Below are 71,267 nucleotides of genomic sequence, written 5' to 3'. Positions count from 1 at the left end.
GATGTGGATTGGAGCAATCTGCAGCATCTAGAGGGATATTTGATACCAACAGCCCCTTGCATCTTTGCTGCCTCCCGCTGCTCCTGACAGGCCCGCAGCTCTTAATAGTGCAAGAGATGCCCACGGGATTTGAATGGCTGCAACAGCAAGGCCAAGCACAGAGCAGCAGCAGGGGGTGGCTTTGAACCCAGAGCTCACCCCTGCCCCCACCATCACAGGCAAGTGTCCCCCACACCGGAGATGTATAAAGTTAATTGCCTTCCCCGGGGATCATTGGTGCTCATATGCCAGGGAGGGGACAAGCTAAAAGCCTAGGTCCAGATCTTGAGGTCATGGATGCACAACTAACACCAGACACCTCTGTGTTCTTGGGGAACCAGGGTGCAGTATCCAGCCTGACTCATGAAAGACACCTCTCCCCACACCCCAGCCTCTGCTTAAATCAAAACAAAACAGAGGAAAAAATTTGCAGAGGTGCCCTCCCAGTTCTAATTCCCCTACCTCCCACAACCCTGGGCAGCGCCGACTCAAGGAGACCCTTAGGAACATGATTTGGAAGGAGCTGGTGAATTTAGGGGAGTATATGGGAAAATATGATCACCAGCCCCTCAGCATCCTGATTAATGCTTTGTCTCAGGCTATGCAGAGTTAATGCAGGGAGCTCCACTAAGCAGGTTCAGCTCGATGGGTATGAGGGAGAAACTGTCTCCCATGGTTTGTCTCTTGGGAGTGGTGATTTGCCTGTTAAGAAAAGCCATCCCAATCTCCCAGTGTTTGTCTGTGAACAGCCATGTGGTCTGTGACAAGCAGGGCCGGCTTTAGGCCAGTTCCACCAATTCCCCCAAATCGGGCCCCGCGCCTAAGAGGGCCCAGTGGCAGGGCCACCCAGAGTGGGGGGCAAGTGGCCAAGAATCCCTTCCCTGGCTAGAGGTGCCTTTTTAATTTTTACTCACCCAGCGGTGCTCCGGGTCTTTGGTGGCATTTTGGCAGCGGGTCCTTCACTTACTCCGAGTCTTCGGTGGCATTTCGGCAGTGAGTCGTTCAGTGCCGCTGAAGACTCAGATCGCCGCCCGGTGAGTACAAGCTCCACGTGTTTTTTTATGTGTTTTTTTCTTTTAGTCATCCCTACCGGGGCCCCATCGAAACTGTTTGAATTGGGCCCCGCACTTCCTAAAGCCAGCCCTGGTGACAAGAGGGAGGAAAGTTCAAACTGTTTGTATAGTCAAAAAAGCAATTTCACTGCTGGGGGAGAAAATGTCTCCATGTTCTGTCTGTGGAACAGGCAGAAGGTACCTCTGAGTTTATGCTGACTGAGGATTTGTCAGTTGTGCCAGATGTTGTTCTGGACACTCAGGAAGGAAGTGTTCTTAGGATTGTGTCTGCTGGGCATAGGCGGCAGGTTCTATATGGTTGCGGTGCTCAAGCACCAGGAATATTCAGGGCTGGGGGCCCTGCTCCAGCAATATTTGGAGCTGGGTCTCTCTCCCGGCCCTGCCTGGATCGGGCCCCGGCCCCTGCAGGTCTCCCCCTCCGCCCCGCTGCATCCCTGCCTGGAGCGGGTCCTGGCCTCCGCCTGCCAACCTCCGCCCCCCCGTGTGTCCCCCACCGGTGGGTCTCCCCGCCCCGCCGCGTCCCTGCCTGCTTCTGCTGCCGGAGCAGAACTGCTGTCTGGTGCCCCAGGGTCCTAGTGCCTGCCATCCCCTACTGGCAAGGCAGGCTGCCCTTACCCTGCCCTTCGGCCCTAGCCCTGAACCTCTCCATCACCCCAAACCCCTCAGCCCCCCACACCCTAATCCTCTGCCTCAGCCCTGAGCCCCCCCACATCATGAATCCCTCATCCACAGCCCTCAGCCCACACCTCAACCCTCTGCCCCAGCCCTGAGCCCCCCCGCAGCATGAACCCCTCATCCTCAGACCCAACCCTCATCTCCCTGCACCCTAATCCTCTTCCCCAGACCTGAGCCTCCCTCGCATCATGAACCCCTCATCCTCAGCCCCACAGCCCTCACCCCACACCCCAACACTCTGCCCTAGCCCTGAGCCCCATCTTGCGTCATGAATCCCTCATCCTCAGCCCCACAGCCCTCACCCCTGCACTCCCTAACCCCAAACTCCCTCCCAGAGCATGCACCCTCTCCCAGATTGTGTACCACCTCCCCTTTCCCACACACCCCTTCCCACCCCCAAACTCCCTCCCAGAGCCTGCACCCCTCCTCCCTTCCTCCACCCCTGCCCCCAGTCCAGAGCCTGCACCCAAACTCCATCCCAAAGCCTGCACCCCTCACCCCCTCCTGCCTCGGAAGTTATAACCCCTGCCGACCAGTTGCGCTTCGCATTCCTTTTTGCTGGGCCTCCTTCCGAAGAGGGGCGAAGGGGCAGGTTTTGGAATGGATCTGCGAGACAATTCTCAGAACACAGTTTACAAAGTGGTAACCGTCTTTTTCTTCGTTCGATGGCTTGCTATCATTCCAGTTATGTGTTCCCAGCTTATTTGTAGGCGGTTGTGGGGTCGGCTGACATATGAGCGACGTATAAACTGCTGAGCCAAAGGCTGCGTATCTTTGACTGTTGACCAGGCATAATGCGAGCACGGGTATGGACCGGGCTGGAGACTGCGCATAGATTTCATTGGTAGGTACGGTTCGCAAGGCGGGCAGATGAGGCTGAATGTGAGCTGCATGTGTTGTGGCTTGGGGAATGTGAGCAATCATAACAGTGCGGGTGAGTCATCACCCAGATGGATATTTCTTGGAGGAAACGGTAGCTCTCTCTCTCGGTCTGCTTACTGCGACCGCGAGTTGGAGGCGATTACAATGTTTTGTCTGCTCAACTAATGCAAGCGTCTACGAGTCCAGGGAGTGCAATTGTTGACCCATCGCGTTGTGTGTTACATGCACACCGAACACTTAGGGTATGGAAGTCAGGTTGTGGTCCTAATACCTTGTCTTTCGGACTACTCGGTATGTCGGAACTCACATTAAGAGCCTGAGCTCGAGGATCATCGGGTCTATGTATGGTTCGAGGACGCTGTCTTCAAGACAGGTTATAGCGCGAGCAGGTCGCTAGACGTGTCGAATGGGAAGGAGATAAGTGGTTTCTAGCCCCGCGTTGAACGGTCCCGGTTTGGGGCTGGGCCGGTCGTACCATTAGGGTGTTTTGGCTTGCAACTTGAGGACCTCGAAACCATGCGGTGTGACCACCGAACGACCCTTAGCTGGATTGGAAGGTAGGATGGCTGCCCAAGTGTACCATACGGCGATGACACGCTAGGCCCGCTGTGGCAGTCAGAGGGTCGTCAATAGGGGATCGAGACCTGCAGGAGTAAGATTTAGGCGTGTCGCACTGTAGGAGAAACGCTTCCACCTGGCCAGGTAGGTTGAAGGTGAAGGCTTCTGCTATCCTTAGATAGTCCGTGCCGAACTGCTGCCAGAACCACACCATAGAGAGTTGAAGGTGAGAGATGAGGATTTTCAGGCTGTGTTGTTTGTGGTATTGTTGGTGGTCAAAGTCTGCCGCAGTCCTGAGTTGTTCTGGTGGTTGTGGCTAGGGCTGAATTTGGGGTAGAGCTATCTGACGGGGCTACGAGGCATTCGTTGTGGTGATCGTGAGCTTGCCTTGGACCACGCTGGCGTCTGTGGATCATGATACGCGCGCCCTGACCCTGTAGAGTGTGAGCAGGACCCAGATAGCCAGTCCCCGGGACGGTAAGGTGGAAGGAATAAGGTTGTTGGCCTTCCCCGGCTTGAGGGACAGCATCGAGATCGGTCCTGGGGCGGACTTGGAGGGGGGAAGCTCGGACATTTCGTGTTTCGTGTAAGCGTAACAGGTCTATATGGGGAGAGAATACCCCACTTCTGGCACGTGCTCACTCAGGCAGGGCAATCTTCATCGCGACAGTGAAGTACCTGTTGTGAGCTCGTTCAGAAGCGCCAGGGCCTGCTACAAAGGATGGCCCTACCGATTTATTGAGTGGCTCTTCTCGTCATCAGAGTGGTGGCTTTGGGACAAGAGAAGTGTGGATACTGTCCTGTCTCCCGGTTGTTGTGGTTTGTGACACTCTCGAATCCGTTGATTGAGACTCGTATTTAAACTACCTGAGGCCGGGGGGTGCTAGTGCTGCCTGTGATACCCCTAGCCCCACCAGGCACGATGGCCTTTGCTCTCATTTCTTGGCCTTAGATTGTGGAGTCCATCTCTGATGTCAAGATATTCCAGGGCATGAAATGAAGATTTGGGAGGAAATTTCTGACCCACATAAGGGCTTATTTTCACAACCTGTTTATAAGAGTTTGGTTGGGTGTGTGGGGTGCAGGCTTCAGATCCTTCGGTAGCTTGATTGGTGTAATCAGCATAACTTCGTTTCCAGTAGTGCAGGTCAATAGAGGATATTACCCAGTTATTGACACCACGCTTTGAGGATTTTTATTCCTTGTGTGTTTCTCGTTCATTTCTATGTTCCAGGACGGCTCCAGTATACCCATCAATGGGCTCGCCTTCATATAGAGTGTATTGGTATTGGAGTCTATTCATGTTCAGCAGGGGGTGACACATGCTTATTACTGCCACATTTATGTCCCGCCCAGTGGCAATGGATCACCCACAGGAACTTGCACCAGCATCCAGGCTTAAGACTCCGTTGTTCCGGCCTGTATTTCGGAGCCTTGGTATGAAGTGGGCTTGGCGTGTTTTTAGCAATGTGCAGTGGGGTCCTGATTATGGCCCGGGGAAATCCCATCAGATCACCCATTAATTGCGGCCCTTCCTATCCGTCTTTTGCTTCAGGCGTTTGATTAGTGGACGATTAGCCACATCTGGGAGACGTGGGGAGCAAGATTTTAAGTCGATTTGGCGCTGCTTGGCCCCCTAAGAAGAGGGAAAAAAAGTGGGTACTTTGTGTATCTTTTCCGCTCAGTGATTCCGTTTGGGCCCCTGTATACTCGGGGTTTACGCTGCCAGAGTTTTTTGAGCCATAGTTGTAGGCGTGGATGACGGGGCAGAGCTTAAGCATGGTTTGGTTACACAGGCAGGCAGCCATGGGACCAGCGGGGAAGAACTGTAGCAGGTGGGACCCGAGGTCCAGTTGGGGAGATTTGCATGGAGACATCGAGATGCTCAAAATTCACGCGTAGGGCTCGTGTATGCTCTGTCCCCGCGTGACAAGATGGTGGCGAGTGTTGTTCGCGTACAGGAGACCAGGACTCGCCTCCTGGAGCAGGTTCCAGAGTGGCCCGCTCGGACAGATGTTAACTGAGGCTCTGCGTGAATGGGGCAGAATAAGTGTGGGGTTTCCATAGTGTGCTATGGGACATGCAGCTAGCAGGGTCCTTATGACGTGTGATGCCCCAGACTGGAAGAGTGATCTTGCTCTCGCTATATGGTAGGCTCTCTTTCGAGTCAGCTTTTGTGTCAGCTACCAGCGAAACCGAGGCTCCCATACTCTCAGACGGACCACCCCCGCGGCCGGGGAGGAAATCGCAGGGGAGGGAGGGTGCGATGCATTATGAAGAGGCGCCCACCTAGGTGGAGATCCGGCAACCTATGAGGGTTCATGCTGTGGTTGTTTTGGTGCGAGTGATGTGATGAAATGAGGGAGGACTCGCGCTCAGTGAACCCCGGAGGTGAATAGGAAGCCAGACCTGTTACTGAACTCTGGTTGTGTTGGGCATATGGAGTAGCGGTGAAGAGTTTTGTGAAAGTTCCTTTTTGCTTGGGGTGGCAGGGGAGGCTAAGTGACTTCTATTAAGTGCGTATACACGGGGCATGAGGGGCGCAGTAAGTGGGGGTGTTTGCAGAAGGAGGAGGGTTGGTGTCGGATCCCGGACCTGAGTGTATGAACGTTCGGTGGTACTTTTATGCACACTCGTTAATTTGGATCGGCACCGCTACATTTACCTCTGGGGTCTGTTCTCGAGGTTCAGGATTACAGAAGGTCTCTTAAATGAGTTATCGTTCGAAATAGGAAGCACTGGTTCATTGATTCGAAGCATCAGATGATTATTCCGTTTCGACGAGCAATCAGCAAAGTAGAATCTCCATTTCTTAAAGGCTATTACGGTGAGGGGAGAGAACAAACTTAAAAAGAGACTCTCCCTTGAGGCGTGTGGATTGAATCGAAGAAGGGAGACGCTAATCAACGAGGCAATTTAGAACTCCGTGCTGCTACCCAATCACCATGTGTTTCGGCAGTGACAACTTTCTCTTTTTGACCATCATAGTGTAGAGACAGAAATCTCTGTGCCTATGCATGTGTCTGTCCACTAGTCTCTAGCGAATTGATTTTAGTATTTTTTTTTTTAAAAACCTGTTCCTGATAAATAGTGTTTTCTCTGGTCTATGCATAGAAGGTGTAATATCGCGGCATGGGATGGTACAGTCTCTTAGGAGTAAAGATACAATGTATTGCGAATAATATTTGTTTCTTAGTATATGTTTTATCATTTTTATGTATCACGTGCAAAATATCTTTCACAATACAAAGATACTGATACAAAATTGCTGTGTCCTTTCTTCAAGATCATTGGAAATCAGGCTATCATAGTCTATAGGTATTTTGGTATAAAATAAGATACTATGCCTGGTCCTTCATAGATGTGGTGCTGAACCCAAAAACATATGTGTAGGCCAATTATAACGGCCTCAATCGACATATCTTGTGATGAGTCCTATACAAAAAGAGCTACTATGTTGTGCAGTTTTACGCGCGTTGACTCCATAAAACCGAGGAATTTTTTAGGCGGATACGAGTAACGGATAGTTCTCGCTTTCTGATCCTCTACTCTGTTTAAAGGTGCTTAAAACTAGTAGTATTAGTGGGTAGAAATATGGTGCCCTACTTGCTTGTTTCTCTCATGTGTTTTACATCTCTCTTCCTGATCCTCGGCGGTCTTTAAGTGCTTCTCTTCCCATGTGGTTAGACAGCACACCTCAAGTTCCGTGTGAGACTCTTGGCCCACCGCGAGCCTCGCGCAGGCTACGCCTCTCTCTTTCTGGGAGGGGTCAAGCCTTGATATAGATCGGAGACAAGAGGTGACCAGAGAGTTGGCAGCGCACAACGCGTGACTAGAGATACTTAGCCAAAACTCTAGGTGTGTCTCCCCTTGCTCTGGATGTAGCGTATTGTCTGATACCCCTGGGAGTTCGTTCCTGCAGTGTTCACTCGGGTTCCCGTTCGTTTTTCGACATACCTGCCACAGTGTGCACCCATCTCGCCAATGCTTACTTGTTTTCGGCTTTCTTCCCAGGTAAAGTGGTCTCCCGGGAAGAATTTGGGACCTATGCTGCCATCTGCAAGATATTTCACGGGCAGCGCGAATGGCCATAGCGCCGTTTAATTGGGTGGGCTGATCTCCGCTCTTGTAACGGGTACGCCGGCATATGCGCGCTCGCTGTAAGTCATCCTGTGGTTCTGGCTTATGCCGTGTCTTGTCTTGTGTCGCAGTGCGTATACTAGCGCGCACTATATGTGCGGACTCAGCATGTCTCGTGGCCAGCTCTGGCAGATGTTGTCGGTGTCTCCGAGTCTTAGCCGATTTGGCGCTCGGGTGCAGGAGGGGTTCGTGGGGTCCTGATGACTGCCTCCCATCGGCAGGCGCCCGCTGTTGGATGTCGTGGTGGCGGCGGCGATGCGAAGGTGGGGATGGCGTTGCCCAGGATGCCGATGGGAACTATGACGTGTTGTGTTGGCCTAGTGCCGCGCTGCGCTGAATGCATCGTGTTGGGAGGGTGGCTGTGCGCCGACGATAGGCGCAGCGTATTCAAGTACCCTCAAAAGGCATCACACTTCTAACGTGGCTGGACAAACCCAGCCACGGTGTTTCCTTTATCTTTTACGCCTACTCACCCTCGGCATCGCTGAGTGACGGTTGTAGGATCATCCAAAACCGTTCAGAAATGATTCTTCAGAATGCACAGACTTCTCGTAGTGTTTCTCTGTATGTGAGACTCGCACATTGATGTTACGTGCCCACGAGAGAGCTATGATGCCTCTCGTGCCTCTTCGCGATGTTTACGATAATTTGTTCTACCTAAAGCGCGAGACCTGAGAATTGAAGTAGGCTGCATGTGCCTATATTGCTGAGGTACTTCGCATGAGGTACGAGCCACTTAGAGACCGGTAAGACCCTCGTGGCTCGGGTCATGAAGGGATCATGACTATGATATAGCGATAGTTATTTAGTTGTGTGATTGTTTTGGCTTTTTTCGCAGCCATATAGGTTTGTGCTTGAACCGTGTGTGCGCTGGATCGTTGGAGTTGGTATGCTTTATTGTGCAATGAGACTCTTCTGTGATATGTCTTCAGGAACCTATGTGTCTCGTCGGGGAACGCGCCTTTGCTGATTGCATGATCGGGAGGATATGTGTGTGCCCTCTCACTGCATCGCTCTCTTATATGAGCAGATCGGGATAGGAAATCCTCTGGCGGCAGCTGGTCATTTGGTAAGCTGCACTCTGGAGTATTTTTTCGTCTCCCTGGCAAAGCAGTTGTGGGCACCAGTGATCACTTGCTGGTGTGTATCTCTCTGTTAGGGGATTTTTTATAAGGGCTGCGAGGTGCTTAGGTCGTGTCTCGCTGTGGCATGGGTGGCCGCCGCCCAGCGTGCACATCACAACCGCGCCCTAGAGCATATAAGATATCTATAAACCATCTGTGATATAGATCTCTTCGCTCTTTGATGAGTCTATTTATAGTTAACTCTCGTAGTCGTTAATGCCATCACCAGCTCCATACAGAAGGGTGCTACTTTATCCTGCCACCGCTACGCGGCCGGCTCAGACGCAGCACAGATTAAATGTTTCGCAACCTTTGCCTAGTCTCTCTCGACACGGAGAAATGGTGCTTGGGCCTTTTCTTTAAATAGCTTTTGTTATTTTCTCACCTAATTGGTAAGCGTACAGGCAGGCGTAGTTTGGTGCGTGACAAGAACCTCTGTGTTGGCAGTGGCCTATGTCTGGAGCAAAGCTCCAAATTTTAAAATTGTCCACCGTGTTCATCGCGCGCTGCGGGCCGGTAGTGTTAATCTGTTTTGAGGACAAAGACTAGCTGTGGCGCCGATCGCATTGACTCTTTGTCGCGGCTGGTGGTTCTATTTGACCTCCTTCATTACTGCCCACTGGCTTTTCCGCGGCTCTTGAAGGCATTGTCAGCTATCTTGCGTCGCCCGCGCTGCCATTCTTACTGGAAGTCGGAAGGAGAGTCTGGCAGCATTTGCTGGTCTTGTACTTGTCCCAGCGTGCTGTCGATTTTCTCGCGGCTCGATGGGGACTCAGCTTTGCAGGTGTGGCGCCATGCCTGTTCCCAGTTTTATCTCATATCCTCTGATTGTAAAACGTGCCAGACTGGATGTCTGGGAGGGGCGAGCACGGTTTGCCAGTTAATATGTATCCTCCACGCAGACGCTGTTCGCGGGTTTGCCATCCTCTTGATGAGTGCGGAAAGTAGCATAAGAATCGCTGCGCTCAGGTGTGCGCTTCGTTTAGTTGTTGGTGAACCGCCGTGTTTCCATGAGTAGGACTCCTTGCGAGGTCCCCAAGCTACTCTGGAGACCTCTGCCTACTGTGGACAGTTCGCATTGTGAGTGGCTCAGTGTTCCATAGGAAATGGTCTGATGGGCTCTTAGGATTTGTTGTGGTATGCGCCCACATCCAGCTTCAATACGCAGCATAGCCTCCCTTCTGTCGTCTCTCATCCTCGGGTGGGCACTGTAATTCTACTTCCCCTCGTGCATAGCATCAGGTGTTGATATGCTGCTCGCTTCTCTACCTTCTGCTTATATAATGCAAGCATGACCTCGCTCCGGCTACCCTGTCCTGGTCCTCAGCAGCATCCCTTGGTAGCTCATGTTCTCTCTGCGCTCTTCTCTCGTCGAGCAGTGCCTCTAATGCGTGTGAGACCTTTCCTGTGGCATGGTTGCGCATGCTCTCACTTTTTGCTTGGCTCAGCGGTGCTCGAGGCTCATGCCAGTTAGTCAGCGCGCGTTGTGTGTGGCTGGCAATGCGTGCCTCGTCTGGTGTTTGCCAGAGGTTGATGATGTGAGATGCAACAGCCCATATGCCTCTTGTGCTGCGTCTCGTCGGCGTCTCTCTTTGTTATAGTGGGTCTGTGCAGTCTTTTCTCATGTGGTCGTGACAAGTGCTCTGCTCGTGGTGTCTTTATCCCAGGATGGCCGTGCTCTAGGCCTCAGGTCAGAGGTCTAAGAGGAAATGCGCTGCAGTCGCTCGGTGTCTCAATCTTTAGCGTCAGTTAGGAGCAATCTACTTGTCGCTCGTGTCTCACCGCTCTATCACAGCAATGCTCTTTCACTCCAGAGCTCGCGATAAGCTTTGCTCACAGTCGCTCTTTAATATTGCTCTTTTCTCTACGGCTCATTTCGCTCTCGCTCAGGCGCGCTCCATTGGATAGCACATGGGGCGTGACAATGCTCAAGCTAGGTGGTGTTTCTGGATCTGGGTCCGATATGCCATCGCTGTGTCCTTCCTCAGACTGCTACTGTTGTATCTGTGGTGATGGTACTCTTGCTATAGTTCAGGCTGATCTGCATAGTAGAGAATCGTCTCCCCGTCCCGCTCCCGTCGTGCTGCTCCCTTCAGTCAGCAAAACGAGTCTCCAGAGGCCTCTCAGTGCACTTTCATCGGTACTGGTGACGCCATACCCCGTGTGCTAGATCCCGCTACCTCACACCCTGCCAGCGCGCTCAAGGCAGAACCTTAGGAACTGCTTTCGGCGTGGAGCTCGCTCTATTGTGTGCATGTAGTGATGGGCATAATTGGTCACCAGCCGTCTAGCAGTGCTGTTTAAATGCTTTGTCTCAAGTTTTTATGCAGAGTATCTTGGCCCTCCTCAGCAGACTAGCCACCTAAGCGTGTTGTCAGCATATAGAGATGGAGTGAGAACCTGTTCCCATAGGATTGTCATACCCTTTATGGAGGTAGGTAGTTTCTCCCTTGTTCCGAAAAGTATCCCAACTCTCCGGAGATAGTCTTGTTCTGTGATGCTCGTGTCGGTCTGTGTAACGCAGATGGGTCGGCTTTAGCCCACTCTCCACCGAATTCACCCCAAATGGCGGGCCCGCCGTTTAAAGGGCCAGTTGGCCGGAACGCACCAGTGAGGGGTGCAGTTGGCCAACGTATAGTCGTGCTCTTGGTCTCAAGTTGACTGTTTTCTCTCTCTTGTGACACCGAAGGGCGTGCTGCGTCACGGTCATTTGTGTTTGGCAGCTCGGGTGGGTGCTCTCTCTCGTGCTTGTCATCACTCTGTATTTCTCGTGCACCAGGTTGTCATGTTGACGGTCGTTCTACTGCTGAAGACGATCGATCGCTTCCGGCCAGTTGAGACTAAGCGTATGTGGTTTTTTCTCGCATACTCGTGTATTTTTTTATCCCTGGACCGGATGGCCGCATTGACGATCTGTAGTGGAATTGTGGACTCCCGCGTTTCGAGTAAGGCCAGCCCTGGTCAGACAGAGAGAGAGAGATCAACTTCTTAATAATTAGCTCAAAAAAGGCAATTTCACTAGCTGGGGGAAGACAACTAGTCATCTCATCTGTTCTGTCTGTGGACAGGTGAATGCTACTCTCGCATATTATGCTGGACTCATTGTCAGTTTGCAGTAGCTTGTCGACACTCGGTTAAGGAAGTTGTTCTTATGTTATTGTATTCTGCTCGTCATAGGCGGCCGGGTTCATAGTTTGTTGCGGATGCTTCTAAGCACACAGTAATATTCATGGGGGCCCTTGCTATCCAGGCAAATTTGGAGCTGGGTCTCTCTCCCGGCCTGCCTGGATCGGCCTCTCAGGCCCTTAGTGTTTCATACACGCCCCGCTGCAATCTGACCTTGGAGCGTGGCGTGCTCCAGTGATTCTCTAAGATAATCCCTCCCCCCTCCTGATCGCTCTGGCCAACTCTCCACCACCCCCGTGTTCTCCCACTCTGTTGGGTTTCCCGCCCCATTGACGCCGCCGTATCCGAACACAGTACACTACTCTCTGTTCTGCTTCTGCTCGTCGTGTGGTTACGTCAGAATACTGGTGTGGTGGACCCCAGGGTCTAGCTCGCTGCCATCCCTACTGGCAAGCAGGCTGCCCTTACCCCTGCCGTTCCGCTGGCCTGAATACTCCTCCATCCGTACCCAAATCCTCAGCCCCCGACACCCTACTACCTTGCTCTCACTCGAGCCCCCCCCATCTGCCATGATCACCTCATTCACAGACCTCCACACTTCACCTCTGCCCCGCCTGAGCCCCCGCAGCATTGATACCCCTCAATCCTCCGACCTCAACCCTCATCTTCCTACCCATAAATATCCTTTCCAGCCGCTGAGGCTCGCGCCCTGATCATTCGCCCTCTCATCAGTATTTCTCGTTATTTTTTACTACACAGATAAGATTCTTTTTTTACGGAAAATCGTAGACACTCGCCACAGCCCCTTCACCCCACACCCACCACTCTGCCCTGCCCTGGCCAATCTTGCGATACATTAGATCCTTATCCTCGAGCACCCTACAGCCGCTACCCTGCCTCCTTCCCCAACTCCTCAGAGTGAGCGCCCTACTCTACTCAGATTGGCTGTCCATCTCTCCCTATTCCACTACATCACCCCTTCCACCCCCCAAACTCCTCCCAGAGGCTGCACCCCTTCCTTCCTCACCTTAATCCAGTCCGCCGCCTGCCTCCTCCCGCTCTCCTGCCCTCAGCCCTTCCTGCACACACCCCCTGCCAGCCCAGAGACGCCTGACCCAGCACCCAATCCATCACTCAAAAGGCTGGTCTCTGCACCCTCCTGTACCCTAACTCCCCGCTCTTGTGACCGATGCTGGTTTATGGCGGCGACACAATCTGAGATTACAATCAGACAATTTGCTCACAGGGCAGTCACAGCCTTAGGCTGGGTTTTTACGACCTCCATGGCCACCAAACCAGCCAGACAAAAATGACTTCGGTTCACTCCCAATGTGCACGTAACTCAATAGTCCTACGAAGCAATTCCTTAGCACACTCCAGTGTGTCTCCCGCTATATTCGGCCCAGTGCTACCTGGTTCCATGGTGAGTTGCCTGTTATGTAAAACTGGCTTATGGAACTACTATAACACTCCAGTTAACAGTATAAGTTTCTCCGCTCCCACTAGCGGACCAAGCCGCAAGCCCAGGTATCATAAGCATCTTCGCCCATAATCTGGCCTTAGCGTGCCAAATCTGGGTGGCTTGTCATGAAACCTCCCCCAAGTTTATTATTACCAAGCCTTGGATCTTGATCTCGCGCACCAGCAGGATTTTCAAGGCCTGAACTCCCTGTTTGGTCTCCCCAAAACATATCTCTGGGGACACTACAGACTCTAGAAACTCACTGTGATTCTCCTACCACTCAGCTCACAATCGGAAAAAACACCTTTTCCCCTCTGTTCTCCTCTCTCCTAGTCTCATCTCAGTCCCATGCCTGGGTTATCATTGCAGAGAGATATTACATTAACTCTATATAGATGACAAAAAACAGATGGGCAATTATATCTTACCTCACGCTGCTCGGTTTCCTCTAGCTATGATTCACACCTTGTCAGAGGCGATTACACAGAGTTGTTTCCCCTCCCTTCGTTCTTAGCTCTTTAACCAGAGAACTCTTCAACGGGTCTCTTCATAGCAATTGTTCTATTATAAAAAGAAGGAAATGACATAAAAATATCTTCTGTCCCTCGAAAGCCCGCTCGACAATTACACCCAGAGTCCAATTGCTTTAAGAGAATATATGAATAAAAGCCTTATCAAAAGAGATACAATTTAAACATTCCAGCACACACACATGTAAATACAAACAAAAACATATAAAGCCTATTGTTTTGGCTACTTTTGTACTTACAACTGGGAAAATCTGAAGATGGAAGCTTACAGATAGAGAAAATGCGCTTGCTGTACATAGCTGAGAGCCAGGATAGAAGACAAGGCGAACCAAAAAAATTCCGCTCCCCTGAGCTTTTTGTAAAAATCCTCGGGTATTCTGTGATGTGGGTCCGGAACGATGTCTGGTTCTACCTGTCCTCTAGGTCAGAGTGTTATTGGTTCACTGTTACCCCTTTATCAGGTAAAGAACTTACCCGTTGTAGCTATCGAATATCTTATAGCGCACGAGCGGTCAACACCGTCTTAACACTCAGAATTCTTTACCAACACCATCCCGGCTGTTGCCCTCTTAGAATCTAAAAGTCGTAAAGATTATCATAGAAGGAAAGAGGTTAAGAGCATGAGAGCTAGACTGGGTTTAATGGAAATTCCAATTCATTAGGCGCTAAGTAACGCAACAGTTCTCTGTTCTGCTCTGTAGCGTTGATGGAATAAATACAAGGTTCAAAATCACAGTCTCTGCAGAACATCCCCCTCGCTGGGGATGGTTCATCAGCTCCCTTGTATGCGCTTCCAGCTTGTAGCAAATCCCTCACAGAGGTAGGATGCAGGATTGAAGCAAAATGGAGATGAGCATCAAGTCTTTTATCGCGCTTTTACCAGGCGTAAGATTACACGTCTTTTTCTATACTGTGAAAGTTATCAGCAAAATGAGTCTGGATCACAGGGCCCCGTCCCGTGCATACTTTGCGCTGAGTCACAAGGCGTATCTGCCTCCTCTCAATGGGTTAATTGTGTAGCTGATGGTCCTTAATGGGCCATCAAGCAGGCTAAGCAGAGCTAACACCAACTTGTCTGGGGTATTTCCCAGAACTGCAGCACCAATTTGAAATACAGACCATATACAGCCAATACTTATAACTTCAACTACAAAATGATACAGACATACAGACAGCATAATCATATCCAGTAACCCATAACCTGGTCTTAGACACCTTATATGACCCCCTTTACATAGGATTTGGTGCCACTACAGGACCTTGGTTGCAACCCATGTTCTATATGGTCCCAGTTTATATCAATAATGTCACACCAGCCCAGGACCTGCACCCCAGATCTCCACCCCCAACCCCCCCACAGAGCCTTAGGCAGGTGGGGGCAGAGTTTGGGGGGGCGGGTTCTGGGTACCACCAAAATTTCTACAAACTTGCCACCCATGCTGCTGGGGGTAATGACTTGCCCATGGGGGGAGCTACCCCAAGCTTCATAAGTTTGTCTGGGAACAAAGGGGAGGAAATTCCAAACCTTGGGAATGTTAAGAATGGCAGTTTATCTGTTGGGGGAGAGTTTGTCTCCAATCTTCTGTCTGAGGAGGAGACAGAATGTGCCTCTCAGCTTATGCTGATTGAGGATATGTCAGTTGTCTCAGAAGTCATTCTGGACTCAACTGAAACCCAGAAAGATGCTCAGAAAGATATTTCTGTAGCGCAACCCCTAGCTGAAAAGGGAAAGGACAAAATTTCTGGGGAAAGTGAATTGTTGCCTAAAAGTGCTCCTGAAGGCAGGGCCGCTGCAAGGAAGTTTCGCGCCTTAGGCGAAACTTCCACCTTGCGCTATCCCCCTCCAGCTAACCTACCACCCCTTCCACGGCAGCTAACCACATCCACCTGCCCCCGCACCAGAGGTGCCTTACTGCAGGCGGCCCTCCCTGTGCCCTCCCTCCACAGCTCACCTCCACTCCACCTCCTCGCCCTCAACCACTAGGCGAACTAGTTCGCCGAGTCGTTGCACCGGCCCTGCCCGAAGGAGTAAAACCTCACGCTAACTTTTGCAACCAGTTTGCTGCCACTGAAGGGTGTGGAAGTGCGTTGATTGAGTTAGCTCAGAATGAATCATTGCCTGTAGCAAGCAACAGTGTAGGTGCTGAGGAATTTGGTTCAGTTTCTAGCTGCCAAAGTTTCTCAACTGTGTATGAGCCAACTGACTTTGTTTTAGAAAAATCCAGGATGGAAGCCATCCCTACTAAAACCAACACTGCCTCTGTGGCTGCTAAGCAGCTCTTTACACAAACCTGGGATGGCCGCAGCTCTATTGTGAATCGGGCCAGCCCCAGTGTTTGTCAGGTAGAAATCCTAAATGGGAAAAATGGAAAACCCTGGCAGAAATGTTTTCATTCTTCACAGCTCAAAGAATGGAAGGATAAACCACCTGACCCTCAAGACTGTCTTCTTCATCCTGTCGGCCACCCTTCTTGGCCAGCAAGAAGGAATGGCTTTGAGCCATTAGAAAATACGCATCAAGTGGGCTGGTCAGTGCCTACCCTGATGTTGAGACAGGAAAAGGCCAGAAAAGTCCTTAACTTATTATGGCCACCCTCACGTAGGTCACTGCTTCATGTTCACCCTGTAATATTGGTCCCAGTCTCTCTCAGTATATACGGGGAGTGCGGGGGAAGTTTCTCTTTTCTTTGCCCCTTCACAGGTCCTGTACACGAGCCATGACATCTCACCATTGCACCAGCACTCTGCTGTTCATAAAAGCAGCAAAGAATCCTGTAGCACCTTATAGACTAACAGACGTTTTGGAGCATGAGCTTTTGTGGGTGAATACCCACTTCGTCAGATGCAGATCCAGACTAACACGGCTACCCCTCTGATGCTGTTCATAAGTGTCTGGAGTCTGATGCTGTCCAGGCTCTACGCTGTACCTGTGATCCCTCTGAATCCCTTGAGGTGCCTGCCAGCGGGAGCCCAGGAAGTAAAATTGCTGTGCCACATGGATGGATTCTATGGGAATGGGATCAACTCCCTGGCCCTGCAGCGTTGCTCCCAGTTCTACGCTGTTGGCAACTCGGGTTGCCCATGGGAAAGCATTGCCAACTGCATGCAGAGTGCCACCGGAGAGTCACTCAAGTTTTGTTATGAAACTGAGACCACATCGGACTCCGTCCCATTCTTCTGTAAGCCATTGCGGTCTCGAATGGGACGTACACCATCAAACGCAATCAGTGACAGCCTCCTGGGTGCTGGAAGGTGCAGGGTAGCCCTGGTTTCCTCCGCTGTTTGGGGAACAACCATGCCCCTGTCGGAGAAAAACTCAGTTCTCGCTTTTTGTTTGGGTGCAGCAAAATCAAATACTTTATTATTTCTCCAGCAATTGCAATAGAGGGAGGGAGTGCCCTAGGACACAGGGTTGCCCCAGTCCCGGACAGGTCTCTCAACAGGTAAACAATTACAGCAAGCATTTATACCTTTGTTACAGACAATAACAAGCAATAATACAGACAATAATGAGCAACAGCTGCATTTTGTTTATACATAGGCCATCCTGCTATCTTATTTTCCTCACTTCTGGGTGCCAGTCTACGTATTTGATTATCAGTGCAAGGTCGTGATAACTTCTTACACAGTTCTTTCCTACTCGCCTCACACTATCCTCGCTTCTACAAATCTCACGTCATTAGGGTTACAGCTGGCCTAACTCTTGCTAACAGACTGACATGCATTAAGATCCCCTACAAATCCTTGTCAATTCTTTCCCTTCTTCCACACTCCCCCCTTTTGTACTTCTAGTACAAGAGATATTTTCAAATCTTTATTTGCATTAAGCCATGGATTTCTGACTCTACATCAGATGTTTCAATCTTAGGGGTTTTTATTGGATGAAATGACAATGCTTGATTAGCATGGACATGAAAGGTATTGCCATTATTACATCTTTTACAACAACAATAACAGAATCCTAAACTAACTAAGAGCAATGCAAGCAATAATATCCCCATAGCAATAATATGATGAGGTTGTTGTACGGGTTTGGTTACAAAGCACAATACATCATACTTAGTACACAAAGTAGACACTCTCTAAGCTGTATGAAAGGCATTCCCATTCTTTTCAGCTTGATATATATTTTGAAGCATGTGAATTTGCCCTTATATTTCAGAGATTCTTTGAACCTCTGGTAACAATGAAAGCAAATTTTGAAATCGATCAGGTACTAAGCTGGTCCAATTAAAGGGTATCTGGAAACTAAGGGCTACTTGCAAAATTTTATCTGCAGGTCAATAAACAATTTGATTGCCTGCAGTGGTAATGAGATTAAAATGTATATCTTGCAATGTGGGGTTTTAACATACACACAGCTATTATTAGCTTGAAAAAGTTGGTGTCCTGTCAGGATAGTACCTTGTCCTTTACCCTCCGAGTAAACGTTATGATGAACAGTGACAACTTCCCCTGGCTTCAGTTTATGGATACACTGAAGCTGTAGGGGTTCTAACAGCCAAATATCCATTGACTCCCTATTCCTATCCAAAATATCAGGTGTTATTCTAGGGGCACTGACTATAAATCAGTTAGGTATACCAGGTGGTCTAATTTCCCAGATGTCTCAGTGAATAATCCAGTCCCACAGGCATCCTCCCCATGGACCCGTCAGGATTCGGTATGTGGGAGCCAACACCCCCCTAACCGGTCCAAATGCTTGGAAGGAGCACTGTGAATGTCTACACTTCCACCTAGAAAGTCTCTAAGTACGTCTTCATGGCCACAGATCAGATGACACGCCTGATGTGTCTGTAAGGGCAGTGGGCCAAGCCTGGTGCTCAAGATCACTCCAAATGGCCATTAGCTGGTCATTCAGGAAATCCTGAATTTCCAAACATGCTAGATCCCACTGCAATGCCTTCCCAGCCTCAGTGATATTCAATACCATCTCTCTCAATAACTTCTGGGTCATAGAACTAAGGGCGGAAATGACATGTAACTCACCAAATCCAGCCTGTACTTGGGTTAGCTGTGCCCCAGAAATAAGGCCGGTAGCCTTCTCTAGTTGACCCAATTTCTCATCATGTTCTTGGTTCTTAAAAATATTCCAAACTGCTGCTGTACTATTGGCCCCATCCCATAAGGATCCGGTCAGGTCCCTCTTTTTTCTAGAGGAAATAACCCAGGCCCTCTGTTGTGCTAATGTAATGGCAGCCCCTTGTGAACAATTTGGATATGTAGAGGTGATCTGGAAATTAGATAAGGGCAATGTAAACTTAACAGTCCCTAGTGTAGTGTTGATTACGGTCCATCGATATTCCGCTACATCTCTTTTTGGTGTAGGGCTATACCACATCTGTTGCTTATATACCTTTATATATTTCCGGGAGGCATTTATGTTAATAGTATAAGAGAGTGTGTATTGCAGTAAGGTACAGGTTACATTATCAGTCACTGGAATGATTTCAATACAGGTCAATTTCCAGTGGCAGAACAAACTCTTTGGGTATTCGTTTGATTATTCACTAATTAGGTAACCAAATAACAATAAGGGCCTCTTTCAGGTAGCATAGTACAAATTTCAGGAATAGCCATCATATCTATTTCACTATGGAACCCATCAATTCCAATTATAAATTTTTGGGGTTCATTTGCAGTAATATTATGGATCTTTATTTCCACTGATCCATTTGTTTTCCACTCAATTATTCACTTATATGGGATATCCTGAACTTTAAAAATATTTTTCTTTTTTTCCCAATCTTTAAATAAATCACTACAGTGTGAAGGCCTTGGCCATTGGTTTTATCAAATATATGGCATTGTCTGTGTTGTCAGAGGTGTTGTCAGATGCTACCGGTGTGGCGCTTTGCTCTTTCCTTGTTGGTATCACTCGGCTGCGTGTGTGTGTTCCGTCTTGTGCTGCCCCAGCTCTGCAGATAGCTGACACAGCAGACCCGAAGAGAACCCCCAATGACCACAGAGTCTAGTAAGGTACGAAGGCATGTCGGCCAGGTTTATTGCCGTATTGGACACAACAATAGATCCCCTAGATTGTTACTCTAGAAAAAAGCATACTACAAATATGTGCCTGACGGTCAATGGACTCGGCTCAGTCAGTGGCGGCACTTTCCACTGCCCCCTCGGCCGGACAAAGACACCGCCCCAGGGATGCATTCTTATACACAGGTACAAACAAGTTACACATTACTCCTGATGTATTGAGGTGCAACCCCTGTACGTAGCCAGGTACAACCCCACTACGTAGTAAGGTGCCGCCTCTCACCTTGTACATGTTGGTTTGAACAAAACAACTCTATCCATCATATTACCCTTTTGACCCTGTCATTGGGATGGGTCAGTCTGTTCCTTGTTATCTGTGTGGAATGTGCAAGTATGTGAATGTTCTGATCTCTAGTGTTCAGTACCTTTTAGGTACCTATCTTCTTGCAGCATCAGCCCTTTCCTTGCCAGCTTCTGTGAGCAGGGCCTGCCTCTAGCTCACAGCTTAACTTTGCTTTATATTAGCAAAGTCTTGACCATTACTTTAGTTAAGGCCTCAGGTCTCATACTGGGCCTTTATCAGGGCCTGTACTTACTTCGGTCTGTATTTGGATGTATTACAGGGGTAATATTGTAATGGAGGAGATGGCAGAGGCAGTGGCAACAAAGTGCCTTTGGTACTTGTCATTTAAAATCCAGTTAGAGAGAGCAATACATGCTGAAGTATTTATCCAAAACACAGGGCACAGCCTGTAGAATAAACCCTAAAATCCAATCAATACCACATTCCCAAGCAGGGTCCCACAAATTTCTTTCTGCCAGTGTATAATTCTTTGTTTCTTCACCAGGATCAGTTCTTAATGTGCTTTCTAGTCAGGAATTCCTGGACTTTGGCAATGTCAGTGCAGTGAGTGTTTCTTCTTCTTTCCCGAAACAGTCGTGGTTCAGCATCCCTACAGGGGAGAGGTTACCAGCACATCACCCTTTAATAGTTTTGATTCTTCTAGAAAAATCCAAAGGCACAGTAGGTCTGTCAGTGGACAAGGGAGAGGTTACTAGCACTTCACCTTGTCTTTTTCCCTGCTGTCCGGAAGACACAGAAGGAGAAATAGGCTAATCATCAGTAGGTGAATTCTCCTGAGATGGAGGGGTCTTTTTGCAGTGAGAATCATGAGTCCAAGCAGTCAGTCTTTGGCACTTCACAGCGGTGTTGGTAGTCAGCAGGACTTAATAAGGACCTTTCCAGCATGGAGCCAAAGCAGTCTTTCGTTGGAGGACCTGTTGGTATCACTAGGTAAAAATCTTCTTGCTCTAGGCCTATGTGAACCAAAATACCTCCATGATTAAAAGTTTTTCTGTTAGCCTCACTAAACTTATGTAACCTTCTGTACTAATGTGCTGACTGTAACCACCTGCATTACGTACTGACTGCCAACAGTAAGGCCGTAGTCAGCAAGACCAGTTAGTACCGCTTATGCTAGATAAGATAGATAAAAAGCAGCTGTTGTAAGCCAAGGCCATTATGCCTGAGAAAGTAGCTCACACAATGAATAGCACAGAAAAAAAGATACAAGGGTAAATACTAGTGCCCCGCCTGCGTGCGGTGTGCAGGATTTGAGATTGTATTCTCCCTTGCACCTTATTTGAGCTCAAATAAACTTATGTTTTGCTTCTCCACCCTGGTGTGTTTATTTGAGCCGAGCACGCCGGGCCACCGCTGTTGCTTGCCCTCTGGCACTTCGTGCCGGCAACAGTTCTTGGCTTCCCTGGGTGGGCTAGAGGCTGAAATTAGCCTTGCCCGGATCCTTCCTGACGGTCGACGGATTGCAGCGACGACCGACACCCAGCGCGCACCGGTGACTTCATTGAGGGCCTCGGCGGAGATGTGATCTGACTGACCTCAGAGGGCACAACGGTGCAACACGCTCGAGTAGTGGAGAAGCAGTTGTGGGCGACGGTGTGGAACCGGTCCCGGGCGACGGTGAGGAACCGGTCCCTTGGATAAGGTAGGAACAGTCCAGTTGTCTGGACTTTCTCTGTTAGGACCTGGGGACGCCCAGTGTCTTCCTGCGTCATGGGGCAGGGACAGAGCAAGGTGAGGAAGGCACGATGTACCCCCCTAGAATGCATTCTAGAAAACTGGAAGGTGTTTGGATCGGATCTGTTAACCAAAAATAGATTACAAAGGTTTTGTACAGTAGACTGGCCTCAGTACCAATTAGAGGGTCAGGAAAGGTGGCCACCTGAAGGATCAGTAAATTACAGTACGATCCTTCAATTACTTCTGTTTTGTCAGCGAACAGGTAAATGGAATGAACATACGTATGCACAGTTGTTTATGTTGTTAAAAAATAGGTCAGATCTTTTGCTAAAGTGCAATGTAACCCCGACCGTAAGGTATAGCGCAATCCCAACAGAGTCGGTAGTGACTAATGTTAATGTAACCCTTCTGCCCCTCTGAGTTGGGAGCAACAAGGGCCGGGTTCAGTATCCAGGGGTTCTGTTTCAGTAACACAATGCATAACCGGCTCGAGCCCACACCCAGTGACCTGGGACACTTACATACCACACCCTCCTGGACGCCTCTAGGAGGCAATAATTCCCCTCTCGCAAGCGCGGAGTCTGAGTGTAGCAAAATCTTTTTAATAAAGGAAGGAATCAATGCAGCATCCCATTGGAGAAACACCACAAACAGAGTTATAACACAAACCATAAACAAAAAACCCACCCCCAAGTACGTTTGGCAATGTCCTTTTCCCCTTAGGGTCTTAAGTCCAATCACCCCAAAGTCCAACAACCCAAAAGTCTCTGGTCAATGCCACCCCAGCATTCCAGAGTCTATCTGTAGAGGTCCCTACCCCCAGCCTGGGTGAAAGGGGCACCTTGCGTGGTCCAGGGCCAATTGCCCTGCCTCTCCGTGGGTTCTGCTTCTGCCTTCTCCACGAACTGCTCTGCCTTACCAGCCACTCCACCCTGCTCCTCCAGCCGTCCTCACAAACTGCTCCGCTCCACCAGCTGCCCCGTGAGCTGCTCCAAACTGCAAACTGCTTGGCTCCGCTTGCTCTGTGGGCTGCTCCACCTGTCCCATAGCTACTCCGCTCTGCCAGCCGCTCCGCTCCACCAGCTGTCCCGTGGTCCGCTCCAGCCATCCCCACAAACTGCTCCACTCCGCCAGCTGCTCTGTTCCCTGTATAGCTTCAGGCTCCCCCACTAGCTAGCACAGTACTCAGTGCTCCCAGCTCAGTAATTTCAGCTCTTTTGTGATTTCAACTCTTAGTGAACTCAGGACATAGTAGGGGAGCCCCACTGCTAGTGCACCATTAGCCCAAAGTGAGTTCAGCTCAGTAACCTTTATCTAGATTCTTAAGGGAACTAAAAAAAAAAAATCAACTCTGACATTCCACAGTGGAGGGGGGTGTGGAACTGGTGCTTCTGGCTCCACAAGGAGACTGCACCACTAGCCACAGATACCTGTCCCCAGCCTCTCTCAGTTCACTGGGTTTTGGAGCCCATGTCCCTTGTCTAGCAAGTGTCATTTAATTTATATTGAAACATTTCTGTTATTAAAGCAGTCTCGTAGTTCCTCATTCACATAATCAGGTGGCAACACTTTATTTATCCTGCCCCAATAATGAAGAAATTGGGGATCCCAGAAATGTCAAAATAACCATCCCCAGGCTCCTTGCTGGCTCCTTGCTAGGCGTGCCTATGCAAATATTTGAGACTTCACATTCTGGACATTCTTTCCACACTTCCTATAATTCACCACCAGATGTCAGGGTACAGCTCATCTTGACTCTGCTTACATCAGTCTCCCGAACCCCTCCCCCGTTGTAATGGCAGAGTTGGTGTCCCCTTTGGCTATAACACTCCAACCATATGGAGAAAAGGTGCCCTCAGCCCCAGAGATTGCTCCCTCGGTGGGAGTCTATCTGTTGCTTACGGAGGTCCGGGTATCCCACCAGGCAGCGCAGGACCGTCAGGCAGAAACTCTGCAAGAGTACAACCATGTTTCTTTTGATCCCATGGCCCTAGCAGTCTTTAAAGCACAGGCTGAAGAATTCTCCACAAACTCAAGCCTGAATGGGATGATTGTCAGATCCTTTTAAAACTTTACTTTCTGAAGCTGAGCGGAACCAGGTATTGGCAAAAGCTAGGGAGGAGGCAGAGCGAAAACATGAGGCGGACCAGGAACGTGTCCCCAAATCAAGAGATCAGGTTTCCTCTAGAGACCCCCAATGGGACCCTAATAAACCTCAGGACTTTGCCCGCCTAACCGTTTATAAGGAGTTGCTTTTACATGGTCTCTGGCACTCGGTGGTTAGACACAATAACTGGGCCAAGCCCTATAAAATCATGCAGGAGCCAAAGGAAACTCCGGTTTCCTTTTTGCAACGCATTCGAGACACTATTTGGCAGAATACTAGTGCAGACCCCGATGACTAGGCAACTGAGGCAATAATAAAGGGCATTTTTATCAGCCGTGCAGCTTTTGATATTAAAAGAAAATTACAGAAAAAGGAGGATTTAATGGGCATAACCATGGCACAGATCTTGAAAATTGCAAATAAGGCTTATAGCCTTAGAGAGGCAGAAAAGAAGAAAAAGCAAGTAAAAATGATGGTAGCGGCAGTGCAGGCCGGCACTAGGAGAGGGCCATGGGAAGGTGGAAGAGGAAGGGGAATAAGGGGCAGTGGATGTGGACGTTCTGGCTCACAGGAAAGATGTCTGGGTCCCAACCAGTGTGCTATCTGTCTGCAGGAGGGACATTGGAAAAATGAATGCCCCGAAAGGGAAGGTACCCGTATGATGGCGGCAGAGGATCACAAATAGGGGTGTCAGGGGAAAGGGACCATCCGGCCCCCGGAACCCTGAGTAAAAATGCAAGTGGGAAATTCGAAAATAGACTTTTTAGTAAACTCTGAAGCGGCACAAACTGCTGTAAACCAGCCCCTCCAGCTGCCGGTGGCAAATTCCCTTACTGTGATGGGCACCACAGGCAAAGGAACCAAGTGTCCAGTATATGCCCCAGCGGAATGTGCTTTGGGAAACAGAACTATATCTCACAAGCTGGTTTACCCCCCTGATTGCCCAATGCCTTTGCTAGGATGAGACCTGCTTTGTCGCTTAGGTGCCACCCTGCATTTCACTCAAGATAAAATAACCCTTACCTTACCACCCGAGAATGCATGAATAATGACCCTTGCAGTTGAACCCTCAGCCATGCAAGCCCCAGAGTGAAGCCAGTGGGAAGACCAGATATATCCCTGGTATGGGCATCAGGGATCCTGGGAAAAGCCACACACCAAACCCCTGTTAAAATCCAACTGTTGCCAGGAAAAGGCCCAGTGCAAATCAAACAGTACCCAGTCAAGAGGGAAACGAGAGAGGGGCTACAGGGAACTATAGACTGATTCCTACAATACGGTGTACTTCGAGAGTGCCAATCAGCTTGAAACACTACTGTTTTGCCTGTGGAGAAGCCTGATGGCATGTACCGGCTGGTGCAGGACCTAAGGGCAGTTAATGAACAGGTTAAGACTCTGCACCCCCTGGTCCGGAACCCCTATACGCTATTGGCTTTTGTAGGGGGACTGTATACCCATTTTTCAGTTTTGGATTTAAAAGACGCTTTCTTCACAATTCCGGTTAATACACCATCTCAGGAGATTTTCTCCTTTGAGTGAGAGAATCAAAAGAGGATTTAAAAAGCAGCTTTGCTGGACTGTGTTAGCCCAGAGATTTAAAAATTCCCCCACTCTGTTCGGTCAGGCCCTGGCTAGGGACTTGGAGGAATGGGATAATGAGGACAAGTACCTCCTTCTGCAATATGTGGATGATTTGCCAATTGCAGCTGTGGGTCTGACCCCATGCCTTAAAGCCACCGCAAGCCTCCTGAGCTTTGTTGGACTCCGAGAATACAGGGTAGCACAAAGTAAGGCTCAGATCGCCCTCCCAGAAGTACAGTACCTGGGGTTCCACATAAGGCAGGGAAGCGCCAGCTTTCTAATGAAAGAAAAAAGGCTATATGCCAAGTTCCTACCCCAAGCAATCGTAAACGGCTTGTGCATTTCTGGGAATGGTGGGCTTCTGCAGAATATGGATCCCAGAGTTTGAATTGTGGGCTAAACCATTGTATGAATGCGTCAAGGGAACAGATCACGACCCCTTCCACTGGTCTCCAGAAGCTGACAGGGCATTTAAAATTTTAAAAAGAAAATTAATGGAAGCCCCAGCCCTGGGTTTACCGGACCTTTCTAAGCCATTTCAATTGTATGTACATGAGCGAAAAGGAGTAGCTCTGGGAGTGCTTACCCAGCTATTAGGCACCCGAAAACGTCCTGTAGCCTACTTTTCCAAACAACTAGATCAAGTTGCAAAGGGATGGCCAGCATGTTTAAGGGCGGTTGCGGCAACTGCTCTGGTCTTAAAGGAAGCTAAAAAGTTAACGCTGGGAGGGGTTGTACACGTGTATACTTCCCATATGGTTCAGGCTTTGCTGGATGCCAAGGGTGGTCTTTGGCTCACCCAGGCTCGGGTAGCTTGGTACCAGGCTAAGCTCCTAAAAAACCCCAAAGTTACCCTGCAGCCCTGCCCTTCCCTTAACCCAGTCACCCTGTTGCCTAAAACAGAAAAACAGGAACACGACTGTTTAAATGTTATAAATGCCCAGTATTCCAGCCGTTCAGACTTAAAAGATCAGCCACTTCCAAATGCAAATTATAAATGGCACACTAATGACAGCAGTGCTGTTGTTAATAAAGAAAGGAGGGCGGGTTATGATGTTGTAACTCTTCATGAGACAGTAGAAGCAGAGAGCCTGCCTGCCAGGACATCAGCCCAGCTGGCTAAATTAATAGCTCTAACTCGTGCGCTTGAACTGTCAAAAGAAAAATAGTTAACATTTTTACTAATTCCAGATATGCGTTTAAAGTGCTACACGCTCATGCAGGTCTGTGGAAGCAGAGGGGAATGCTAACAGCTCAAGGCTCTCCGGTCAAGCAAGGGTCTCAGATTCTCCGGCTCCTAAAAGCTGTACAGCTCCCCACGGAGACAGCGGCGCTACACTGCAAGGCTCATCAAAAGGAAAATCAAGACGTAGCCGGGGCAATGCTCGAGCAAACAGGAAAGCCAAGCGTGCCACTACCTTAAACCTACCGACAAATGAAAACACCCATATGCATGCCCTCAATCCTTCAGTAGGGGAGCTTGCGACTCCTCAGTACTCCTGTAAAGAAAAGCAACTGGCTGACAGGCTCGGTCTCCAAGAAAAGGAGGGGTGGCTCCATTCCATAGAGGGAAAGATCCTCCCGCCAAAAAGCCTGATCCAGCCGGTGCTGCAAAGATTACAACAAACTACTCATGCTGGCAGGGAGGCCCTTACCCAGCTGATGGGTAAATATTTCCTAACTTCTGGACTTCGACCACTAGCCTCCCAGATACAAGCCAAATGCTTAGTCTGCCAAAAGAACAACCCTCGACCAGGACTCTCAGTTCCATCAGCTACACTGGAACCCACCCCAGGCCCGGGACTGGTGTGGCAAATAGATTTTACTGAGCTTCCCCAAACAGAAGGGTTCAAATACCTCCTCTTCTTGGCGAACTGGTTCAGTGGATGGCCTGAAGCCTACCTGTGCCATAACTGCACAGCAGAAACAGTAGCCCTTAAATTCATCAAAAAAATCATCCCCCGCTTTGGGCTCCCCCAGTGGATGGAATCGAACAATGGAACACACTTCACATCAAAAATCATTCAACATATATCGGATGCCCTGCAAATTCCTTGAAAGCTCCACACCCCATGGCAACCACAAGCCAGTGGTGTGGTGGAGCATACAAATCAAACCCTTAAGCGACACCTCTCAAAGCTCTGCCAGGAGGCTTCTCTCCAATGGCCTAATGCTTTGCCCCTCATCCTGCTCCGTATCCGGGCTCTCCCTAAGGGTAAATTAGGACTCAGTCCCTTCGAAATTGTATTTAAAAGGGCATGGCCTATAAATGGTACACCAGTTCTGGCAGGGAAGTGGAAATAGAATGTGGGTTTTTATCACAGTATATGTGCTCTTTGTCTGCTGTTCTCTCTTCTCTTCACAGGTATACCAAAAATCTACAGCCTTCCCCATTGGATGCTCCTGTCCACTCCTTGCAGCCAGGTAACTCCGTGCTCGTGCGTACCTGGAAGGACAAACCCCTGCAGGAACGGTGAAAGGGACCATACACAGTCCTGCTGGTTTCCCACATGGCAGCCAAGGTTAAGGGGCACAAGACCTGAATTCATCACTCCCGTCTGAAGACAGTACCCGCTCCATCGTCAACGGACCAGTGGACTGTTCAGCCCACCAGTAATTCAAACAATACTAACCTTGAAATGAAACTGTTGTTTAAACAACATAAGGGCCAAACCCAACCCTCTTCAGCCTCTTGGCCCCTGTAGGGGTAAAAGCCCTCCTGTAGGGTCTCACATCCCTCCTATTAGTTGGCCATACTACTGCCCCCTGCAACGTTGGTGGGTAGTGCACGTCCTTGTACACAGGGGCCCCATCCAAAGGGTTCACAGGTTCTTATCACCCTCCTTTCCTCCTGTGGGACTCGGTCCCACTTGGGTACAGGTCCGTGGAGAGCCCCAATATTATTTCCACCCTCGTCAGCGTTAAGTGTTAAATGCAGTGTTTCCCCTTTGGGCGCCCTAATTTTCTTCCCTGGGAGGACCCTGAAAATTGGCTGTGTCTGTTCACCCAAGAATGGCCCCACCTAGCAGTATGGTTTGTTTTGCTTCTCGTATGTCTTCTGGTTGTCCTTCTTATTCTTTGGGGTTTCGGCGACCTAGAATTTTAGGCCCCCTGTGGCGCCTTTGGGCCATGTTCCTCCCTATTGGAATAGCCTAACTGCACGCCAGTTGGGGTCCCAACCCTCCTAAAAATTTCACTGTTAACGCCTTTGAAGCCCTAAAAATTGCTTTTGCCCGCGAGTTTAATTTCTCCAACTGCTGAATTTGTGCCCAGACCTCACATCACGCTGCTGGGTTACCCTGAAGAGTCGTTCCCCAAAATTGGTCAGACTTCTGTCAAAGGTGGATGGTAGCTAAAAACAGCACCTCTGACAATGAAAAGTTACTACTCAATTGCACCAGAAAGGCCCCTTATGGTTTACAAAATGGCTCTTGAACTCCTCATTATAACAGCACTCTTAAGCCCCAGCCTATTCGTTTGTGCTCTCCACCCACTGGTCTCATATGCTTTCAGCAAACCAGCACAAGTAACCATACCTGGTTTGCAGCCAATAGTACGTGTAAATTCTACATTGGTCCTGGTAAAAATTTTACTGTCCCTCTACTGAATGCCACTGGTTGGCAGACCGGCAGTGCAACCTTTTCTCTTTCCACAAATGCCACCCTACGGGACCAAAAAGGTAAGAATAAAAAGGTTAGCTATGGTAAATCATTCTGGGTCTGTGGTAATAGTGCCTATAAATGGCTTCCACATGGCTGGTATGAAAGCTGTTATTTAGGCTATCTCGCTCCTCCCCTCCGCTTCTTAGCCCAGGCCCCCTCAGGTCGCCCCAGCTTTCAGCGGTCCCTATATGCCACCATCAAGCCTTTCAATCAGGGAAATAGGTTTGGAATGATATTCCTTCCATCATATGGGGTGGGACGACTAGCCCAACTTTACCGGAGGCTCTCTGTGTTCCTTACCCAGTTTGCCAATGACACCCTGGCCATAGAGAAAAGCATCAGTTCTGAGCTTTATCAGCTCCAGCTGCTGGCCCTACAAAACCGCCAAGCTCTAAATTATGTTCTGGCTTCACAGGGCAAAGTGTGTGCCCTTATTAAAAAAGAGTGCTGTACATATGTCCCAAAACATGCTGAGAACATCAATAAGCACATTTTATCCGCTGAGCAGGCTTTCAATCAGTTGAAGCCCTGGAACAGGCTCCCTCCCTATTTAATACCGTCTTTAGTTGGCTGCCAACCTTGAATGGGTGGGAACAGGGCTAATTTGCTTCCTGCTCATTGGTATGGTATTGTGTATCATTACTCTTTTTTTGCTTACTTGCTGTAAAGCATTTATTCATAAAATTTGTACCTCTTGTTCCCCAAAAACCCCTATGTACCCCCTCATGAAGGGCCCTGACATTATTATACTTAATCACATATTATCCTCTAAATATAAAAAAACTCAGCCAAAAGTTTGTTAAGTATTCTCAAAGGAGGGAGTTGTTGGTATCACTAGGTAAAAATCTTCTTGCTGTAGACCTATGTGAGCCAAAGTACCTCCATGATTAAAAGTTTTTCTGTTAGCCTCACTAAACTTATGTAACCTTCTGTACTAATGTGCTGATTGTAACCACCTGCATTACGTACTGACTGCCAACAGTAAGGCCGTAGTCAGCAAGACCAGTTAGTGCCGCTTATGCTAGTTAAGATAGATAAAAAGCAGCTGTTGTAAGCCAAGGCCATTATGCCTGAGAAAGAAGCTCACACAATGAATAGCACGGAAAAAAAGATACAAGGGGGGGGGGGGTATAAATACTAGTGCCCCGCCTGCGTGCGGTGTGCAGGATTTGAGATTGTATTCTCCCTTGCACCTTATTTGAGCTCAAATAAACTTGTGTTTTGCTTCTCCACCCTGTGTGTTTATTCGAGCCGAGCACACCGGGCCATGAACCGCTGTTGCTTGGCCTCTGGCACTTCGTGCCGGCAACAGACTCATAGACTCATAGACTCGTAGGTCAGAAGGGACCAATATGATCATCTAGTCTGACCTCCTGCACAAAGCAGGCCACAGAACCCTACCCATCCACTTTTATAACAACCCCTAACCCATGACTGAGTTATTGAAGTCCTCAAAATTGTGGTTTTTTTGAAGACCTAAAGCTGAGAGAATCTTACCAGCAGCGACCCATGCCCCACGCTGCAGAGGAAGGCGAAAAACCTCAGGGCCCCCTGCCATCCGCCCTGGAGACATTTCCTCCCGACCCAAATATGCGATAGATAAACCTGAGCATGTGGGACACAGACTCACCAGCGACACCGGAAAGAATTTCCTGCTGCAGTACTCAGAGATTTCTTTCCGTCCAACATCCCTCACAGACCCATTGAGCAGACTTGATCTTGCTGATATTCCAGTCAATTGCCCATTAACAGTATACCCATCATATACATCCTCCATATACTTATCAGCTTAGTCTTAAGCCAGATAGTCTTTTGCCCACTACTTCCTCGGAAGGCTTGTTCCGAACTTCCTCCCCGGAATGGTTAGAACCTCGTTATTACCATAGCATCCAGTCTCTGGTCCAATGCGTGGCAGGGCTGCTAGGGTCTTTGATTGCCTTCTTTACTGTTTGAAGAAAAGAAACCTAACAACTTTTCATTATTTGCTGGCAGTGCTTTTTGAGATCCGTTAGCTGTGGGCACATTTCAAAGCCCCCCACCCCCCTTTCTTGGTTGTCAGCTAAGTCTTCGCTGTGAGCAGCCTCCTTGAATGGGGCCAGTGTCTTTATTCCTTTAGATGAACATGCCTAGCTTTTTTTCCAGTTAATGTTCATTCTGTTCTTTTTTTCCTTCTTCCACTTCTTGGCTTCTTTTAACCTAAAAGGAAACTTCCATCTTCATCATAACCTTTTTCCAAGCCATGAACACTAATCTTATTTGGTATTATTACGTACATTAGTTTATATTCATGTTATGCCACTATCACCTTCACTAAAATACCTTTTTATAGGCTTTGGAGGCAACAAAGCCGAACAACACCCACTTTGAGGAGTTTCATCATTAACAACCTTCTTGGTGTCCAACAATAGCTTTCCCACTTCCCCCAGCCCTCTGGCTGAAATCTAGGTAGCCAGAATGGATTGTACAATATGGGGAATTGGTATTTTTCATTGTCGCCTGCTTCCAAAGATGTGGTTTGCACATTTTAAATAACAGATTTTCAATTAATATGATTTGGTCAATGAAGTTTCTTTTTCTTACTAGGAAATGTTTAGACTTTAGTATATCAATTTTCTGTTATCCAACACTGATCCAAGTTGATAAAACAAGTATTGCTTTTACTTTAATCTCTGTTTGATTTAACTAGGCTATCACTATGAAATATATTAAACACACAACAATTTCTGGCCACGAGACCAACACCACAAGACGGGACAGCACACAAACATATTCCTATTGTGCCAGTAATGCATGTACGTTGAATGGTTTCAGCTGGCATCGTTTTCTCTTGATTTCTTGAAGACAAAAATAGAGTCCTACCCCTTCTGGGCCAGTCAATCTCCTTAATATACAATACCTTGTTTGATTTCAGGCAAAACAGAGGATTACCCATATTTTCTTGTATTTGGTTTCATAGGCAGTCAGTTCGTGGCTTCCTACCTTATCAGTTAGATATTTGCATTAAACAGATGCTTTTCTGGCTTGTTCTGGATCCAAAGCTTTCACAGCTTGATTCTTACCTTAAAAGGGACATAATTAACTTTACAAGAATTCTGATGGCTTTTTACTACTAACTCCTGCTTTCAAACACTGGAAGGAAAGCACTTCTTGTAGTGCCCCTTAGAGCCTAATAAGATTTCAATTACATAGCACTGTATACATTCTTTAGCTAATTCAACTAAATTGTTCATAGCCAAATAATTGCAATCTAATAATTTCTTTGCCTGAATTTATTTACAAACATTTTAAAGACACCAAGAACTTTCTCTTTAGCATTTTTACAAAGTTCAGCTGCTGTTCTCTTCAGCAACTACAGAGTTAACTTCTCACTTCTTCCTTAAATCACTTGCTTGTCTCCCAACAGCCACTTTTATCAACTCAAATCACCATTTCAAGTATTGTCCTGGGTATTTGAAATCCCCATGCTTATAGTTACTCCTTCCTTCCACTATGCCCTTGATTTTCCAACCTGTTTTCCAATCTCTGTCTGTTGCCTGCCCGCTTGGGCCCAATCCTGCTTTTCTTGCTGAACCGCCCTTCCATGGGCACCAGCTTATTCCACTACCAGTTTAGCTAGGAGGGTGGGCTTCTCAACTAGCCCCCACCCTTCCTTTTCTGTTCCCTTAAACATTCTTACTCACAAGACTACCCAAGTCCTCCCTCATGAGGCTTGCCACCTGGGCAGAAACGCATGGCCGATTGGCGTTTAACTATTCAATTTCCTCTTGTAGCAAACACACTGCTGTTATGGCGTATGCTGAGCACAAATGGTTAAATTTTGACAAGTCCCTGAAGGACGGGTACTTGCTTAGCCAGGGCTTCCTTTTCTACTTCGAAGTCCTGTCTCAAGGCCTGCAACTTGCCCTGCGCGTAGGTTTGAGTTGTTGCCTGGTTCATGATCTATGACCTTAATTGCTCAATTCTAGTTATCAAGTACACATCTCTTCCCTTTCCTCCAACTTATCTATTGCCCAGTCCTGCTACAACTGGGGTAGATCCACCTGCCACCCTTCCTGGTCAACCAGGATGGAGAGAGGAATGCTAAACCCCTTTCCAGTTCTCAGACTTACTGCGGCTGAGAGTGGACACTCCTTTAATCATGCAATCCTCAACATATAACATCAACAATACCAAGCAAAGCAAACATAAAAATAACAAGGGTAAAACAAATAGATGGTGTAAATTCTGCAGGGCTCCCCCTTCTCAATTGCTCACCAAACTGTGACAAATTTCTATTACCAATCTATCCCTCATGTCAGGTGATCAGGCTGACACTGCAGGACGTTGGGGAAGATAAAGAAAATACACCATATGACTGAATTTTAAAGCTTCATTAATAAAATAATAAAATAACAATGGAGAGTGTTGGGAACGCTCCCACATCATTCAGGAAAACATTAATGCCCCAGGCCCTAGGTCATTTTCATACTCACACATGTCCAGACTGGCCATGTCTGCGTATAACGTTCAGAGAAGGGGGAGAGGTGGACAGGAGATTATCCTGTATACAGCTTGTCCAGAATTTCCAACATGCTTCCATTCTTGGGAGGGCTGTTCTTTTACACCCTGGAATCTCCTGCGGCATCTCTTTCAGATATTCCAGTCCAGGTTGGCTGCCTGTGGCTTCTTTGGTGTCACCAAGCCACACCGGCTCCAGGGTCACAAAGGCACACTGTTGGATCTCACTGGACAGTTAAGCTTTGCAAATGTAATCTCAGTTCTATAACTTGTATTGCCTTTGGTTTACCTCTGTCTATATTTTTGTTCACAGCCAGCTGTGGCCAAAAGCAGTTTTTCTTTGTACTTAGCATAGTCTGCGTTGATTCTTGACCTTGAATGCAGAGCAACTTTCTCTTTATCTCTGGGCCAAGCTGAATTTCAAATTAACCTGTTCCTTTCCTCAATAGACAAATTGCTCACACTGTCAGAGGCTTTTTGGTGATTAAAAGCTCCTCTTAGATATATGATCTTATCTAGATTGAAGGTACCTTCTAGTGCGCATTGTTTAGATGGATTTTCACGCGTGTAAAGATTCCACTTGTCTAAATATCTGCAGGTTTCAGGACCATAATGTATGTACATGTAATATGCTGGGGTACCCCTAGGGGGTGAGGTGGAATATTTAGACTGTCCCCAACCCATTTCCACTTACACACACTGGGAGGGTGTCCTGTCCGCGCAGCTCATAAACTAAGGATCTCTCCCTACAGGGTACTCACACAGGAGAGGCTAACGAGGGAGACCACGACCCTCCTACACCTCCCTTCAGCAAAGAGCGTCGGCTAGTCTCTGGGAGACGGCGCCACTTACTCTGATTGCATCCAGTGAGATGATCAGACTGTCAGTAGCCCACATGGAAAGGAAAAGGGGAGGGAAGATGGGTACACACGCTCCTAGACCCAGGTAGCTTCCTCACCGGACGATGCCAGGCCGAGTCAGCCCCCGTGGGTCGGATCTCCTAAAGATCCACTAGTTACTGGGCTTGCATTAGAGTAGTCCTGGTCACGAGCTTTCTCTTCACAGGGTATTCTGGGCGTCTTCCGGTAACAGTCACTCACACTGGTGTACACACACACACACACACATACCAAGGCCTTTATTCCAAATACCCATGATGCATCTGTACCTTATGTCTGGATCCAATACCATGAGGCGGTATGACAACCCCTCTTGAGGCGGTAAAAACCCCTCAGCACCAGTGCATACCTAATGCATTTCCCTATGCATTACCTTGTTGGCCAACCCAGCAGTTTCCCAGTACTGCTATAAACTAACCTTATGGGGGCCTTTCCTCAATACCACTTTGCATCTGATCTTGCTGCACAGTCAGTAAGTTCAGATGGCGTGAGCCCAACAGAGACAGAAGGCCCCACGGACAGTCCTCCTCCGACACCTCAATAGAGATTTCAAAAGGTCTCATACCTCTCTTGTGGTGCCATGGGGTTCGAAAGGGAACGATCTGTAGCAGCTGCCTGTGTCTCAGTAGGCGTTTATTTCTCCAGCAATTGCAATAGAGGGAGGGAGTGCCCTAGGACACAGAGTTGCCCCAGTCCTGGACAGGTCTCTCAACAGGTAAACAATTACAGCAGCATTTATACCTTTGTTACGGACAATAACAAGCAATAATACAGACAATTATAAGCAACAACTGCATTTTGTTTATACATAGGCCATCCTGCTATCTTATTTTTCTCACTTCTGGAAGGCGCCAGTCTACATATTTGGTTATTAGTGCAAGGTCGTGACAACTTCTCACACAGTTCTTTTCCACTCGCCTCACACTATCCTCACTTCTACAAGTCTCACGTCATTAGGGTTACAGCTGGCCTAACCCTTGCTAACAAACAGACATGCATTAAGATCCCCTACAAATCCTTGTCAATTCTTTCCCTTCTTCCACACCCCTATGAGTCATCGTTGTCATTGGAACTCAGACACCTCCATTACCTAGAGATGAACTGCAGCTTTCTCTGATCACGCCAGCAGGCAAGAATATCACACAATTCTTTATGAACTGGGACCAGCTGAACTGGACTTTAGCTGGACATGACCTGGCTCAGCAAGGTCCCCTAGACTGTGTAGTTCCATTAAAGGGCACACATTGTGACAAGCTCATGCCAGCAATTTGGTTTAAATTCTATGGGCATATTGCCATTTTGGAGGGATTTCATGAGCCTGGTTGGTACACAGTGGAATTGGGCCAACAAACAACAACAACAACAAAAACCCCAATTTTAAATTTCAACCCTCTGATCACAAACCTTGCTCCCCTCTGACATTTAAGAGTGCCAATTTCAGGACCCCATGTGTTGAAATTGGATCAAGAAGAACCTTTGGTTCTTCAACCTCAGACTTCTCTGAAGGAGGTTCAAACCCACTTAGAGGGCATGAATATCTCTAACATTGCACCTGCATATGCCCCTTTGATTGGAACTAGCCATAAGGGTTGGGATGAATGGGTAATCTGGGAATAAGTCTCACTGTTCCTTTGATGTTGTCCAGGAAGAGGGGTCTGTTATTGTCTACGTTGGTAAAGCATGTGTGGGCGTAAGGACAAGATGTAATATTGTATTAATTAATGGACATTGGGTCCAACCCATGGTGCCTTACAGTAATCACTGTTTCTATAACGTAACCACCATTGTTAGTTGTGATATTACATTTACTGTGCCTATATGGACTGCACAAAATTTAAATGCCGATCCTAAGCTCTACAAGGAGGTTTCCTATTTCACTAGGAATGGGTCTCATTGCCATTAAGGTAAAAACACAGGCCATCACTCTTGGTGGGAGACTTTGCTTGGGTGGAGCCCCAGTGCAACAGGTCTTTTGAATATCATGCTTCACCCCATTGTGGTGATCTTTGGTTTCCAAATTATACTAGCAATTGGTCTGGTTTTGCTGGTTAATGGATACAACGACTGATGCAGCGGCTGCAATGGATGGAAGATCAGACCCAGTACCAGGGAGGAAGGAGGTGATGGGGATACTCGCTCAGCGCAAGCACTCCATCAATGGGGGGACTTGATACCAGACACCTCTGTGTTCTTGGGGTACCAGGGTGGAGTATCCAGCCTGACTCATCAAAGACACCTCCCCATCAAAACCTATCAGAGGAAAAAAACTTGCAGAGAGCAGTGAAGGGCGTTGGAAGATACACCTAGACTCCTCCTGACAAGGGTGACAAGATTAAGACATCTCCATTAGCATACAGAATGGAGAGCAAAGACAACTCCCCTAGCCTCATCTGCATGAAAGATGGGACAGGAAGACATCTCAATTTGCATACAGAATGGAGAACAGAGAACTACAATGAACTCTGGGACCAGAAAAAGCAGGGAAGCACTGCATCATGGGAATCTCTACTCCAGATGCTAATAACCCTATGTCTGCACACACCCAGCTCAGCAATTATCAGACCAATTCTAGTAATGAATCCTTAATTAATATCCAAATAGTGAAGCAGCCTAGTTGCATTGTGAGCTCCCTGGAAGAAAACACCACCCATAGCCAAGAGCGATCAGCTCCTATTGTCTAGCCTAAAGAAAACCTTTGAATCATCAGCTTACCTATAAACAAATCTAATGTTCTCCCTTCAACCATTGTAATTTCTCTACAAAAATACCTACTCACGCTCCAGTCAGGGTTCTGATGCTTAGATCCAAACTAGGCATCAGTTCCACTGGGACTCCCATCTTCTCCTGACTGATCGTGCTGGGGACTATGCCTGTCTCCTGCCCTCAGGACCCTCAGCTACCACCATCACCTGGGAACCCCAGCCAGTTCCAGCTTCAGGGAGCGGTGAGATCCCCTCTCTTTCTCTCTCTCTTTTTCTTTTCCTTTCTACCATAAGTATTAACCTTTAATAACGTATGTTATGTTGATTTAGTCTCCTTGTGTAGTTATCACTATTATTCAATAAATAACTTTTATGGTTAAGCTGGTTGCTTCTCTCTTTCTTGCTGAACTTTACTCTTTTGTGTTTTTAGCTTCCCCCATTCACTCTACAGAAACACTTCTTTTACCTAAGCTAAAGATCCCTGCAGCGCCCAAAATACTGTGAGGTTTGCTCATCAAGTAGGTTACTGCCAGTACAATTGTGCTGTGAGAGTGGGGATGGGGATGCGCTGAATCTGGGACGCATAAGGGTAACAACTTGAAAGTGCTGCTTCATCCAGCCCCGTGAGTCCAGAGACATATAAGGGGTCAGCTTGACAGTGCTGATTGACCCGGTCCACTCAGACTTGCTCTATTAAGGCATGTGTGGGTGGGTGTGTGTTCATCTGGTTTTGGGGTGGGAGAAACCCAGCCCTAGGGAACCTAAGTCCTGCAGGATAGCTCCATTGGGAGGCGACTTGCAGAAGGAAGAAGTAGAGCTCCATATGAAAAGACAAGTGACACAAGCAGCACATTAATAGAATTACAGAATCCCCTTCCCCAGAAGAGTAACCCGAATAAATGAGCATACCCCAAAGTAATGGGCAAATCTGGTAACACAACCCAGGAGTCAACTCCCTGCTGCCCCACTCTTACCACTACAACCCACTCCCTCCCCAGGAGCCCTAGCTCCCAGCTCCCAACTTTAAGCACTAAATAGCAACACTTCTGTGGAAACCCGGCATCACCGTGCTCCAGTCTTGTCCCTGCTTTAAAAAAAGGGCTGAGAAATAGGCCAGACAAGGACCTGAAATGCACCAGCGAAGCAGCACAACATCCTACAGAAGTGACTGATTCACTGCCGGAGGGGAGACCAAGATTGCGGGGATTCCCCTGATCCCATAGGATAGGGCAGGGCAGCCCTGGCTGAAAAGGTTCCAGGAATCAGCTATTTGCTGGCTAACTACTCCTGCCCAGCCCCCCTTCATCCTCTCGTCCCCACACCCCATCTCCCATGGAGCCCCACAGAGGGGGGCTGACTTCACATCTGCTTCCCCCAAGTCGTGCGCAGGAGGCACGGCTCAGTCTATCTGACCGACTTTCACTTTGTCTCCTACTCTCTCCAGATTATTTATAGAAATAGGCTTGTCTCATCAGCCACTGTCTCCCGCCGTCGATCTCAGCACTGGGGGAGGAGGGGGATCCTTGCATGGACATGGGACAGATAAGACAATTTCCCGCATAATCCTGGCCAGATCTTACAGAACTAAGTTTAAGTAACTTAGGAGTTCATTGTATTACAAAGGCAGGTGGTTATGTTTTATTGTGGGACTGTATGCGACGTCTACAATGGAAACCCAGGGAAGGGTTATGGGCTTTGAGGGACCATCTGAAACTATGGGGCCTTTTAACCTTATGTATCTTTTCCAGGAAATCTCTAGGGGGAGGGATATGCAAATGTAACACCTCTGGTTAAGCAAAACCTCAGCTGCTGGAAGCTGCTCCCTGAGAAGAAACTCTCTGCCTGTGAGTTACCTGGCTGGAAGTGGGGTGAACTTGGGAAAGCTTATTAGCAGGTGCGTTGATTCTTTGCTGGGTTTTAAGAGGGTTTCGCTGCAATGCTTTTACCTTAAGACTCCATGTGCTTGCTAACAGCTGTGTGGTACCTTATACCCGCGGGAGGCTGGGCTGTTTGTAGCCTCTGAGGAAGGAGGGCAAAGCAGGCCGGCTGAGGGGGTCTGACTTGCTGGGGAACTCACAGTGTAGGCAGGGAGCTGTGCAGCCTGCAAAACCCCCGGGCAGGGAGGAGAAAGACGCAGGTCTCTGCCTAAGAGATGTGATGACTGGGAGCTAGAAGCCTAAGTGGCTTCCCTGGCTGGACCATGAGGGGCAAATATAGATGCAGTTGTCCAGACCTGCGACACCCCCCCCCACACACACTGTTCTTCCCTGGCATCATCCACCCAGCTCAATTTCTTGGGAGGGGAGATCAGCCATTCTGCCTTTTTCTGGCAGTCAAGGAAGACTTGTGAGGCTCTGCTAATCAATTACATGAACTGGAGGCAGCCCGAGACAGCGATGGAGGAATCTTCTTTGCACCACCTGCCTCTAATTCACTTGGCCCAACACCAATAATTTGTTCCCTTTTTGGGCCTGTCTCATCTTAGACTCTTGTTCTTTCTCTTCAAGGCCCTGGGCCCAGGAGCCCTAGAGCCGAAAGCTCTGGGATGGGGACTGTGGCTGACAGCCCCACTCCTCCAGTCTCATGGCACTTTCTACCACTCAGGTGAAGCTCGTCTGGGAGAGAGACGACAGAGATTCTTTGGGGGCCCGTCCAAGACAGTGGAACTGCCTGCGACAGAATCTAAGGATCATCTTGAACTTCCCCATCTCCAGCTGCTAGTCCTATGTGCCCTCCTCTGACCAGCCTTCTCCACTATAAACACAGCACAGCACAGGCATATAAAAACAGACCCTGCCCTGCCACCACAGGGTACAAGTGATGGAAGTGACCCATATCCTATGGGGCAGAACAGGGCCCGGGATGGGAGAATAACTGGCACCCCCTAGAGGGGAAAGACCCTGTGTCCTCTTATGCGTCCCATTCCCTGCCCCGCCAGGACCTTCACTCCCACCCCGGCTTATATAAAAACAGACCCTACTAAATCAACACCTCCACTGCACACACAGCTCTCCCCGCTGGTGAAAGAATGAATCGCAGAGGACAGATGGGAGTCACCTTGCTTATGGCATGGACTGAAAAGTGCCCGAACACTGTGGCAGTGAGTGCAGGTAGAAACATTCAGATGGAACATGAGGATTTGAATTCCTGCTTCTTGGCTCCTGCTCTCCTAAACTGACTGCAGAAAAAGGCCTCTGACCGTACAGCATGGGGCACTTTGCCCAGGCCCCACCTGGACCCTCTCTCCAGAGCTATTGGAAATTGACCCTGGGCTCGAGGGCAGGGGCAGTGGTCTCCGCTGGCGTGTTCGCAGGTGCTTAGTGCTCATGTTCTCACCACTGAACTGGGTAGGTTCCCCCCAGCAGAATGGCTTTGTTGGACTCAGTGGAGTTACTTTGGAGGCTGCTCTTTGACTTTGCAGCCGGAGGGAGGATGAAGCCGGCCTGGTCAATTTCACACTCTGCTTTTGAGTTTCACTTCCTGCTTCTGCTCCTTTGGGGTGTCTGACCCGGTGGTCATTTGGGTTTCCCCTTTGATCATAGGCGTCACAGCTGGGAAATCCATCTTGGCCCTGCCCATCCCTGCCCCTAGACCAGAGGTGTGGGGAAGGGTTGGATTTTCTAGGGCTTTGGCACTAAATACTCAAAGCAAATAAACCGCGTGCCCTCTCATTAGTGAGTCTGTTCCCGAGCCACGTCTGTGCAGCAACTCCCACTGCAGGTGTGTGCCTGGCACCTTCGGCACCACAGCACAGCCCCTCTGGCCCATGAGCTAAAGGTGTAACAGAAGCAGCTGGCGGCAGTAGTAGTCTGTTACCTCCCAGACAGTGGGCGCACTGCATTGTGTGCTATGTGGAAGCCAGGTCAGTGCATCAGGCTCCCTTGAGGCATGTGGCGTTAGTGCCCGGAAAGGGATGGGCTAATAAAGGAGCAGGGGAGTGGTGAGCAGCTTCATCCCGGTGTCGCAGGCACTGAAGGGGGGGTCAGAGTGGCTCTCTCATTTGCTCTCTGTACTCCAATCTGTACATGGTGATAGAATACATCCCAGGCCGGGAGATGTTCTCCCACATATGGCGAATCGGGAGGTTCAGGTGAGCATTGCCACGGGAGCTGATGTTGCGGACTTTGTTGGAAATGGTTAGAGCTGGGTGACAGTTAGACTCCTGGGATGTATCCCTGGCTCAGTTGGATCTAGACCTTAGAGCAGAAGGACTGGGAGTCGGGACTCCTGCGTCCTATTCCTGCCTCTGCCATTCACTACTTGTGGGAAGAGGGGAAAAATCACTCTGTGCCTCAGTTTCCACAGCTGTAAATTTGGGATTTAGTTCAGTAGAGAACTAGACCTTTTATCCACTGGCAGTATCTGCAGCGACACTGGCTTTGATCCTCATGCTGCGGGGCATGACCTGATCCCCAGCTGGGCTGGTCAGGAAGGGATTCCCCATGGGGAGGACTGCTGAGGTCTTTTGCCAGCACTAGCCACAGTTAGTGGCCAAGGATGCCAGGGCTAGATGGGGCCAGGCTGGATGGAGCTGGGGGTCCATGGGTGTGTGTGTTGGGGCTAGTGGGGAGATGCTGGTCTGAGAGGAGCTTGCCCTGAGTTGCCAGGCTGGATGGAGTCAGGGGTCTAGCAATGATGGATGGGTTGCGTGTGCTAGGGCTAGTGATCTGGCTAGCCAGATGGGGCCACCAGGCCTAGAAGAGTTGGGGCATCTTGCCTGGGGTTGCAAGGTAGATGGAGTCAGGAATCTATAAGGAAGGTGAAGGTGCGGGCAGCAGGGGGCCATGGGTGCTGGGCTGGCTGAGAAGGGGCGGATCTGGCCTGGGATGCCCACGTTCTCCTCCCTCTTCATTGCAGTGAACCTCATCCCTGGTTCTACGCTGCTCAGATCATCCTGACCTTTGAGTATCTGCACTTCCTGGATCTCGTTTACCAAGACCTGAAGCCAGAGATTCTCCTGATAGACCAGCAGGGCTACATCAGGGTGATGCTTCTGCCTCTCCCCGACTCCTTCCCTTCCCCATCCCAGCACTGGCTCCTGGCTCCCTGCAGAGATCTTCTCCCTGCCCAAGTCTCTTTCTGCTGCCATCCCCTTCCTAAAGCCAAGACACCCCCAGAAATATAACACAGCCAGAATACACCAATTATCTGCTCCCCCCACTTCCCCGCCTACTGTCACAGCCTCCAGGCTGATCCAACTTCTCCCCTCTCTGTGTTTCAGCTCCAGGTGACGGATTTTGGTTTTGCCAAGCGGGTGAAAGGCCGAACCTGGACTCTTTGTGGGACCCTGGAATACCTGGCCCCCGAGATCATGCTCAGCAAATGTGTTTGCTGCAGAGATCATTCCTTCTGGAGGGTAAACCCATCCACTATCCTATCTTCCTCAAGGGCGGAGGCTGTTCCCGATTCCACCAGCACCTTACTTGTCACTACCACCTTGTCCCCCATCTCTAACTGTACTCGGAGCCACCAGAGCCAGTCATCAGTATTCCAGGCTCGCTTAAGACAACTGCTTGGGAATGGGAATAATTTGGTAACAGTGTATGCCCCTTGGATACTGGGGGATCTTTGAAATCGGGTTAAGGAATTCCCTAATATTAGGGAGGAGCCAGAAACATTTAGAGAAGAACTCCAGACAGTGATTCAGTGTTATAATCCACGTGGATCTTTGTTCAGCTTTCTTTTCTATTCCCATTCACCGTGATAGCCAATATTTATTTGCCTTGTCCTACAAGGGACGCCAATATACCTGGAGTCAGTTACCTCAAGGGTATACAGAATCACCCTCCCTGTTTTCTCAGATCCTGAAAAAGGATCTGAATGATGTGGTCTTTCCAGGAAAATCTATACTCATATAATATGCAGATGACCTTTTTTTAACTTCTCGTGCTTTAAAGGGTCATGAGGCCTCCTGGGAAAAGCTTCAGTTGTGCCAGCCTAGAGTGCATTACCTAGGTCATGATATTTCATCTGGCTGTTGTCATTTGTCAGATTCTCATATTACAGCTATTCAAAAAATGCCGAGGATGGTTACTATCTCTCAAATGTGAACCTTCCTTGGCATGACTGGATATTGCAGACTGTGGATTCTGGGTTATGCAACAATCATCAAACCACTTCAGGATTTAACTAAAACAGACACCCCTGAGCCACTCTTGTGGTTCCAGGAGGCAGAACAAGCCTTTGTAACTATTAAAAAAGCTCTTGGGCTCCCTGATTATGCTAAACCATTTATTCTTTTCTGTCATGAGCGCAATGGATTTGCTTTGGGATGTGCCCCTTTCTACCTCTCAGGCTGACTGTGCTTTTGCCTTAATTGAGCAACCTCCACTGGCTTCCTTTGAAGACCTTGCTAGGATCCAGGAGACTATGCCAGAGATCTAAAACATTCTTGGAGTCTTGCGGGGTGCACTTTACACCCTGATCACCTTTGGCGCTTCCGGGATGGCCACCCGGTTGCGCAGAGAGTGCTTCTGCTCTATCTTGCTCGCGTGCCCACCATGGGGTGGCGCATGTGAGCAAAGCGGGGATGCTTGCTGCAGTTGGACGTGATTGGTATGCACTGGGTTTTCCTTCTGTGGCCCAGCACTACTGCCAACAATGTACAATCTGCCAGCAACACAATGTTGGTAAAGCTGTTAAAACCACACAAGCATCCCATCCCCCTTCATGGGGGCCTTTTGTAAATATTCAGATTGATTTTATTCAAATGTCTAAATGTTGTAATTATGAATAAATTATTAGTATTAGCTGATGTTTTTTCAAGTTGGATTGAGGCCTTCCCCTGCAGGAGGGCAGATGCCAAGACTGTTGTGAAAATTTTGCTCAAAGACTTTGTACCAAGGTTTGGTATACCTGTGTGTATCAACATTGACCATTGCACACATTTTACTGGACAGACTGTAAAAGAATTATGTGCAGCCTTGCAGATTCAACACAATCTCCACTGCCCTCGCCATCCACAATCTGCTGGGACAGTGGAATGTCACAATGGGATTCTGAAAAACAAACTGGCTAAGATTTGAGCAGAGACAAACCTCAAATGGCCAGATGCCTTACCGTTAGCATTGATAAGCATAAGGGCCACTCCCAACCGAAAGACTGGACTTAGCCCACATGAGATTTTGACAGGGCGCCTGATGCAACTTCCAGTAGCGCCCCCACTGGCCCTTGCTCAGATGGACATTCATTTGATGGATGATACAATGCTTAATTACTGTCAGGTACAAATGAAATGTGTTAAGTCTTTTTACTCGCAGGTGAGAGAAGCATTACCCAAGAACCCTGAGCAGCCTTGCCACTCCTCAGAACCAGGAGATTGGATCTACATAGTATCAGAGGGATAGCCGTGTTAGTCTGGATCTGTAAAAGCAGCAAAGAGTCCTGTGGTACCTTATAGACTAACAGACATTTTGGAGCATGAGCTTTCGTGGGTGAATACCCACTTCGTTGGATGCATGTAGTGGAAATTTCCAGAGGCAGGTATATATAAGCAAGCAAGAAGCAGGCTAGAGATAACAAGGTTAGTTCAATCAGGGAGGATGAGGCTCTCTTCTAGAAGTTGAGGTATGAAAACCAAGGGAGGAGAAACTGGTTTTGTAGTTGGCAAGCCATTCACAGTCTTTGTTTAATCTTGAACTGACGGTGTCAAATTTGCAGATGAACTGAAGCTCAGCAGTTTCTCTTTGAAGTCTGGTCCTGAAGTTTTTTTGTTGCAGGATGGCTACCTTAAGCTCTGCTGTTGTGTGGCCAGGGAGGTTAAAGTGTTCTCCTATAGGGTTTTTGTATATTGCCATTCCTAATATCTGATTTGTGTCCATTTATCCTTGGATCTACATAAAGATCTACTAGCAAAAGACTGCTTTGGCTCCATGCTGGAAAGGCCCTTACCAGGTCCTGCTGACCACCAACACCTCTGTGAAGTGCCAAGGACTGACTGCTTGGACCCGTGCTTCTCACTGCAAAAAGACCCCTCCTTCTCAAAATGATTCTACACCAATTGCTGATCAGCCTGTTTCTTCTTCTGGCAATTCTTTTCCTCTGCCTGAACGGCGGGAGAAAAGGACAAGGTGAAGTGCTAGTAACCTCTTCCTTGTCCACTAATGAAATCATCATGTCTTCAGCATTTGCTGAAGAAACCAGAGTTCTGCAGGGTGATGTGCTGGTAACCTCTCCCCTGCATGATGCTGAACTACAACGGTTCCAGGAAAGAAGAAAAAGAAACACTTGCTCCGCTGAACCTGCCAAGGCCCAGGAGTTCCTGAGTACAAAAGACATTAAGAACTGGCCCTGGTAGAAAATATGGGGTATTATACACTGACAAGGAGGAAGTTGTGGACTTTTTGCTTGGGAATGTGGTACTTCTTGGTATTCGGGGTTTCTTCTGGAGGCTGCACAGTGCGCTGTTGGATAAGTACCCTGGGAATGTACTGCTCTCCCTAATTGGCTTTCAGATGAAGAATATCAAAAGCTCCTTGTTGCCACAACCACTACCCCTGCCATTACCATACTACCACTCCTGTAACATACCCAGATACAGACAATACTATCTATTCCGAGGGTCGGCAACCTTTCAGAAGTGGTGTGCTGAGTCTTCATTTATTCACTCTAATTTAAGGTTTCATGTGCCAGTAATACATTTTAATGTTTTTAGAAGGTCTCTTTCTATAAGTCTATAATATATAACTAAATTATGGTTGTATGTGAAGTAAATAAAGTTTTTAAAATGTTTAAGAACCTTCATTTAAAATTAAATTAAAATGCAGAGCCCCCCGGACCGATAGCAGGACCCGAGTAGTGTGAGTGCCACTGAAAATCAGCTTGAATGCTGCCTTTGGCACACGTGGCATAGGTTGCCTACTCCTGATCTATTCTGATGAAATCCAGTGGCCAAGGCCTTCACATGTTAGTGATTTATCTAAGTATTGTTTGGAAAAAATATTTTTTTAAGGTTCAGGACATGTCATATGAGCGAATAATTGAATGGAAAACAAACGGATCAGTAGAAATAGAAGTATATAACATTACCACAATTGAGCCTAGGGAATCTGAACTTAAGATAGATGGGTTTTATGAAGGGGTTGATACGATGGCCATTCCAGGAGTTTGTAGTTTATTAGGAGAAAGGGGCCCTTATTGTTATTTAGTTACCCAATTAGTAAATAATCAAACTCATACTCAGAGAATGTGTTCTGCCACCGGAAACTGTACTTGTACTGAGATGATCCCAATAACTAATAATCTAACCTGTACCATATTACACTATACTCCTTCCTATGCTGTTAACGTTAATGCCTTTCGAAAGTAGCTGAGAATATTTAAACAACAAATGTGGTATAATGCTATCCCCAAGAGAGATGTACTAGTATATCGAATAACAATAATTAATGCCTGTGACGATGTGGTTCTGACGGGACCCAACTGAGAGTGCCAAATCAGGACCAATTGCTCAAACAGGGCAGTCACAGCCCTAGGCTGGGGTTTTTCCACCTCTAAGGCAAACCAAACCAGCCAGACAAAAATGACTTGGTTCACCCCACTGGCTAACCGCAAGTCACACAAACAATTTCCTAAGACACTCCATCTCCCAGATCACCACCATCCCACACGTCCTGGGGATGAATGGTTATGAAACACACCCCAGTAAAAGAAAAAGGTTCTCTCGATCCCAAAGGACCAAGCCCAGACCAGTCAATATACACATCAATTCTTACCACAAATCACGCTGTTGTCAATCCTTTTGAGTCTAAAATCTAAAGGTTATTCATAAAAGGAAAAGATAGAGATGAGAGCTAGAATTGGTAAATGGAATCAATTACATACAGTGATGTCAAAGTTCGTAGTTTCAAGCTTGTAGCAGTGATGGAGTAAACTGCAGTTCAAATCAAGTCTCTGGAGTACATCCCAGCTGGGATGGTCATCAATCCCTTGTGTAGACTTCAGCTTGTACAAACGTCCTCAGAGGTAAGAAGCAGGATTGAAGAAAAGATGGAGATGAGGCTTGCGCCTTATATAGGCTTTCCAGGTGAAAGAACACTCCTTTGTCCTACTGTGGAAAGTTACAGCAAAATGGAGCCTGCAGTCACATGGGCCAGTTTCTGCACACCCTGCTGAGTCACAAGCGTATTCGCCTCCTCTCAACGGGTCAGTTGTGTAGCTAATGGGCCCTTAATGGGCCATAAGCAGGCTAGCTAAGCGACACCCTTCTGGATCTTTCCCAGTAACACAGCACAAGTTTGAAATACAGACAGTATACAGCCAATATTCATAACTTCAACTACAAAAATGATACAGACATACAGACAGCATAATCATACCCAGTAACCCATAACCTGGTCTTAGAGACCTTATATGACCCCCTTTACATAGGATTTGGTGCCATTACAGGACTGTGGTTGCAACCCATGTTCTATATGGTCCCAGTTTATATCAATAACGTCGCAATGCCACATTAGGGACTGTGAAATTCACCCTGTCCCTATCCAGTTTTCAAATTACTTCCATGTATCCCAATTATTCCAAGGGAGCTGCTATCCAGTTAGAACAGCAAAGAGCATAGGTCTCCCCTAGTAAGAAAAGAGATTTAGCAGGACACTTATGGGATGGTGCCAACAGTGCAGCAGCAATTTGGAATATTCTTAAGGGCCAACAACAGAATGAGAAAGGGGAGAAAGGCTCCTGCGTCCTATTCCCACCCCCTGCCAGATGGGTGCCTCCTAGAGAAGAAAGGCTCTGTGCTCTATTCTCCACACCTCTGAGCCAGCCTTGCTTAGCTGCGCTCCCTCTGGATAGACCCAAGGTTATCTCACCCGGACCCTGAGCCCCAGGTTGTTGGTGGAAGGGGGGGCATGGAAGCAGCCCATGACCTCCCCTATCCCTTAAAGGGGCAACCAAGCCTCCATCACTGCTTCTCTGCGGCGCCAACAAAGCCAGCTGCAAGTGGGGACAGGAGCCCAGCTCCCCCATGCGGGAAGTGGGAGGGCTGGCTGTTTGCTGGCAGGGGAGCGGGGCTAGAACAGCAGGCTGTGTGTGAACACAAGGAGAAGTTCATTAGCGAGGAAGCATCAGATCATTAAGCTCTTCCACTTGTTGGGATAATTAAAAGTAAGAAATACAAAATGGAGTCTGTGACATGCAACTTCAGGATTCAATCCTTGTTTATCTCAGGGGCACTGACTCAGAACTAGCCCCAACTGGTTAGAACTGGATTTTCCCACCGTTGGGCTCTGGATATTCCATCTGTTTTCCCACCCAAATCCCTGCAGGTTCTATTACCTCAGATTTACCTCAGACGTGTTCGGCACTTTTCCTCGCCTTGACATCAGTGACTTCTGTGCAAAAGAGGCCACTTTCCATCTGAATGGCAGCCTGTGCGCAAGGGCTTCTCCTCCATGGAGATCCCCATTCATCTACTGGACTCCTCAGAGAGCCTCCTTGACGGCTTTCCACTAGCCCAATAGCAGAGGTCCTGAGCATCGCCACCGCACGCACCAAGCACCTAGATGGAGCAGGATGACATCTGTTTTGTTACAGGGTATTTGGCCAAGAGAGGGATTTATCTGGGTCTGGGCTTCATGCCCCACTGAGGTCACTGCCACTACTGTTATTGCTTCTAGTGCTGTTTGCATCTGTGGTTTTCTTCCCTTTCCCTATTAATTGTAATTTTATCCCTAACACATCTCACTTTGTTTTTACCTTACTTACCTACCTCTTCATTTGACACCACACCAGACTGGGGTTATTGGCCCACTGCGTGATCAGATACCAGAGTGGGTCGTATCTGCACTTCTGAGTAAAAGGGGTATCCATTTTCTTTCCCTCTGCCACACCTGATTTATTTTAAGGGTTACCTTCTTCCCCCTTTGAGGCAACATTTGTGGCGACCACGGCAGGACCCACATGGGATTAGCTACCCCATTTGGGTCCTACGAGCTAGCTGTCTGGGTTTCTTTTACATTTCAGTGAACAGTGACCATGATCCATTTGACTTGGGGAGGGAGTACTGGGTGAGTCCGGTTTATCTGTTGTTCTCTGTTCCCCTTCTCCCAGTACCCCCGCTCATGGTCTGAGATGGTGGGATTTATCCAACTGATTAAAAATTCTGCTGCCGGTGACAAGGTCTGCGGGGATCTGGGCCTCCACCAGAGAAGCAGATAGTGAATGCTGGTGGGTCCTACGCTAGCAGCGTCACTAGTGCCTGTAGGTTAAAGGCAGGCACGGGGTGGTATCGAGATACCACCTTTCATTTCCAGCAAGCGGTAATTAGTCTGGGAGCCTTTCTGCCTATTTTGTAGGTGGCCCTGCATTTATAGAGCTACTGCCCATGTGAAGCTGATGGCCATTCAGAGAGATCTCAGGCATCAGGCGTGGCCTACTGCCCTTACTAGGGCTTCAGGAGTGCCATCTGACTTGTGTCCATGGGGACATACTTGGAGGTTTCGAGGATGGACATGCAAGTACTCGCAGTGTCCCTTCCATGAATACAGGCCAGTCAGAGGGGTGTGGGTTCCCACATACCGAATCCTGCCAGGCCCGTAGGGTGGATGCATGTGGGATTGGATAATTCATGATGACATGTGGGAGATTAGACCACCTGGTACGCCTAGCCGATTTGTTGTTAGTGCTCCTGGAATAATACCTGATATTTGGATTGGAATAGGGAATCAGTGGACATATTGGTCTTTAAACTCCCACAGCTTCAATGTGTAAGAAAATTGAAAAAAGGGGAAGTTGTCAGTGATTGACAAAGTTTGCTGGGAAGGTATGGGGCAAGGAACTATCTTGACAGGACAGTTACTTTTCCAAGCTAATGATAGCTGTGTATATGTTAAGGCCACCACTTTGCTAGATGTGCATTTCAACCTCACTATGATCGCAGGAAATCACATTATTTATTGGCCTGCAGACAAAGCCCTACAATTAGACCTTAGGTATCAAATTTCTTTTAATTGCACCATTTTAATACCCGACCGATTCCAAAATTTGCGTTCACTCCTACCAGAGCTTTGGAAAATTTCTGACTTACAGGGTCAAATCCATGTGCTTCAGAATATACATCAAATTGAACAACGTGCTTTTCATACAGCCTATAAAGTGTCTACTTTGTGTGCTAATTAGGATGTCGTGCTGTGTAACTAAGGCAATGACTCAACCACAGCATATTATTACAATAGGGACATTAATGCTTGTATTCTTTTTTGTTTAGTATAGTGACATGTTGTTGTTGTAAGAAATGTAATAATGAAAATACCTTTCACGTTCCTACTAATCATGCATTATTGTTTTATCCAGCTAAGATGTATGGGGCTAATCTTCAACCTTTTGATCTAGAAACAGAGATACAAGGTCTAATAAAATTGGAAGTGTAAGAATGGTAGTTGTGCTACAAAAAGCACAAACTGGGGGGAGTGTGGTAGCAGGAAAGAAAGAGGGTTTAAGTGTAGCCATTTTAACTGGTTAGAAACAGAGCAACTGTTAAGCTAAGTCTTAGCCTAATGTCGCGGGACCTGTCGAAGCAGGACTCACGTCAGATGTGAGTGGGAAAACAGCAGCGCAGAGTCAGTGTGACCTAGCCTTGAGATAACGATGTTTTGAGAAGTGAAAGTGAGAAGATGCTGGATTAGACAGGATATAATATAAACAAAATACAGATGTTTTCAATTAATGCATGCCACAAAAGAGTATAAATGCTTGTGTGATATTGCTTGTATTTCGGAGAAACTGAGGCAGAGATGTTCTCTGTCAGCTGTATTCTTACCTTGCAATTGCATGAATGAAGCTGCCTCTGATTTTGCTGCTTCCAACCTGAGTGTGAAGGCTCTTTCTTCCACATAGTTGTTTGGGCCTTGGGCTCTGTGGTCCTGTGTTTCACCAAAAGGGTGCCCCCCACCCCCAGCTTAAGAGTTCAGGATCCCTGGCTCGTTTGAGCCTGTGTGTGACTAACCAGGCCTCAGCCAAAAGAGCTAATGTGAGTCACTTGCATCTGAGACTATGGTGGCCCATCTGCTGGGAATGAACTGCTGCAAGGGGTCCTCTGAAGCTGCAGAATGGGGGGCAGCAGGTAAGAATTCAATTTCTACCAGCAGAGCCCCCTAGGGGAGAAAGGCTCCCTGTGTCCCGTTCCCACCCCCCACCAGACGAGTGCCTCCTAGAGGAGAAAGGCTCCTGTGTCCCATTCTGGCCCCCTGCCATACAGGTGCCCCCTAGAGGAGAAAGGCTCCGTGCTCTATTCCCCACACCTCTGAGCCAGCCTTGCTTAGCTGCGCCCCCTCTGGATGGACCCAGGGTTACTTCGCCTGGACCCTGAGCCCTGGATTGGTGGGGGGGCAAGGAAGCAGCCCATGACCTCCCCTATCCCTTAAAGGGGTGATCAAGCCTCCACCACTGCTTGTCTGCGGCGCCACCAAAGCCAACTGCAAGCAGGGACATGGGCCCAGCTCCCCCATGCAAGAAATGGGCTGATGGAGACTAGCTCAGCCCCTCAGCAGGCCTGGCTGTTAGCTGAGGGGAGGCTGGAGGGGGAGCTAGAACAGCAGGCTGTGTGTGAACACAAGGAGAGATACCACATTTCATTTCTGGCAAGCGGTAATTAGTCTGGGAGGATTTCTGCCCATTTTGTAGGTGGCCCTGCGTTTACAGAGCTACTGCCCGTCTGAAGCATTTGCGGCCTGTGATAAAGCCAAGAGTTCTGTATCGTGTCCATTTTGAAACCGCCTCTGTCATACCCCGGAGTGGTAATCCGCTTCCTTTGGGGTTCCTACCCCTCTTCCCTTAATTTTTCATTACGGTTGGGTAAGCAACAGTTAGGTGCTGTGGATCGCGTATTCAGTCTTCAGGGGTGGACAAAGCAGACTAATAAACATTTGTTGGAGTACGCGATTGAGTTATTTGGAAAGAATAAGAACTCATAGGGAATGGGGTCGTTTGTAGGCAGAGACTTCTTGGAAAAATTCTCTACACTGTGCGCGTGGTATTCCACCAGTAAACCAGCCCTGAACAAGAAGGCCCCTAAGTGTTCCTTGATCTATGGCTTGGCCATGGGCAGCTGATACCGCACTTGACTTTAAGGTGGGGGAGGAATAGTTCAGTGGTTTGAGCATTGACCTGCTAAATTCAGGTTTTTGAGTTCAATCCTTGAGGGGGCCACTTAGGGGATCTGTGGCAAAAATCTGTCTGGGGATTGGTCCTGCTTTGCGCAAAGGCTTGGGCTAGATGATCTCCTGAGGTCCCTTCCACCCCTGATATTGTATGGTTAAGCAAGAGCAAAACACAAGCTGCTGAGAAGTATGCAGAAGAAGCTGCAGTTACCAATTTAAAGCTGCTTCCCAACCAGAACAGTAGCCTGCATGCAAAGACTGCTGCTGCTGAAACAGAAGCCAAGGAGCTGCAAGAGTCACAAGCAGCCATTTGGCAGCTACTAAAGGGGACCCTGAAGGTTAAAGAAGGGTCTATTAATCATGTCAAGGCCGAACTGAACTGCAGGAAGGGCAGCTGGAATCCTCTAGAGGTTTGGTTATTGCTACTGGGTCAAACCCACAGGCAGCTTTTACCCATACCACCTCTGATGGGTCAGATCTCAACTGTAACCCACCACCAGAATACTCTGAAGGAGGAGGGAAGAAGCCTTCAGCCACCTATGAACAAGGAGAGAGGGACTCTCTGCCTTATGCTCCTTTAGCCCCTATTGTAACTACAGTCACCAGGTATGATAGACAAGGGTCCCCTCAGTAATTAAACATGAGAGCAAAGCCTTAACCTTAGAACAGATAAGAGCCATGGGCAGGAGCAGCGCCAGGGTTTTTGGTGCCCTAGGCAGGGGTCCTTCCATGCTCCCGGTCTTTGGGGCACTTCGGTGGCGGGTCCCAGAGTGAGTGAAGGACCCGCTGCAGAATTGCCACCGTCGACCCAGAGCACAGAAGGATCCCCCGCTGCCGAATTGCCGCCAAGGGCGGCAAAATGCCACCCGCCCAAATCCTGGTGCCCTAGACGACCGCCTAGGTCGCCTAAATGGAAGTGCCGGCCCTGGCCATGGGCAAGCATATGGGCCCATGTAATAAACGCACTATTCTAAGTTGGCTAGCTAAAATATCCATCATTCCTAATTTAACCCAGGAAGATAATGGTATCCCTGCTAAAGGAATGCATGCCCATTGATGATTTTAGCTTGTTGCCATATGACACTATTACTGATGTACAAGATAATCCAGCTAATTTATATTTGTCTGTGTTAAAAGTGTATTATCCTTATGAGAATGTTATTGGTAAAGCATTTTCTGAAAGACAGGCCCTAGCTGAAAGGCCTGAAAAGTATTTCTTAAGAAAGAAATGATTGTATTGGTTATCTGGATTAGGAAACAACATAGATGGTGTGATAAGCTAGGATACACCTGAACTACGGGATATGTATATTCAGGCCCTAGCAACTTCTCAAAGATGAGGCAGGACCGGCTCTGCTTACACATGGAGAAACTGAGACGAAGTTGAAGTGACTTGCCTAGATTTGGAAGAGAACTCAGGAATCAGGACTCCTTGTCCCCGCTGCTCTGTCCCACTAGAGCTGGGGTAGAACCCAAGAGTCCTGAATTTCCCTCCACTGCATTCAGCACTGCTCACCACAGCTGAGAAATGGCTACAGCCTTCCCTGATGCTGCTGTGTGCGGCGTAGAGCCCCCTGCATCACGCCAGGCTCTTCTTCTTGGCGTCTCCACAGGGCTGGCAGGGTCCTTCCCATGGCAAACAAGCTCTTGGCAGCTGCATCATCATGTGAACCCAGCAGGCATCTACCACGTGGCCATATCTTTCTGCCCAGAGCAGCTTACCCTACTGAGTGCCTTGCTGTGCTGGTTGCAGGCCTTAGTCTGTAGGAGACGCTTTGGGATCAGAAACTCACAAATGGGGAAATCCGCTGGAGCCTCAGTGTTGGGCTCGCCTCTGGGGTTGGCACAGTGGAACTTTCACCCCCTGATCACCCATAGAGTGATGCCCAGGGAGCTGACCTCCCGCATGCTCCTGCCATCGGCTGGCTCCCGAGAGATTCCCCAGGGAGACGGACATTTCCTCTTGCAAGTTAATTATTAAATGTGCCTGGGACAGGGCTGACACTGCCCTTACATATTTTGATTTTAAAAAGACACCTGTCCAAGGTTCTAGGCCGTACTACATCATCAATACTACAGCTTCAAACCTGGCAGCGTTACATGATTGGTCCAGCCAAAACTCAGCTCAGCAGCTGCCGCCCGGGGCTCCCTTCTGCCCTTTCATCTGGGAAGCAAACCCTCAGCCCTCTCCCTGCTGCGGTTGCCACTGGTCCAAGTTTTCCCCTTTTTTGAAGTAGCTGTCCTGGGAAATAGGTCCAGTATGCAGCACCAACTGGCCAGTTTTATGGGCTCAGGATCATACCGAGTGTCCCATTTCTTGTACTTCAGAGGTGGCCACCCCACTCTCCAGACACTCTAATCTGGGGGGATGGGGGATGTCTCTCACTTTTCCAGATGCTCACTGGAGTGGGCATGGGGAGCATGTGCCACAGTCTTGGTGATGTAGAAGAGAACTCCCTGCCAGCCACCCCCTTTCTGATAGCTTGGGTGCACTACTGTCAGCAGCTGAGGCAGTATGGAGTGGGGGAAGACCACACAAGAAGGCTGGTTCCAGGCCATGGAGGGCTTTATAGGTCATAAGCAACAGTATAAACATCAGCTGGAGATCTTAGGAGCTCAGATCTGGCTCAAAGAGACTCTAATTTCTAGGATCATCTGAGCCTTTCATTAATGATTGAGCAGGGTGTGTGAGGGAAGCTTCTTTCCTAGTGAAGTGTGTTCTGGGCACATTTGAGGAACATTTCGGGAGGCCTTGGGGACCTCGAGGGGAGCTGGTCTGCAATCCTTGCAGGGCTTGATGCATGTTGAAAGAGGCTGGGGTGTGAGGAGGTCTGCGCTGTCTGCATTGTCCCCATTCTGGGATTAAATGGGGACCATCCACAGGTCTCGATGGGGCATCTGTATGTAATGGAAAACCTGCCAGGCTGGCAGCTCGACTATGTGCTGGCAGGATGGGGAGGGTGGTTTGGCTCAGATCCGTCGAGGGACTGTCTCTGCGACAGCGTTCATTTGGCCGAGCTCGAGTGTGAGTGGCCCTACTGCAGACAAACATGCGAGCTTCTGCATCCCCGCTCGTGTGCGTTGCTAGGACTCCTGGGAGCACCTCCCGTGGCTCATAGAGCTGCAGTAAACTGAGTCACTGGATCGATTTTCCCAGTGACTTGTGGGAGAGCTCGTCCATTCTCTCTGGCCACCTGGAGGGGAGAGGGGAATCGTGGGAAGCCGTTGGAGGACTAGTGGCACTCGAGGGAGGTTGGCCTGTGTCTACGCTCCAGAGCAGTTGTCTCGCGCTGTAGCCCATAGCTTATCTCAGGCCAGATGACTAGTGGGTAGATTGGAGACGACTCGAGTTAAGGGCTGCACCTGAGTTAACTGTGCAGTGAAGACCAGCCCTGAGTAGTATCTAAGCCACGAGACAGCAACCTTTCAGACGTGGTGTGCCAAGTCTTCATTTACTCACTCTAATTTAAGGTTTCGCGTGCCAGTAATACATTTTACTTTAGAAGGTCTCTTTGTATAAGTCTATAATATATAACTAAACTATTGTTGTATGTAAAGTAAATAAGGTTTTTAAAATGTTTAAGAAGCTCCATTTAAAATTAAATTAAAATTCAGAGCTCCCTGGACTGGTGGCCAGGACCCAGGCAGTGTGAGTGCCGCTGAAAATCAGCTTGTGTGCCGCATTTGGCACGTGTGCGATAGGTTGCCTACCCCTGGTCTAAGCTCTCCGCATCTTGGAGCAGTTGCTTTCAGCTTGGCAAACTGGGACATATTGGGCATAGATCAAAGATGCTTGCATTGAGCAACAGTGCAAGGGCAGTGGGTGCTAGTCTCCTTCCTTTTGGCTGCCTGAGGGTGCGGCTGAACTGGGAGTCGCTCTGCCTGGGGTGGCAATTGGACAATCTGCCCCCTGGATGTGGTGTGGGATTAGTATGTAAACGGCTGCCCACCCTACTCTGGCTCTGCTGGGATGAATCAGAGTCTGTGTGAGCCTTGAGGTGATTGCTGGCATTGGGCACCAGGGCCTCTGACCTCTTGGGACAGGCCTGAGTGAGTCCCAGGAGGGATCAAACCAGCAATCCCTCCCCTTTGCCTGCACTGCACCTTCCCCCTGCACCCTCTTGCGTCCTCACTGTGAATTGCTGACCTGCATCCTCTGTAGCAGTTACAGTATAACAGGGGATGGGAGGGAGTGGGCCTAGGAATTTAGGACAAGAAGTGAAGATGAAGAAATCCCAGTTGAATTGTGGTGGGTATTTCAGGGAGGCAGAATGGAATCACACCAGGGTTCAACTCTGACTCTTGGGTGATGAGGAAAGGTTGAGAAGATCTCTGGAGAGGCAGCCGGAGCAGAAAATCACAAAAAGGGTTAAGGGAAAAAGGGGCTTTTGCAGACCTCAGGAGTAAAATAGGTAAGTAGCAGAGGTGCATTAAGTCTCGTTGATGGATAGGCAGATAAAATTAATGATTTTAAAATGAATAAGAGCTGCTGAGCTGCTTTTTCTTTAATGCTGTTGAACAAGAAATGAGGGGATAAAAAGGTATGGACCATAAAAGAAGTGCATTATCTTTCTGTCTAAGGTCTGTATCTGGCTCCGGTTATTATAGTATCCGAGCACCTCACAACTGGTAATATATTTATCCTCCAAGCCCTCCTGGTGAGGCAAGGTAGTGCTATCATCCGCCTCTGTAGCATGGGAAAATTTGAGGCACGGACTAAGTGACTTGCCCAAGGCTAGTCTGGGGCAGAGCAGGGAATTAAGCCAGGATATCCCAAGTCTCAGGCTAGCGCTCTAACCATAGCACTAGCCTCCCTCTGTGACGCAAAAGATCTGGTTAAATAAAACTTGAGGGGTAGGTGGATGCTAGAGAGAGAAATCGCCCGGCTTGGGTGAAACACTTGGTTCTTGGAGGGAGTTTGTTTGAAAGGCAAGGGAAGAATGCCAGCCTTGCACTGATCTTCCCGAGGCACAGAGCAGCGTTTGCCCTCTGGCAAACCCGCATCACATGAGATTGCTGCTGCCGTCTCTCTGACAGCAATGGCCTGTCCGTGGGTAGGACAAACACAAACACACCATCTGGAGGGGAGGGGAAAGGATTTTTTTATGTCACATGCTGCCCCTGCCCAGAACTGCAGCCTGTGAGGTTTGTGTGGCTTCCAAGGGGTGTCTGCTTGCCCCCCCGTATCGCTCTGATTTTCCTCTGCTTTAAATCTGTCGCCCTCCCAGCCCTGTGCAGGGGCACATCCCCTGCCCTGGGCCCTCCAGCCCCCATGGGCCAAGCCCTTACCCCACCCCCTACTGGCTCCCCTGGCCTGCCCACGCCCGTCTATGGAGTCCCAGAGGGCTCAGATCCTGGGTGGCCCCCCCCCTCGTCCCCAGCTACGGCTCCCTGGTGGGGTCAGTCTGCCCCACGCTTGGCAGAGTGCAGGGGACCCTGGCTCAGAGCGAGTGCCTCTCGCCCCCTGCAGTGGCAGGCACAGGGCCCGGGTGGATTGGCCCTGCCGAGGAGCCGTAGGCCGAGCGCAGAGGAGGCCACAGGCTGAGGCAGCAAGATGGAGGCCGGAGGTGAGCCAGGGCAGAGGTGAAGGTCCTGGCGGGGCAGGGAATGGGACACATAAGAGGACACAGGGTCTTTCCCCTCTAGGGGGTGCTGGCTACTCCCCCGCCCCGGGCCCTGTTCTGCCCTATAGGATATGGGTCACTTTCGTCACTCGTACCCTGTGGTGGCAGGGCAGGGTCTGTTTTTATATGCCTGTGCTGTGCTGTGTTTATAGTGGAGAAGGCTGGTCAGAGGAGGGCACATAGGACTAGCAGCTGGAGATGGGGAAGTTCAAGATGATCCTTAGATTCTGTCGCAGGCAGTTCCACCGTCTTGGACGGGCCCCCAAAGAATCTCTGTCGTCTCTCTCCCAGACGAGCTTCACCTGAGTGGTAGAAAGTGCCATGGGACTGGAGGAGTGGGGCTGTCAGCCACAATCCCCATCCCAGAGCTTTCGGCTCTAGGGCTTCTGGGCCCAGGGCCTTGAAGAGAAAGAACAAAACTCTAAGGTGAGACAGGCCCAAAAAGGGAACAAATTATTGGTGTTGGGCCAAGTGAATTAGAGGCAGGTGGTGCAAAGACGATTGCTCCATCTCTGCCTGGGGCTGCCCCCAGTTCATGTGATTGATTAGCAGAGCCTCACAAGTCTTCCTTGACTGCCAGAAAAAGGCAGAATGGCTGATCTCCCCTCCCAAGGCATTGAGCGGTGTGGATGCTGCCAGGGAAGAACAGTGTGGGGGGGGGGGGTGTCGCAGGTCAGGACAACTGCACCTGTGTTTCCCCCTCATGGTCCAGCCAGGGAAGCTACTTAGGCTTCTGGCTCCCAGTCATCACCTCTCTTAGGTGGAGACCTGTGTCTCTCTCCCCCCTGCCCGGGGGATTTCCAGGCTGCACAGCTCCCTGCATACACTGTGAGTTCCCCAGCAAGTCAGACCCCCTCAGCCGGCCTGCTTTGCCCTCCTTCCTCAGAGGCTACAAACAGCCCAGCCTCCCGCGGGTATGAGGTACCACACAGCTGTTAGCAAGCACATGGAGTCTTAAGGCAAAAGCATTGCAGTGAAACCCTCTTAAAACCCAGCAAAGAACCAACGCGCCTGCTAATAAGCTTTCCAAAGATCATCCCGCTTCCAGCCAGGTAACTCACAGGCAGTGGGTTTCTCCTTGGGGAGCAGCTTCCAGTAGCTGAGGTTTTGCATAACCAGAGGCATTACATTTGCACATCCCTCCCCCTAGAGATTTTCTGGGAAACTTACTTAACTTTAAAAGGCCCCATAGTTTCAGATGGTCCCTCAAAGCCCATAACCCTTCCCTGGGTTTCCATTGTAGACGTCACATACAGCCCCACAATAAAACATAACCACCTGCCTTTGTAATGCAATGAACTCCTAAGCTACTTAAACTTAGTTCTGTAAGGTCTGGCCAGGATAGTGCAGGAAATTGTCTTATCTGTCCTGTGTCCATGCAAGGGCTGTGGGGACAAGAGGGTGAATGGGGTGTGGGCGGGGGTAAGTAGCCAGCAAATAGCTGATCCCCAGAACCATTTCAGGGCTCCCTGTCTTATCCTGTGGGATCAGGGGAACCTCCGTAATCTTGGTCTCTTTCCCTCCGGCAGTGAATCAGTCCCATCTGTAGGATATTGTCCTGCTTTGCTGGTGCATTTCAGGCCCTCGCCTGGCCTATTTCTCAGCCCTTTCCTTCCGGCAGGGACAGGACTGGAGCGTGGTGGTGCCAGGTTTCCACAGAAGTGTTGCTATTTAGTGATTCAAGTGGGGGGCTGGGAGCTAGGGCTCCTGGGAAGGGACTGGGTTGTAGTGGTGAGAGTGGGGCAGCAGGAAGTTAACTCCTGCATTGTACTTCCGTGACCCCAAGAACTGCAGCACCCAGATCTGGCATATGAGCACCAGTGATCCCCGGGGGAGGCAATTAACTTTATATACCACTGGTGTGGGGGACACTTGCCTATGATGGTGGGGGAAGGGTGAGCTCTGGGTTCAAAGCCACCCCCTGCTGCTGCTCTGTGCCTGGCCTCGCTGTTGCAGCCATTCAAATCCCGTGGGCATCTCTTGCACTATTAAGAGCTGCAGAACTTGTCCCTATCGGGAGCAGCAAGAGGCAGTGAAGATACAAGGGGCTTTCGGTACCAAATATCCCTCCAGATGCTGCAGATTGCTCCAGTCCCCATCCCTCCTCCCATGCTTCTGGGATCTGGCAGCAAGGAGCAGGAGCCCGGCTGGCAAAGGAAGGATCACCTGGTTGGGTTCCAGAGAGCAGGGCACTTGCTGTTCCCAGGCTGATGCTGTGGAGGCTGCAGCTGGTCATTTTGTGGGCAACTGGGTTTTGTGACTTTCACGACTGCTTACTGTGGGGGGCGGGGGTAGCATCCCCTTGTGGACTGGGCGTGTCATTGATGCATGCTGTCTGCATGGTTGAGAGAAGGCTACACCCAGGCATCTGCTCTTTGAGCTAAGGGGGAAACTCCTCCTCCTTCACCCATTTTTCTGGCAGCAGTAGTAGATCTCGTATCCTCCCATTAGGGCAACGTGATCCACACCTCTTAATGTCATTTGACTGGAGGGTTGTATGAGTGTCTCCTTGTGAGGTGCCGGTTGTGTGTTGTGGGATGTGGAACAGGCACCCCTGAGTGGCATGTTCGGCGGGAAGGGGTGTTGAGGCACAAGTGCCCCCCCTTTGGTAGGCACTGGGGCCTCATTAGCCCTCCCTGACGGCACTGTTTGGTGTGTCCAGGGGCATGCCCCGGGGGTAAGGGTGTTGCGGGAGAGCCCCAGCATGGACCTTTCTCTAGTTAATCCCCAGCTGAGCTGCCCTTTGTGGTCAATCAGGCACCGCCATGCCACTGATATGCTTAAAATGCCCACCCCATTTTTTGACTGCATGCTGAAAGCGAAGCTCTGTCCACCAGGCTGGGTGTCCCACTCCTCCTGACTCCTTACGCTGCTCCCTTTATGTCTCCCTTACAGTGAAGGAGTTCCTAGCCAAAGCCAAAGAAGACTTCCTGAAGAAATGGGAGAACCCCTCCCAGGTACTGGTCCCCATCTCAGATCTCCCCCCACCCCCACCCCAGAAGCAAGGCCTCTTGAGCCCCAGGCTGATTACTCTGCAATCACCCCCTGGATCTCTTTCCCCATCACTAAGCCCCCTTGCCAAACAGCCTCCAGTGAGGGTCTGGGGTTATTTTTGTTCCTGGGGAGCAGGACGGAGTGCTCTTCTTCCACCCCGCTCCAATCCCCCAATCTGCCCTCTGGTAACTGGAGGGCCAAGAGCAATGGAGGTTCAACTCCTCTCTTCTGGGGGAGGGGGACACTAAGCATGTGGGACTCCTCCTGATCCAGCCTGTCTCCTCCTCCCCCATCCTCCTCCCAAGGCTCCAGCATGGTCATCCAGCCCAGCCCCAGATTGGCTCCCAGGGGGGTTGTGCTAACAGGGACCGTGTTCAAAGGGCTTCCATTTGCTGCCCTGTGCTTGGGTGCAGTGCCTCAGTTTGGAGGTGCCGGAAAAGCTTTTGGGATCAGCCCTGGGTCTGTCCCCACAGGAAATCTCCCCTGGGGTGGTTCTGGGTAATTCCTGAGGCAGAACTGCTGGTCCCTCTGCAGCACTGTCACTTTGCTAGTCCTCCTGCACACGCTGTGTCATTAACTCCATGGCACAGATGGGGAAACTGAGGCCCAGAGGGGAAAGGGACTTGGTCAAGGGTATAGGAAGTTGGTGGCAGAACTAGGAAGGGATCTTTTGACTCCTAGTCTCCTGCCCTCTGACCACTACACTTCACTCCCTCTCCTCACAGACTGAGGGATAGAACCCAGCAGTCCTGACTCCCAGCCACTCCCCCACCTCTAACCCACCAGCCCCCACTGAATGGAGCTGGGCGGGTCACCTGTCTGGAACTGGAGTTTGGTTCTGCCCAGGGAGCAGGGAATCCCTTGTCTGTGTCTCATTCTAAAGGTAGTGGTTTCCTTTGGTGCCCTCTGGTGGTGAAATGTGAAAACTTCTTCCTATCAATTATCAGGAGTAGCCATGTTAGTCTGTATTCACAAAAACAACATGGCGTCCGGTGGCACCTTAAAGACTAACAGATTTATTTGGGCATAAGCTTTTGTGGGTAATAAAAACCTCACTTCTTCAGATGCATGGAGTGAAAGTTACAGATGCAGGCATTATATAATGACACATGAAGAGAAGGGAGTACCTCCCAAGTGGAGAACCAGTGTTGACAGGGCAATTCTTCATATCAATGTTCTCAAGAACAACCCCAATGCGGTGCTAGGGGGTGCTGTGCTGCAGAGAGTGGGGGGCTCAGTAGGGGGCGCTCTCCCCTCAGAGTCAGTGCTGACACTGGAGGGACTACCTTTCTGGTGAACTATAAAAACTGAAGCTCTGACTGCCTCATGGTCATTAAAGACCCCTCCAGTCTTGCAGTGCAAATCCTACTGTCCCGGGCAGGTTCCTTCCTGATGCCCCCAGGACCAGTCTGCCCCTCCATCAGATTTGTTTTTCCCCTTCCAGAACACGGCCACCTTGGATCAGTTTGAGCGAATCAAGACCCTGGGCACAGGCTCATTTGGGAGGGTATTGCTGGTGAAACACAAGGAGTCCGGGAATTATTATGCCATGAAGGTCCTGGAGAAACAGAAGGTGAGGCGCCGGGGGCTGCCATGGAGATCTGGCCTGGGGCTGTTGAATCCCCAGTGCGGGGGAAGGATTTGGAGCTGAATCCTGCATGGGGATGCAGGAGAGGGGAGTGTGTGGGAGGCACAGGGGGTGCTGCACCAGCAGAGGAAGATCTGATGTTGCTATTTCCTTTTTTCTCCCAGGTAGTGAAGCTCAAACAAATTGAGCACACCCTCAATGAGAAACGGATCCTCCAGGCCATCAACTTTCCATTACTCATCAAACTAGAGTATTCTTTCAAGGTAGGTGTCCTTCACTTGCCAGACCGGCCCTGGGCTGTCTCCCCCCCAGCTCCCACAATTCCCTTGATTCGTTTCCTATTTAAAACCAAAGCTATGCTGAAAGGTGGAAGGGCACAGTCTGCATCTTTTCTATCCTGAGAACTAACATTCCTGGCTTGAGGTCTGGGATCAGGTTTGGAGCTAAGAAAAAAATCAGTTTGGATCATTCCCCTTTGTCACAGTGTCCACACGGGTTTCTGCCTTCTCACCCTGTGCCCAGGCTGGTCCTCACACCTTCTTCTGGTGTTTCACCCTTGTGCTTTATTTTACAGTGCCACCGTGCAGTCCCCTTTATCCCCCAACAGTTATTCCCTTTCCAGGGTCTGTTGGCTCTTGAGGCACCCTTCCTGTAGTGAGGAGACAGCACTGTAGCCTCCTGTCCCCTCCCAGGTTAGCCTTCTGAGTGAGTTTGGTTCAGGGCTTTTATATCCCTCCCAGCCTTCAGCCCAGCTGTCACTGCTTAGCTCAGTCTATTGCAGTGAGCCAGCCCTGGTTAGGGCTGGCAGCTGGGCTCCCTGCTGGCTGCTTTGCACCTCTGCCCCTGGCCTCTCTGCCCAAAGGCAGGGCTTAGCCAGCATTTTAGCAGGGCAGTCAAGGGGTTTTACCCCTGCCCTGCCACACACTTTTTCGGTCTCTTCTGTTCTGCTTTTGATTCCAGGTTTTGAACAGTGGTACTCCCGCTGGGTCAGTTTTGCTTTCATTCCTAGTCAGTTTCAGTTTTCAGCTCCCTTGCACTGACCCTAGGACAGGGATAGGCAACCTATGGCATGGGTGCCAAAGGCAGCACTTGAGCTGATTTTCAGTGGCTCTCACACTGCCCAGGTCTTGGCCACCAGTCCAGGAGACTCTGCATTTTAATTTAATTTTAAATGAAGCTTCTTAAAAATTTTAAAAACCTTATTTACTTTACATACAGCAATAGTTTAGTTATATATTATAGATTTATCGAAAGAGACCTTCTGAAAATGTTAAAATGTATTACTAGCACGCGAAACCTTAAATTAGAATGAATAAATGAAGACTCGGCACAGCACTTCTGAAAGGTTGCCGACCCCTGCCCTAGAGCATGAGGTCTAGCTTGCAGGGGAGTCTCAGAGGAAGTCCTAACTTCACACACAGTTGGCTCTGTGGAGACTTTGAAACCACCAAGTGGGATCATTTTCTCCTGATGGGAGTTTCTGTGAAAGCTAAAATTCACGCCCCAGCAATGGGGCTTGGACCCTCTTCTCTGAACCTGGATTTTGGGGCCTGCGAGCTACACCCTGTGTGAAAAGGGGAGAGCAAAGATAGTTGTGCCTTTGAGCCTCACAGCATCCCCTGTGGCTGGCCTAATTAAAGAGGGGCTGGCTCTGAAGGGAGACCTGTCTCCTCTTCTGTCAGCCTGAGGTTAGTGGATTGTAGCAAAGAAGAGTTGTCAGCTCAGAGGAGGCTGCAGGATAAATCTCAGCCCCTGCGGGAGCCTGGAGGCTAGGGTGATGGGCATGTTAGTAGCAAGCAGTGCTGGCAGAGTCGTTTTCTTGGGGCCCCCACTCCCAGAGGAAACAATGCAATGCTGTTCTCTAGACTGGAGAGACTCTCTGCCAGCGTAAAACAGGAGCATCTGAACACAGCATAGGAAACTCTCAGGGCCCTCAGGCCTGGCCTTCCTCAGCACAGCACATCCAGGTGGGCTCTCCCTGCTCTCTCTATCCAGCCCAGAGCCCCCCTGCTTCCCAGCTGGGCAGATGATATCACCTCCCCCAAGCCTCACCTCTGTCATTTGTCTTCTGTCGAGGTAAATAGGGTCACCTGGGCTGCCTCTCCTCTCTTCTGCCTCTGCCTGGAACCACCTGTTCAGGTCACCAGGGTCCTCTCTTCACAGCCCATTGTCTTCCCACTGGCCAGAACCAGCTGTGACTCCCAAGCTGGGCCTCCTGGTCATCAGGTCACCAGTTGCTTGGGTATCCATTCTCTAGGCCATTGGCCGGGGTCCCAAATTCCGTCCCCGGTCCTCTGTAACAACAAACTCCCTCTCCTCTCACCTCGTTAAACCAGTAACACCCAGGGAAACTGTGTCCCACCCCGTCTGCATGCAAACCACTGAAAAAACCAAGAAAACCCCCCACTTCATCACAGTTACCAGAACAGAATACACATGCTACTCATACAATGTCCATCACTCCCAATAAGACAGACGAACTTTCCCTGCTGGCCAGTCAGGATCAGGTCGTCCTGGGACACCATGCAGAAGCTAGAGTCATTGGCAGGGTGTTGAGATCTGGCAGTGCTGATGCTGGGTTGCACGCTGGAGTTGGTTCCCCAGAACTTCCTTTTGAACCCCAGTTTATATAGTGAAACTTGAGTCCTGCTTAACTCTATCTTAACCAGTCATTTTACAGAAGTATTACAAAATAATTGTCTGACCAATCGGAACATAGTGTGAAACAATTCTTTACCCAGCGTACACCATGACCTGTGTTGATGTGCACCTGGCAAAATTAGTTATGTAACAGAAACAATCAAAGACCCAGACAGATAAACAATAGAGAAGTAGGGACCAGCAAAGGAAAACAATCAAGAAGTAGAGATTTCACACCCACACTGCTGCTAAATGACTCCTTTGAGCATCCTAAGATCTGTTTCTTTGCCTGGTGATGCTGGGCACTATTAGGGCAGGAGCCTTCTTACCAGCCCGGTATTACACTGTTCTGATATCATTTAGGTGGAATGTGAGGATGTGATGTTCTGTTTCTTGGCTTCTGCTCTCCTCATCTGGCTGCAGAAAGAGGCCTCCGACCGTACACCTCAGCCCATGCCCCGCCTGGACCCTCTCTCCAGGGCTAGCTGGAAATTGACCCTGGGCTTGAGGCAGGGGCAGTTGTCTCCGCTGGCGTGTGTGTGGGTGCTTAGTGCTTATGTTCTCACCACTGAGCTGGATAGGGTGTCCCTAGTGGAATGGCTTTGTTGGACTCAGCACGGTTAGTTTGGAGGCTGCTCTTTGACTTTGCAGCCGGGAGGGAGGATGAAGCCAGCCTAGTCAATTTCACACTCTGCTTTTGAGAAGTTTCACTTCCTGCTTCTGCTCCTTTGGGGTGTCCGACCTGGCAGCAGGTTGGGTTTCCCCTTTGATCGTAGACATCACAGCTGGGAAATCCCTCATGGGCCTGCCTGTCCCTGCCCCTAGACCAGAGATGTGAGGAGGGGTTGGATTTTCTAGGGCTCTGGCACTAAATACTCCAAGCAAATAAAGCTTGTGCCCTCTCATTAGTGAGTATATTCCCTTCTAGGATAACTCCAATCTGTACATGGTGATGGAATACATCCCGGGCGGGGAGATGTTCTCCCACCTACGGCGGATCGGGAGGTTCAGGTGAGCATTGGGGCCAGTGTCCCTAATGGTTAGAGCTGGGCGATGGTTAGACTCCTGGGATGTATCCCTGGCTCAGGCAGGACAGTTGGATCTAGCCCTTAGAGCAGAGGGACTGGGAGTCGGGACTCCTGCATCCTATTCCTGCCTCTGCCATTCACTCCTTGTGGGAAGAGGGGAGAATCACTCTGAGCCACAGTTTCCACCACTGTAAATTTGTGATTTAGTTCAGTAGAGAAGTAGATCTTTTATGCATTAGCAGCATCTGCAGCGATGCTGGCTTTGATCCTCATGCTGCAGGGAGTGACCTGATCCCCAGCTGGGCTGGTCAGGAAGGGATTCCCCATGGGGAGGGCTGCTGAGGTCTTCTGCCAGCACTAGCCACAGTCAGTGGCCAGGGATGCCAGGACTAGATGGGACCAGGCGGGATGGAGCTGGGGGTCCATGGGAATAAGTGTTGGGGCTAGGGGAGAGATGCTGGTCTGGGAGGGGCTTGCCCTGGGTTGCCAGGCTGGATGGAGTCAGGGGTCTAGCAATGATGGGTGAGATGTGTGTTCTAGGGCTACTGGTCTGGCTAGCCAGATGGGGCCAGTAGCGTAGCTAGGAGGGGAGCCCGGGGAGTGACCACTCCCCCACTGTGCACAAGTGGCACCTTGTCAATTTCCTGGTGACTTCGTACTCACCTGGGGAGTGTGAAAAAAAAAAAGGCACCACCCGCTGCAGCGCTTTTATTTTACTCACCCGAGGGCGCTCCGGGTCTTCGGCGGCGGGACCTTCACTCGCTCCAGATCTTCGGTGGCATTTCAGTGGCGGGACACCTGGAGCGAGTGAAGGGTCTGCTGCCAAGGACCTGGAGCGCCTCTGGGTGAGTAAAAGCGCCGCAGTGGGTGGCGCCTTTTTATTTATTGCTCCCCCGTTCCCTCCACCTTTTTATGCCACTGGATGGCGCCACCAGACCTAGAAGAGTTGGGGCATCTTGCCTGGGGTTTCCAGGGTAGATGGTGTCAGGGATCTATAAGGAAGGTGAAGGTGGGGGCGGCTGGGGGCCGAGGGTGCTGGGCTGGCTGAGAGAGGGCAGATCTGGCCCAGGATGCCCATGTTCTCCTCCCACCTCATTGCAGTGAACCTCACGCCCGATTCTATGCTGCTCAGATCGTCTTGACCTTTGAGTATCTGCACTCGCTGGATCTCATCTACCGAGACCTGAAGCCAGAGAATCTCCTGCTAGACGAGCAGGGTTACGTAGAGGTGAGGCTGCCCCTCCTCTTCCCTTCCCCATCCCAGCGCTGGTTGCTGGTTCCCTGCGGTGATCATCCTCCCTGCCCAAGTCTCTGTCTGCTGCCATCCCCTTCCCAAAGCCAAGACACCCCCAGAAATGTAACATGGCCAAAATACATCAATCATCTGCTCCCCCTATTCCCCTCTTGCTGTCACAGCCTCCTGGCTGATCCAGCTTCTCCCCTTTCTGTGCTTTGGGTCCAGGTGACGGATTTTGGTTTTGCCAAGCGGGTGAAAAGCCGAACCTGGACTCTGTGTGGGACCCCGGAATACCTGGCCCCCGAAATCATCCTCAGCAAGGTGAGCTGGGAAGGGCCTGTCCGCTGCCTGATCTGTAGCTGATCTCTGGCCACCACGTGGTTCCCCCCATCCCCCAAATGTTCGGTGCATAACCTTGGGGCCTGCTTTCCACGGGCAGGGTTATAACAAGGCTGTGGACTGGTGGGCCCTTGGCATCCTCATCTATGAGATGGCGGCTGGTTACCCCCCGTTCTTCGCAGACCAGCCCATTCAGATCTATGAGAAGATTGTTTCTGGCAAGGTATTTGGGCTGCGGGAGGGGACACTTGTGTGATTTTTATTTTTGGGGTAGAGGAGGTTCCCCAGCTAAAGAGGGATGCCAAGTCTCAGCCACTGATCAGAGTGATGCTCACATGCTGCGCCCCTGACATGCTCATGCCCTCCCATGCTCCCCCAATCCCCAATACATGGGCATCCTCCCTGTCATGTACCCCATTCCCCCTGCATCCCAAAATATAGACCCTCCCTTGCCACGTACCCCTGTTCTCCAATGCATGAACATCGCCCCCCTTGTGTCCCCCACATGTGGACCCTCCCTCACCACATAACTCTATTTCCCGTCTCATGGGGACTCCTGGAACAGTTTTCTTAGACACTGTTGTGAGTTGCAAAGCCCTCCAAAACCCTGCTACGTTGCAAGACTAAACATTCCTTAAACACATCAGTCATCTCCAGGCACTGGTAGAGCACTCATCGCCATAGTAACCAAGAGCCCAAAATATTCCTCTCCCCACCCCAATGCCTTTTCGCCAAGGATCTCCAAGCACTCGTGTCGGACACGGTCAGCTTTAAACCTAGTGGGGAACTCAACAGGCCTGGGTTCTGTTCCCGGTTCTCCTACCTGCTGAGTGACCTTGGGCAAGTCATGTCTCCCCGTGCCTCAGTTTCCCGTTATGTAAAATGAAGATAGTGATGCGGCAGCCCTGCTTTGAGATCTGTGGAGGAAAAACGCTCAATAAGAGCTGGGGGGCAGCTGCTAATTAACCATTTCAGCTTCTGTGTCAGTCCTCAGTAGCGCCCCCACTTCTCATCCACTCATTGTCCTGGAGTGTTTTTAAAGGGCTTGTTATATTAGGTGTATTACGATAGTGCCAGAAGCCCCCGTCATGGATCAGGACCCCCCTGTGCTAGGGGCTGTACATATTAGGTGTATTATGGTAGTGCCTAGGACCCCCTGTGCTAGGGGCTGTACATTACCAGATGTATTACAGTAGTGCCTCAGCAGCCAGGCGTAGCCCAGGATGCCTCTGTGCTAGGGCCTGTACAGTATTAGGTGTATCTATGAATCTAGCCACGAGGACAGGGCAGGTAAAAGCCAGATCTCTGTCTCTCCTCCACACCCCAGGTCCGGTTCCCATCTCACTTCAGCTCAGACCTGAAGGACCTGCTCCGGAACCTGCTGCAGGTGGACCTCACCAAACGCTTTGGTAACCTCAAGAACGGGGTCAACGACATTAAGAACCACAAATGGTTTGCTACCACTGACTGGATCGCCATCTACCAGAGGAAGGTAGGAGGGCAGTGGTGGGTGGCTGCGGGCAGAGGAGAGCCTGGGTAACTTCCACATGTGTGCAGCCTCCGTCAGCAGGAACTGAACCTGGGATCATCAGTGCCCAGGCCTCTAGGAGCGCATTGATTACTGGGACTCTGTAGCAGGGTGTTGTGGCTGGGTCCAACCACTATGGGGAGATATGCTCACCCAGCATTGGTTTAAAGTAGGGAGCCCTCAGTCACCTGTTTGTAACGGTGGCAAAAGCATGGTCCTGTCCTCACCCCCTGAGGATAATAGCCTACTACTGCTGCTGCCAGCTAATGACGTTATTCCTCTAGCTCAGGTGGGAGAGGGCTGTGCTGAAGGTCCTGATTAAAACCTTACTGATGGTGCAAGTGGGGAATCCAAGGGGCTCATGACCCCCTCCCCTTCCCTGACTGCAAAGTGAGAGGAGGGAGTTCTGGGTAGATAAAAGGGGGCTTGAGGAGGTGCTGATTCTGCATCCCTCATCTGGTTGCTAAGGGGCCTGTTCCTGTATTGCTTAAGAGTGCTGGGGGTCCCCAACCTCCCCCTCCCCTCCCTTTGCAGGTGGAAGCTCCATTTGTACCAAAGTGCAAAGGCCCTGGTGACACGAGTAACTTTGACGACTATGAGGAGGAGGAGATCCGAGTCTCAACCACTGAGAAGTGCGCCAAGGAGTTTGCTGAGTTCTAGGACCAGCGGCAACCCCAAGAAGGGCACACGTGGGTAGGGGGTTGGATTTTGGTTTCATAGATAAATTATATCTATACAGCCCTGTGGCTAGGCCTCCCCCCAAAATCCCCCTTTTCCACAAAGAAGCTTGAGAGTCCCATCTAGAGGGTGAGGATATCATCCACCCCGCCCTGGGAATCACGTCTGTGTCCTCCGACAACACTTGTTTCGCTGGAAAAAAACAAAACAACCCCCGCACCCCCAGCCTCCACTTCCTCGTTAACAGTGTGCTTTGTTGTAAACGTATTTGAAACAATTACCAATAAAGTTTATAAAAAAAATCAGACTGGCATGTGGGCTGTTCAGCTCTAGGGGACAGTTGTCGTTGCTGTGATGAGCCGGGAGCTGTTCTTCTCCCTGGAGGCCCAAGGAGTTCAGGGATGTGGCTTGCGGGGGGGTGTCGGCGACTGCCATAAATGGTACCTGAACTCGCCTGGAGTTGAAAGCCCAAAGGGACGAGTGTCGGTGCTGAAATGAGGAGGTGGCACGTAGTCGATGGATAAACGGGCATCCCAAGCAGCAGTGGAGAGGTTATTTTATTGCTGTGTCTGGTGGGGGCTGGGGGGGGCGACAGCTGCTGGAATGCCAGGGCCAGGTCTGGTGCCCACAATTTGAGAAGGAAGGTGAAAAATTGGGGATGGGCAGAGAGTTGCCGTGAGAATGAGTAAATGTGGGGGAAACCTGCCTTATGCTGAGACGCAAGGAACTTCTTAAAGCAAAGGTTAAGGGGTGCCGTGATCCCTGTCTCGAAGTACCTAGGGGAATAATGAGCTAGTCCCGCTAGCAGACAAAGGTCTAAGGAGAGCCAGTGGCTGGAAGCTGAAACTAGAAACATTCAGACTGGGAAAAAAGGGCAGATTTTGAACTGGGATGTAATTAGCTATTGGAACAATTCACCAAGCGTCGTGGTGGATTCTTCATCACTGACGCTGTTTAAATTGAGATGGGAGGTTTTTCTAAATGATTTGCTTCAATTCCAACAGGAGTTAATTCAGGGAAGTCCTGTGGCCTGTGTTATGCAGATCAGACAAGGTGCTCACAATGATCCTGTCTGAATCGATAATCTAGCTCAGGCCTGCACAACATGCGGCCTGCGGAGCCTCACTGTGTGGCCCGCAGGGGGATTCTAAAACCCCCGCACACGGCGCTTTGCGGGCAGCCCAGAGCCCTTTGAATCCCAGCCGCGGCAGGGAATCAAAGGCCTCTGTGCTGCCCGCAGCAGAGGGGAGCCCAGAGCCCTTTAAATCCCAGCCGCAGCCGGGAGTCAAAGGGCTCCGGGCTGCCCGCAGCGATTCCCAGCCGCGGCTGGGATTTAAAGGGCTCAGGGCTCCCTGCGGCTGCGGGCAGCCCAAAGCCCTTTGGATCCCGGCCTGCGGCCGCTGATTGCCCCATCCCCGGACCCCTGCCCC

At 49.6% G+C, this 71,267-nt stretch overlaps 1 protein-coding gene across 1 annotated transcript; it reads left to right on the top strand.

The window, feature by feature from the left end:
• Positions 1–50,579: 50,579 nt before the first annotated feature.
• On the top strand, positions 50,580–69,846 carry LOC116817901 (cAMP-dependent protein kinase catalytic subunit alpha-like). Its single transcript, XM_032768397.2, has 11 exons — positions 50,580–50,617; positions 52,342–52,591; positions 60,625–60,762; positions 62,244–62,372; positions 62,552–62,650; positions 65,956–66,038; positions 67,157–67,283; positions 67,518–67,613; positions 67,732–67,854; positions 68,959–69,123; positions 69,694–69,846. The coding sequence occupies exons 1-11, from the start codon at positions 50,580–50,582 to the stop codon at positions 69,817–69,819; spliced, it is 1,374 nt and encodes a 457-aa protein (XP_032624288.2). The 3' UTR covers positions 69,820–69,846.
• Positions 69,847–71,267: the final 1,421 nt, after the last annotated feature.

Source organism: Chelonoidis abingdonii, chromosome 26, assembly GCF_003597395.2.
Source record: "Chelonoidis abingdonii isolate Lonesome George chromosome 26, CheloAbing_2.0, whole genome shotgun sequence".
NCBI classification, from domain to species: Eukaryota; Metazoa; Chordata; order Testudines; family Testudinidae; genus Chelonoidis; species Chelonoidis abingdonii.
The sequence above is the reverse complement of the archived record's forward strand: the minus strand, read 5'-3'. Positions and strand labels throughout refer to the sequence as shown.

What these genes read in the sequence shown, in the direction of transcription:
- LOC116817901 (XM_032768397.2), top strand. Translation starts at nt 50,580, where the DNA reads ATGTCGCGGGACCTGTCGAAGCAGGACTCACGTCAGAT. An exon ending in AAGCAGGACTCACGTCAGAT is followed by an intron (nt 50,618 to 52,341) that starts GTGAGTGGGAAA and finishes TGTATGGTTAAG; the next exon opens with CAAGAGCAAAACACAAGCTG. An exon ending in AACTAGAGTATTCTTTCAAG is followed by an intron (nt 62,651 to 65,955) that starts GTAGGTGTCCTT and finishes ATTCCCTTCTAG; the next exon opens with GATAACTCCAATCTGTACAT.